Source organism: Diuraphis noxia, unplaced genomic scaffold (assembly GCF_037042655.1).
Source record: "Diuraphis noxia isolate RWA-SAM2 unplaced genomic scaffold, SU_Dnox_SAM2 contig0009, whole genome shotgun sequence".
Classification (NCBI taxonomy): Eukaryota; Metazoa; Arthropoda; class Insecta; order Hemiptera; family Aphididae; genus Diuraphis; species Diuraphis noxia.
Window position 1 is genome coordinate 2402142 of NW_028301719.1, and position 62249 is coordinate 2464390.

General features: G+C 34.8%; 2 long non-coding RNA genes across 2 annotated transcripts; both read left to right on the top strand.

Moving 5' to 3' along the window:
• Positions 1 to 13372: 13372 nt before the first annotated feature.
• LOC149054251 (uncharacterized) lies at positions 13373 to 59201 on the top strand. The gene is made up of 3 exons (XR_016192308.1): positions 13373 to 13632; positions 51100 to 51860; positions 58441 to 59201. It is a non-coding gene; the product is annotated as an uncharacterized LOC149054251 (long non-coding RNA).
• LOC149054252 (uncharacterized) lies at positions 20158 to 23249 on the top strand. Its single transcript, XR_016192307.1, has 3 exons — positions 20158 to 20436; positions 20510 to 20561; positions 23052 to 23249. It is a non-coding gene; the product is annotated as an uncharacterized LOC149054252 (long non-coding RNA).
• Positions 59202 to 62249: the final 3048 nt, after the last annotated feature.

Sequence of the window (62249 nt, forward strand, 5' to 3'; positions counted from 1 at the left end):
ACGGTGGCCGCAGAAACTTCGGTGGCGATCCCAATAATAATAATAATATACGCGCAAGTGCGAGTGGGGTAGGTGTGCGCGCGTATATTATACTGCACGTCATACTCGCCCACCCGGCAAACAATAAATGCGACGACGACGACGACTATAATAATAATAATAGTAATAATTTATAATATCGTCGTTTCTCCGCGGCGTGCGTCTGGAGAATTGGCCACCGGACAAATTGTCAGCTATATCGGTCCCCGGGGTCGGTTGCTGGAAATTATTAACGGCGGCGGCGAGACGTGCGTGCGTGTGTGTGTGTGTGTGTGTGTGTGTGTGTGTGTGTGTGTGTGTGTGTGTGTGTGTTATATCTATATCTATATAATAGTATATTATACCCGTGTGGGTGTGTGGGTGTGATGGTTCTTCCCGACACGCGCGGCATTCGTCCTGCGGGACATTGCTGGACTCGGCGATGCGGTTCTCGCGTATAGTTTTATTATACCTCGTCCGTGTTATTATTATTATTATTATAGACGGTGCTTGTTTGATGTTCGACGAACGGTGTAGATGATGACGACCGCGCACACCGTCATGACGATAATAGTAATGATAACGAAAATAAAAAATTATAATTACTATGAAGAAGAAGACGACGACGGAAAAGAACAACCGAGACCTGTTGCGAAGCATAATCCGGCGGAGGGGACGTCCCGAATGTATAAGATTTAATTTTTACCTTTTTCATATATAAATATATAATATATCCGTAGTCTTAAAAACAATTTGATTGATTGTCAGGATCCACGTGAACCCTCTCGGTTTGCATTTAAAAACGTTTTATAAGTGCGATAGGACCAACGACCGATTAAAATAAATTATAATTTTTTTTTTCTTAGTGCAAACATGTACACTCATTGTAAACGTAATTTTTTAGACAACCACTGTGGCAATGGTGGGAAACACACATTTCATTCCAACTTGGAGCACGACTTCTAATCATTTACGGTCAACAAGTTCGAGCAGCTAACTGACGCGCAAAATTGTTCTATGACAGACAAGTTGTTGTGTATATTTTTAATTTTTTTAATTTTCAAAAAATGTATAGATGTTTGAATATAATATAGAAAAAAAAAACCTTGTAAAGGAGTACACTCGCCAATAGTTTTACGTTGGCCAAAATAATGAAATAAATAATAATTTTTGAGATGTTCATCTCGACGTGGTACACCCAAGTTACCTTAGCATTCGGGTTACATAAAAAATATGATAGATTTTTTTTTGGTTTTTCACACTTAGTACTACTCCTCGCGACTGTCAATATTATTATGATCACAAACGTGGGAGTCTCGAATGAGGCGACGATCTAATGACATGTTTCTCAGTGACTTTTGCAATAAAAACTTTGCGATGAGACTTTTAATTAAGCCCCCGCCATATCACCGTCAGGATTTCAGAACATTTGTACAGGTGAAAAGGATGCAATTTAATAGCTGAACGAGTCGATGCAAACGAGAAGACAATAGTTTAACCTTCAATATTAAGACATCTTGGACGGTATAAACGTAACAGCACATGCAGAGGCGTATGCAGGTTAATATATTTTATGTGTTATTAAATATTATTATTTGGATTGTTTAGACAGCTGAAGATTAATTTAAAATTTTTTATAATTGTGATTTATAATAAACTTGTTTTTTTCATAACAGCTAGCAAGTATTTTAGGCCCCAAAGTTTTCTTTTTCACACAGCTGCACCCCTGATGCCGAGTTCAAGATCCAGCACTGGTCGTACTTGTATTACGAGTGAAATAAAACGTAATTATGGAGCACTAATTTCAGATCCGATTTGTTTTCTAGAGTGTGTTTTCGGAAATCTAAATTATTACTATCGGTTTTTATATTATTGAGTTTCGTAATATTATACGAATAAATCCTAAATTCTCCTGTTTCTTAGTAGCGAAAGGTAAGCGAATGGACTGGGCACGTATGGCGTGCATATGACGTCCTACTACATGGCTACATGATGGATATAGCTCCCACTGGAAAACTGCGGTTTGGCAAGACACCCACAAGAAAACGGGAGAAAAGTGGTTTGACACGGCCGATGGTTCAGAATATATTATTCGGAGGTGGCTAAAGACTTAAATGTTTTGTTTTGAGCCCGTGGAGAAGAAGAAGAAGAAGACGAATTATACGGTCACTTCCGTCGGCATCGAGATCAAGACTGTATGCGGCGGCACTGCGTATAGCATGCGAACTCCGTCACGGTTAGGTACCTAACCAGTAACCACGGACAGGATACAGTTTTTCGTGGGAGGAACTCCGATTTAGCGGTATATTTCGTTCCAGCGGACTCCTCAAAGTTCCACGGCCGTATGATATCACGCAATAAATACACGTGTAAAGAAAACGCTCACACATGCGCGTGTAGAGATACTTTTGGCGACCGGACTGCATCGCCGCAGCCGCTGTCGACAGAGCCGGTTTTTTTTATATATTTTTTTCACCGGCTCCCGGGCACCGCACAGTTTGCACTTTGCTATATACCCGTCCACTACAACAAACACACACACGGTATATTCGCCTGCACGCTAAACCTGTTGAAAACCGTTTCGAATACACACCCCGATCGTCGCGATACAATAATGACCTTATATACCCGTTTTTTTTTTTTTTCTAAACGACTGCCCGACGCTGATTTACGGTAAATGCGTTCAACGCGTACTTACCAACGCGATTACACACACACACGCACGACCGCGATAGGAAGAAAAAACTCGATAATATTCCTATCGGACTGCGGGGAAAAAAAAAAGAAATCGAGTCCTCGGGACTTTACATATTATACACACGTCCAACATGTTACACGCTTGTTGTCAGAGAAACCAAACCCATCGGATCGAGCGTGCACCTCTTTAATATGAACGAACCAAATGTTTGTACATAATAACAATAATAATAATAATAATTACTACGGCAACGTTTTAATAATATTATTGTGATACACGCGTTATATTATGGTCTGCAGTTGTGTACCTATTGTGATGGCGCACATTATTTTCATTTTTAATGTTTTTGTAAATCAATAGATGCGAGCTCATTTGGATAAAACATTTTTTCTAAGAAATAAGATTAGTTATAATGAAAGGTTATTATAGGAAATAGAATATTTTTTGAGATGAAAAACCAAAAAACTACCCTAATATCAAATAATCAACTTTCTTAGGGAACGTCTTAGACATCGAGCATTAATCAATCTCGACCAAATTGTATACACATTATATTTTTAAACATATAATACGAGAATTTGGAGGCCTCTACTTCAAATTTCTAAACTCAAATAATAAAGACCACCCTATAGATTCTATAATATACTACCTCAGTTATGTATAATCACTGTTCATATATTTATTTCGAAATCCGTGACCGAATGGGCGATATAGGACACGTGACCACCGCGTAGTGGTATGAACCGCGCGCGAACCGTAGTTGTACCAATATATACCGCGATTACCCATATGCCTATACCTATATATTACACGAACCTTACACATAATATAATGTTATGTCATGCACGTGACGTATGATATATATCATATTATTATGGTGTTCCGACTGAGGTCGTAATTAAGAAGCGAATTGTGTTAGGCCAGCGAACCTGTCGGCCGCGGATTGCCTTTCGCTAATCTAATTTTACTGCTCGTTTTGATTATCGGTCGAGCGCGGCGACCGTTTGCGCAGCTCCCGCGACGACGCGCGCCAATAAATATATTATACGTGCTCAGCATGCCGTAAATTAAACGCGTATCGCCACACGACTCCTGATCCTGCTATGATCCTTTACATTATAAGGTCGACTCCGTCTCATATATATAGGTAAATGTATAATATTATTAGAAACAAAACATAACGAATATACTATATTATATTATTATTGTCATCACTCATCACTGTGGGGTTTACATCGGGTAAGAGTTTTGTTTTCAGCCGAAGCAGGGTATAGGTTTTTTGCACAAAGCAAAATAATAATATGGTACAAGAAAACTCTCACACCCTGTAGATACATAGTCGGAGGTTTCGTTAAAACTAGAGAGCGCAGGTTGATGGATCAAAGACCTATTTTCAAAATTTAAATTTTGCTCTAACTTCTCTAATATCCAAATTCCCAGCCCCCATCACTCCTCCTATTCCCTTATTAAATTTTCAACTATTTACTGTCAACTAATTATAATTTTTATATATAAATCGTAAATTGTAATAAACATTGCAACTTGGTGTATTGACACAATTAAGTTTAAAAAAAAAAATTCTAATTATAAAAGCTAAAATAATAATATGCATTCGAATAATGCACAATAATAATTGTTATTTTTTTAAATATATGTTTCTAGTACTATTCAAAGTGAAGATTCAGCTTTAAGTATCGAGCAGTTAATTATTGACAAAGTATTAAACATTTTGTTGAAAACTAAAATATAAAATACGATTTTCGAATTCTATTTAGTCGTGGAGAAATTAGCACCGACGGGCGACGCCCTTAAGGTAAAATTTATTATTTTTATATATTTTAATTAAGTTTGTATAGTTTGCGTACAATAGTCGTGGTCCGTGATTATTGATAAATCAGACAAATGTTTTTGTGTTATAATAATATACTATACCTATAATTAGTGTTTGAAAATTTCATGAAATTTAAAAAAATGAAATATTTCATGAAATATTTCAATGAAATATTTCAGTATTTTAATAAATTTTGTTTTTTTTTAAATAAGTTTTATTTTTATGTATAAAGTAAAAAGTTGTTATAATTTACTTTTATAATTTAATACTACTGAAACAATTTTTGCTATAAACAGCCGAAAACAAGACCCTAATATAGTATAAATAGTATAATATGTCAACCACGGCACTCATTGCATTAATAACAATGATTATACCAAGAACTCATGGACTGTACTGTCTGTACTATTAATAATTGATAAATAACAATCGTTATAATTTGTTTAAAAAAAAAAATACAATGTTTCACGTTTTTGTGAAATATTTCACCATGTAGTGAAATATTTCAAAATGAAATATTTCAAATGAAATATTTCATACTTCAAACACTACCTATAATACTAAACCTAAATGTATCCAATTATTTGTATGTGTAAGATGGATAAGCAATAAAAAACTAAAAACATGCAATAAAATATGATGCGATAAAATATATTCTGAAGTATCTGAGGAATATTTTAGGAATATATCAGAGTTTTCACCGAGGAAACCCCATCACCGCTGCAGCTTGTCTTCATAGTATGCAATATAACTATATGCAGTGGTGAACGTAGATATTTTCACGTTTTTTATAAATAAAAAACTAAACCAAGAGGGGGTAGGTATAATATTAAATAGGTAATCGTTGATGGTCAGTCGTGCGATGAAAATAAGAATTTTACAAACTACTGTTATAGGAGAACGCCTCACTATATATTCAAGTTTTCGATTTGTTACGATAAATTTCGTATTGAACATAATAAATTGATTGTACCTTTACATGTAAATCGTGTAAATAAAGTTGAATTTTAGAGAAGTACTTTAAATATTAGCCTAAACGCACACTTTATCTGTCGTTATTGAAATATATAATAAAGAGGTTCAAGATATGACGGTGGTTTTTGAAATTTAATACATAATATTAGAAGTGGATACTAGCAATTTGCACTCTAATCATTGCGATTATCACCATATTGTTGTTATGGCCACCGCGGTTCTCGAACACCGCGTTCGATTTGCCGATGATATCGAATTAGTCTTTCAATTTGTTCCCATCAATCCCATAAAGCACAGAGTGTCCAGGTACATGTCTAGTCAGTAATATTATTTATTCGCAAAAGCTAATTAGAGACGTGATAGTATTGTAATTATTAATAATTATCGACAAGACGTTGCAGGCAATTATTATTATTATTACATGTTCGTATTATTATCACGCTAAAACAATAATAATGTATTATGCGTAACGCGCGCGCGGGAGAAGATAAGTGAGCGAGGATTTTTAAACCCCCCTCAACATAGCCCGGGGAACCAGCGTTCCATAATCAAATAATTAATGGCACATTAAAAAGGGGGTTGAAGTGCGATTTTAATAACTTAAACGTATATATATATATATATATATTATGTTATATCCAATCGGCACGTAATAATTAATTACTTATTTTGTTTAAATATATAATACCGGATACGCGCGCTACGCATACAATAATAATGTGATGTATACACGATAGTCTATTTATCAGTGTCGAATTGACATAATTGATATTGGGAGTGCGGTCATTATTAAATATGATAACCCATCTAAATTGTTAAATTGTAAACACCAACTCTGTTACATCTAGCAAATAGACATAAAAACAATAATTGAGATTACTTAAGTCATAACCGCAATAAATAAGATTTTTGGTGAATTATTATACACAGTGTTGTGTATAGCAGAGATGAACGGCACTGTACCTATATAATTATGCTATTGGTAATATTTAAAAATTACAATAATAATAATAATATATAAACGTGAGTGATGCGGTCATGACATAATATAATAATTAATAATATATCTGCAATGGCGGCGGAGAGAACCTGCACTCGGATCCGCTGCACCGAGCCCGAGTGCTTTACTTTGTATATGTAATAATAATTGTAATACGTAGGTACACGCGACGACGATTTAATATACGGTGAACGAGATCGGACTTTTAAATACTACACCCTAAGACAACAGCGGGGTACCGGGAAACATATTATTATTATTATTAACAAACGAAAGCCCTTCCCATTTCCGTATGCAGACAACGGATCTAGGTCAAACAATTACACACACACTCGCGCACGCGCTTGATAAACAGTTTAGGTACATATATATACACGTGTATATTTTATAATGATATACGTATGTAAATAAAATATTATATATGATAATATTGTATATATTATAATTTATAATGATGTTTTATGCACTTGCACCGGTTCTACGCGTACTATCTCCTCCTCCCTGACCCGTCCACCTCCCTGAACTCTACCCCACCACAATATGTATATATAACACATATAATATTAAATTATGTACTTCTCGCACACACACACACACACATATATATGACGTATAAGTACATAAATAATATTATTATATATCCATCGAACGTATAAATACGGCCGCCGCGGTGCGACCACGGATGCAGATGACCGGGGTAGATAGGGAGGGAGGAAGAGGGCGTTCATTTGAATAAAATTTAAATATCGGTGGCGACCGTGCCAACGGACTCGCTCGATGCATAGACCGTAGTGTAAACCTTACCGTAGGTCAGTTTTAGCCCGACCGCCGCGGTAGTTTAAATATTAATAATAATAATATAATAATATATGTAAATCCGCACACAATAAGTGTGATGTGCACGCGCAAACACACATGTCCACCGCAGCGTACGATAATAATCAACGTTTTACAATTCTAGATAAACTCAATAAGCATTTACGACGATATTCCGTCAGCAGTCATCTCTCGTACACCTATGCGCATATATATAGTTATTATTGCAGTTATCTACAAAGTGGGTATATTATATTTTTATATTATACATAATTTTATTATCGCTTGTGTCGTTTTGACGTGACAATTGACGATATACGAATATACCAAAATTATTATTATTATTATTATTATCAGGTAGGTTGACATTGTGGTCGTTTATATATTTTATAACATTGTATTAGTATATTACACAGTAACCTTACCTAACCCACGGCCACCGCTGACTTCTAATCATAATATAATGATAACAATGTACTACGATTTCGCCTTATATACAGATATCTACTACGGGAAGTATTCAGAGCGAGCGAGTCACTGCGTCGATGATGAACAGTCCTGCATGATCTAAAAAATAGTAATTATCTTATTAATAAATTATCTAATTATCTTATTCTGCAGAGGCGTGTACAGAATTTTTTTCGGGGGATTTAATTTTTGAGAAATTTTATCTCAAAATGATTTATTATTATTAGTGAACTTTTTTTGTATTGTTTATTAACGATGAGGGGTACACCAACTAATACCCCTCCCTGGATACTCTATTGCAATAGACTAAACTCGATAAACAGTTTCGTGTGATAGTTTTGGAGTCATTTGCGCACAAGTGTAGCTTCGACATACGACAATCGTATTATACGTACAATATTATGTACCTACGTTATAAGTAGGTACACTGCACACGCATATATTATATTATTATCATAAGGACACACACCTATTTATCTACGCCTGCCTACGCGCGCGATTTATACTTTGCGTGTAGGCATATATATATATATATATATATATATATTATATATTATATATATATAATAGTATATAGGTATTATACATTATATTGTTGTTATTAAGTGTGCGTGGAAGAGCCTGCTGCAGGACTATGGTCTATGAGATGACACGAAAAGATCGAGAATCGTTCGATGGTGAAACGACGATAACGCGTTTATACTGTACGGCTATTAGTCTTACCGCCATTTGAAACCTTCGCGAGATAAACACATTTTAAATGACAAAAAAATAAAAAAATAAAACGAAGAAACCCATCACTACCTACCTACTATGCTTTTTACAAAAAACCTGTTTCTATCTCCTTAGATATATTTACATGTATATGCATATGTGTGTGTTGTGTGTGTGTGTGTATTCTTCGTTATTATATAGGTACCAACGGATTATACGATTATATCTTGCTATTACATCTATACACCAAGTCGATTGAGCGAATTTTGTTTTCACGCCAAAGAGTACACATAATATATTATAAACCGCTAACACATATTATAACGACTAGGAAACAACTATGTATTCCACCTATTGTGAACTGAAAGGCACGCGCTGAAGAGTTTATATGTATATATTTTGTTTTTACAGAAATTAAAATCGTTTAATACCATACAAGTTTTTCAAAAAAATCGTTTGAAATGTATATCTATAGAACGTTTCGTCAAACTTAGGTTTTAAACTTCCACAAAATGTTACACTGGCTATAGGCAACACAACAATAGCACTGCAACAACAATATTCAAAAAACGAAGATGAAAAAAGACGTTAAGGGTAATCATATATTGTAATGCAGCACTGACCATTATTATAAGGCTTAATTATGGCTTTATGTTCAGTAAACAATTTTTGAAAATTCTTCCCAACTCGAAATAAACTATATAGGTTGGTAATATTAATTTTTTTTTATTGATTTTAAACCTTAATTAACAATGGCCATAAAGGTTACATTTTTCGCATTTAATTGAGTTATAAAAATCTTAAATCCTATATGATGGTGTTTGAGTTTGATCCAAATGCTGCATGAGTGCATCTATATATTATAGGATATTGATTATGTTAAGGTTGCTGAGTTTAAGAAAAAAATGAACTTTTTAACTAGTTACTGCAGTGTGCTGGATATACGTATTAAAAAAAAACCCCACGGTCCTCACCTATATATATATATATAGAAACTCTCACACTCGGAGGCAAACAATACATAGATATGTGGGAGCGTTTATCAACTTTAACTTTACTATTATGTATTTATAACAAAAGACTGTTGTATATATTCATTATTCATCAATAGATTTACATTTCACGTAATAGATACTCTAAGATGATGCGCACGCCTTAACAGCTGACGTGCAGTGTTTACGTTGCGCGTTAAAAACTGCTGCAGGATGTGGATGCATCGCGGCTGCAGCAGCAGAGGCATTGCACGTCGGGATGACGCTGTAACTAGCAGGGTCAAATGACGTATAATAATATAATATAACTTCAAGTATGATAATAATAATAATGATGAAATATTTTTGTAACCGAGAAACCTATATAGCGGTGCATCATCGCGTGTACCTACTTATATATACGGGTACGAGTTGATGTGCGACGTTCACACCGCGGGATACGCGTCAGAAGAGTGGGACAAGACGAGCGTGTGTGTCATATTATATATAGTATGTTTTTAATGTTTTTATACATATAGGTTAGGTTATTTCTGCTGTCGCAGCAGGTATATTATGTATATAGGAGGGTTTTATAATTACGGGGTTGAGACGCGTCAGACTTAATATGAATGTGCATGCATGTGAGTGTGTAAGTCGCGCCGTCACACGTAAACACACATATTTTGTATATTATGCATATAATTCGAGTACCTACACGCGTCCGTAACGTTATTATAACCGGAACGGACGTACGTCGGACGTATATTAGCCGTTGGCCGTTTGCTATATTCGATGTATATTATATTATTATATTGTGTGTGTCTGTACCTGTATAATATATGTATATACTTCATGGACTGAGATCGTAAAACTCGCGCGCGTACGGTGCGTAATGGTAATAATATGATATTATAACGATATAATATGTGGGCACGGGAAATAATAAAATTCGTCGGACCGTTAAATGAACGGGAATGAAATTAAAAAATCACGCAGGGATAACATATAACAGTACGCGCTGACGACATTTTTCGCACGAGAGATATGGAGGTGCAGCTCACGCTTATTTTCAATACTTCTATGAATATGAAAACAGACGATTGAGCGCGCTTATGTAGAGTGGAATAAATTACAGTGAAACACATAATGAATAAAGAATTATGCCTTAAGCCAGAAAACTCGAGAAATACACTCGACATACCTACCTATATAGACTAGGAGAAGCACACACAACCAGACCTCAAATCAAACATCAACTCCATTTCCTCAGGGAATTAGTCATACAACTTAATATAAGAACTAACTTTAACGTAAACAATTTGATGTGATAATTATAACGTGGATTAGAACTATAACGGCCTAGAAGCCGATGTAACTAAGATAAATAAAAACATTTTAAAAACAACAGGCCTATAAAAACCTAAAACGATAGAACCTGCCACCGTTCCTCTCTACAATCAGACAAAATTTTTTTATTGAATAAATATTTGCGAACGAAATTTGACAAATCCATCATGCATCGTATATTATGCAACGAGTTAAAGTTGCGATACGTGACACCATTACAAAACAGTAACATAAAAATAGATTATCAGTAATATATTATACTAATATGCTTTTACTGGACATATTATATTACGGTCATCCACGTACATACATATACACGTAATTAATTATAATATCAAATTAACACTAAAATATAAAAGACACACCGTGTCAAGTTCAAGAGTTCTGGGCCAACAACAACCTATAAGTACACTATATAAGAAAATCCGGATGACTCTAAATAATTACACTAGTAATACTAAACCATGTAATATCAATATACAATTTTGCAATAGGTTCCGATAAATTGTATGAGTAGGAGCTCATTATTTGAGCTTTATTTTCTGAAAGTCCCTATACTTGCGTTTAAAATTATTATTTAAAAGGCTCTAAAAACCCTTACTAGATTACACACATACATATCGTATATGCGTATATAACTAACTGCCGGTAAACCGACTTCGTGGTTGCATAGGTACCCGTATAAGTGTGTAACCATTAACCGCGAACTAACCTACGATGATGTACGGTGTTATATTATATAGTCATAAGTGGAGCTCGGTAAACTCATCATTTGGAGAGGATTAAGTCGTGAAACTGGAGGGTTCTATTTTTGCATAAACTTTATTATTTGCACGAATAAGGTATGATATCGTATGACTCGTAGGAAAAATTAAAATTAACGGGCTTGAATAAAATATATAATTTACACGAATTTACACGAATTTACAATATTATACCTACTGCAGTTTTTGAATATTATTAATTAATAAATTGTATACAAACATATATAAACACATTACAGACGCCACGTTATTCATTGTATCGAGTATATTGAGCGGTGAGGATTTTAGGTGTCTGTAATTTTATTTTCGAGAGGGCTTAGTTCCTCTAACCTCACGTACAACTCCACCAGTGTCGTATATAATTATAGTTATATGTATAGTTTAGGAATTTCAGTCGGTACTGCTACTGCGACGGATTAAATAATATAATACTTTGAAAATCAGCTGAGACGGCTTGAGATCAAGAAAAACAAACATGCTATGCAAGATAGATCCGAAAATCCAGAGGTCGTTAATGTATATTATATAATATAATATATATAGTATACCTACGTGGTAAATGGTGAAACTTTAAAACACCATTTCGTATTTTCCGCCTGAAAACGCACACTGAGTGCGTCTGACTACCGTATGTGACCTGTCCACGGACATTATATATTAAACCCGGTTATCTGGTATCTACCTATATATTTCATTATAATACAACAGTTGCCGATCGTTTTCCCAGAACGTCCATTTCGATATGCGTTACATTTGTATTATTATATATACGAAATATAAATTACGAAACGCGCTAGGATAAAATTATTTAATAACAGTGTGTGGCGTGACTTTACAACTGTACGGAACAATAATAATGATAATGATGATAATATATTGTACGTACCTTAGTTTTATCTCTTAATAACGATTAATAATAATACGGTAAATCGTTTTCGGACTCCCGAGCGCACATCTCACTACCGTATATTACATTATTATAATTTACATAAGACGTATCAATAATAATAATAATATATAACATACAATATAATATCGTGTGTCGGGTATACGTATTTGAAAAAAAAAAAAAAACGTAAGTACACCCGCGACGGCGGCGTTCAGGTATTCGAAATATTTTCGAGTTGGCCAAAATCTCCATGTGCGCCGCCTCCGTCTCGTCAACAGCAGCAGAAGGGTGGCATTCCGTCGTGTAATAATAATGATAATAATAATAAAATCTAAATAGGTATAGACGATAATAACATTATGTTTTATACCTGTACCGTAGTATTATAATGTATATACCGTGGTGGTGACGGTGGTGTGTAATAATAATAATATATATTTTATCGGGTGCGCGCGACGTATGGATGAGAAGAAAAAAATAACAAAGAATTTTAATAACAACGCGGTGTGGGCGGCGGGACCTGCTGTTGGAGATCAATTAACCGAACCGCGCGTATCTCGTAGCGCATTATAATAATAATGTACGCGCAGACGGAGTGGCCGAGGCGGAGGGCGCGGACGGACCGAAACCCCTTCCGGCTAATCCGCGTGTAATAATTTATCGGGGCGCGCGCGCGCGCTCGCGAGCAGCTCGACCCCGGCCCGACGGACCTATAGCATCGATGACCACGGGCGACAACGACCACGACCGCGGTCCTGCCACACCGTATACCAACGATGTATTATTATTATTATTATTAGGCATGCAGCTGGTATATATATACATGCAATGTGACTGCGGGCATTACAATATTATTGTTATTAGGAATGATGTATAAAATTCGATTTAGTTTTACGTCACACGCGTTTAAGTTTATTTATTATTATTATTTTAGTTTTAATACGAACCGCACTGGTCCGCATAATATAATGTGTTGTTATGTATTGTTACTTATTTTTACTCGGCCGGCATAAGCATTTACATCAGTGGTTCTCAACCGGCGTGTGTCACGACAAATCAAGTGCTCGCCGTACCGTGTGTTGCCAAAAAAAATTGTTCAAAGTGTAAAATTTGTGATAAGAAATTATACTGATAAGTGATGGTAAGTACCACAGATCATAAATACAATAGGTATAATTATGAAGATAGTATCATCATTCTTGGTTTACATAAATAATATTATTGGTAGTAATAATATGACATTTTATTACTGAAAACGTGCAAATTGCAGCTTATTATTATGTAAACTATCTGTGTGTTCACAATATTATGATATAACTATATTAGTCATTGTAATTATTATTGTCGAACTATAAAAGTTGTATGCTGAAAGTTCTAAATATATTTAAAAAAAAAATTAAACTGCATTAGTCATTCGTGTGAAATATAGTTTCAAAGTTGGTAAATACTAAATAATCATATACTTATCAGTTACTAATGAAATAAAATTCTTGCATGAAATGTTTGTTAAACCATATTATAATATGTTTATACTCAAATCTATTGTATACCATTATATACATAGAGATTCCGTTCGAGGGATGATAACAATTTCGTTTATTATATATATATGTACCTACGAATCTAGTATGTATATTGTATATACTATATATCCATGTTTAATGTGTACCTACTTGGCTACTTATCATATATATATACGAGCGATAACGAAAAATCCGAGAGATTTCGATTTGTATAGTTATTTAGCTGTCAAGGGTACTCATAAAATAGTGTATTGATGAAATTCACTGCAGGAGTACTAAGGATGTTCAGTCCCCTGAAATTTGATCCTAGTGCCCCTTAATCCCGCAATTACTTAAATAACAATTAAAAATCATTGAAACGCGTTTATGGGTCAAGATAGACCACCATCGAATGATAAATAATATTATTACCATCCACATCGAAAGGTATAACCCGCCAAGTAATCGTCAACAATGAAACTATTTTTTTTAAAACGCGTCGAACACAAGCGAAGATTCATAATTTAAGTTAAACATCTAGAATAATAATTAATAGTACTCATTATCAAATAAAAATGGTTTGTTTTGCATAAAATGTATACACATTATGATTGATTTGAATTTATAATTAATTTAATTGGAGAGAGCAAACGTGACGGAGGTAATAATCACAGTAAACGAGGAATGCGAGAGTCACGGGTCTGTTTCCTCCAAAATTTCTTTGGTGCTTAAGCCCCTCCCTCCCTAAAATTTTTCGTTGGTTTGTACGCCAAGATACAAACACTGCAGACACACGCACACGCACAAACCTTATACCGCGGTATACGACGTGTAACCATTAACCAATAATAGTCACCATGTACAGAACTAACTACACAATAATGTAATATTATATTAAAATGTATATTGTTACAGTCGGGTACGTCAACTATATATACATATATACTAATCCCGAGTTGGTGTAAAACGGACAAAGGACATCTTATGTATTTTATTACAGTCGGAACCGACTCGGACGCGGCCTACAATTTTAGGACACTGTGCGGTTGTCGCTTCTAGTCCCGAAGACGATTTGTTTATGTTTCCGTTTCGTTTTAATACTGTACACACACACACACAACATGTATAATATATAATATATATGTAGAGAGAGAGAGAGTCGCGTGTTCTCGGCATATCCGACGATGAGTACCTAGCTATATATACCACGATGTTCAAGCGACCGTCATATCGAACCATCGAATCTGTAAAAACTGGTTTTCCGTACTGTACGATATTCGTCAATTATACCTACATAGGAACATATTATATGTATATAATATTATTTTAATACACACGTGTTGTGTTTTTCGTTTTAAAATATTATGCATTCAAAACTTATGATAATTATATACGACGAGTATAGGTCCGGAAAATATTGTTGAAATTACTTAAAACGGCAAGCGATTGTTATGATATTATATAAACGAATTTAAAATTTACCGCACCAAACGAAAACTTACAGTAGTGTCAGTAATAAAGATAATATGAAATTGTTTACGGGGAGATCCATTTTTGACGTTAGTCACTCATCTCTATATTATTATAATTAACTAAAACGATAACTTTTTTGAAAATATTTTACGTCGTTACAAATCAAATTTTATATATTGTATTCTTATGAATAACTGCATACATATTTATAAATGCATGTTTCGAAGCAGTATATTGTTAAGAACCTTTTCAACTTTATAGATCGAACACGATCTGTATTAAATACATTTTTGGATAATTACTCATTTAGTTATAAGTTATAACTTAAAAGTATTTGAAAATCTGAGGGCAATAACAAGACATATCCATATTTTGATAAAAATTAGTTTTTGATTGCACATTATCAAGATAAAAAACAGCATTAATTAAGAATGGTTTTACTTAAATTTGTTTACGGCTTTACGCTAATATACTTACTTATTCACGTTTTGAATAAAACGTTTCTTTCGCTCCAATGTAGGTTAAATACCTACTAACATAAACGCGTTAGAATTTAAGTTTGACGATGGTTGACGATACCAAGTTTTGCACCAAAACCGCATTTTTCTGACTCGTTTTGGCACAAAAAACAATACAGATACCGTAACATTGAAATTTTTTTTTTATTAATTGGCATATTAAATAGTATATGAATACGTGTATAACTCGATTTAAAACAAAATTAGCGTTTTGAATTGTAACTAATACCTAAGAATTAACGACACAATTTTTAATTGGCTAAATATGTACATATACACAGCATTGCGTGTACCTTCACGAGACATAATTAATGTTAATGACGTTGGAAAAATATATTATTTTATCTCGATACAGAGTACCTATAAATATAAATACATAATTTCTTGGATCTTTATCATTCGTGAATAATGAATGTAGTATTATAATTTAGTACCGGTACTGGTAGATGGTAAGTTGTAGTAATTCATATTGGCATGATGATATTGTCTAAGACGTCTGTCTCTGAAATAGTCTATATATTTACAAAAATGAATTCAATGATATAATATTGGTCATTCTGTGTTTCAAAAACAGCTGCGATTAGTGGGTCGTATATGATCTATATTAATATTTATACCGGGCACGACAGAAACCTACGGGTGCCCACTAGAAATTCTGCCAAATAGGCGTCCAAACTAGGCCTTCGTGCCTACTCCCGGACATAGCGCCATACGAAAAATAAAAAAATAAAAATTATTCGTCTTGTATAATAAATTAATCAGAATCGACACTGATAAAGTGATAAGGAATTATATGATAAGCATAATATAGGCTGGACATCTTTGATAAAGTGATTTGCCATTTAATTTTTTTTTTTTAGAGGAGAATCATTATGACCATCATTATACCAAAATAGGTAAAACATTTTATATTTATTATCTTCCTCCAAAAACAAAAAATTTCCGCTAATTATTGTTATCATTTTACAGTGTCCTGTTTACATTATCTGCATATATTATGCAGTTATGGGTGTCGTATACTTTTGTTTGTTTATTTTTTTAAAAGAATTATAGGATGAGACGTATCTTATCACAACCGCTATCCACAGTGCGTTTCTTGTTTGTTTATTTTTATGCTTCGTTCGTATAGCTATTATTATAATTTCGAAATAATTTTAAAAAAACAGTGATAATACTCGACCCGTCGCTGGGTATATATATATGGAATGAATATGTTATATAGTCATACGACGACGGCGACGTATAACAATATAATATTATAATATATTCTCCGCTAGAACTGTGTGCATTGTGTAGGTACAATATACATTATACATATAAGTGGCTATAACAATCAATAATTATTCATTTTATTAGGTAAATTATTATTTAAAATTTCAATTCCGCGTGCACCGCCGCTGCAGGAGCAGAAGGAGCTGCAGGATTCATCTAATGAACTCTGCCTACGTATTATTACCGTCATCGCCGCCGTCGGATTCGTTAACGATATCAACTGTGGGGTCCATTTCTACGGCCCCCCGATTTTGTTCTTGTGATATCTCCGGGAATAGTTGTGCACAAACGACCGGACTTCGTGCACATTCGTGCACAAACGATGCACAAACGATCTGCCCAAACAGAATTCAAAAATTCCAAATCGGGGGGGCTGCCGTTTCTACGGCCCCCCGAATTTGATTTAGGGATAATCCCCCCTGTATTTGTGCACAAACGACGGGACTTCGTGCACATTCGTGCACAAACGATCTGTCAAAACAGAATTCAAAAATTCCAAATCGGGGGGGCCGTAGAAATGTACCCTCAACTGTCCACCGGCCATTGAAATCATTAACGAAAAACTAGTTCGTAAAATATAATATAGATATTATTATTATGTATAGGAAATAGCGGTGAATTTCATATTCCGAAGCACAAAAAATACAATATCAGATGTATAATATATTGGTAGTGCTCGAGTACCTATATATATACAATATACGTTATAAACACGATACTATCAAACCGGTCACACGCAGTAAAGGTACTGCTGCATTGTACGCATGTTACATTATTACTATATCGTTTATTATTTCTTAAACGTTTCCATTTTCGTCGAGCCACGGTAATATGTTATATTAAGTTTATAAGTATATATATATTTGAAAAAAAATGCATACATACCTTAAATATATTTAATATACCTACAAGTATATATATATATATATATATATATATATATATATATATATATATATATATTATATAATATATTATATATTTAGATGCGCGCACGAGGTGTCCTTCGTTAAGCTTTCTCTCTTTTATAATATGTACCCATCGTATCCATAGATGTTTAAGTCGCCCGCGGGTACCCATTTGATTTTTACGAATTGTTATCCGCTTGTTTTTTTTTTATGAAAAAAATTCGGAAAAATGTTTGTTTACGAAACATTACGCGAGCGGTGTCGAAAAAACGTTGTGTTTTGGCAAACACGTGATTCTAATGTATTAAAAATTAATTAATGTTAAAATTATTATTGTGTTTTTTTGGATTGCAACACGCGGTACGCATGCGGTTCTCATCGAAGTATGCAAAATGATTTTTTTCAATTTTTACACAATTTATTCGTGCTCGTTTTTTTAGTCATTCACAATTTTGGTGACAGAGTTTTTACTTCTGTATTTTTCTAGTCTTATACACCTCGAACATGACTTAATAAAAATTCAAGGGGCGAGAAAAAATTCGAATTGTTGAGGTCTTCGAGTTGTCGAGATGTTTAACATAATTTAAATAATTTGTGATGTTAATATAATATCAGCTACTCGTAAGCATTTTGGCTCTATACCCCCCCCCCCTGCACTGGTCTAAAATCATCTTAAATATGTATTATTGATTCTTTATTATTAAAATATCATTAATAATAATTTGATTGGTCCAAATATAATAGCTATGTGATCTGTTTTTTATTTATAAAAAATTAATGTTTTTATTTATTTTTTGGGCATATAAATAAATCGAAATCGCGATTCGTCATCTTAAAAATCAAATAACAAAATCACCAGCTTATTTCGTCACTTCGCATATTTTCACGGACTCATCGCATATATACGTTCTAACGCGACATAATATTATAGCAATCGTAATAATTACCTAGTCTCTTCGTAGTTTGTATAATAATAATAATAATATATACCTGTTATAAAAAAAATACTTATCGTGTATATAGTCCAAGTGCCAATATATAATAACATACACTTTGATATAGGTTGGTGCACGATTGGAGGGGGAGGGAGCGAGGGAGCTTATAGTCGTCGTCGTGTGAGAGCTGAACGTGTGTGTGTAAGTCGTTATCTGTACACAGCCATCTCTGTCGGAGTGAAAGCCAACGACGATATAGTAATATGTACGACCCGTGTCGGATTGTCGCCATCATGCCCGAAAACGCATCGGTGCAGCGGAGGCGGTGGGAGCTGGGAGAGACTGCTGACCGAGTATGTGGTAACAAAAAAATGACGATGAGCCAGGACGGCCGGGGATGTATATATTATTATTATTATGTAGTTGGCACCCACATTATTATTATTTTAAATCGCCGCCGCCCGTCTTCGGCTGGATTCGGTGGGTTCGAGGACTTGGTGCGGGAGATGTTTATCTGAGTCCTTTTTACGCGGGACGGGTCCGGAAAGGTGTCTGGACGGCAAATATAATAATAATAATAATATTGTAATCGTCATCGGCGGTTTAATATAAAAATATTATTATAATACACATTATGACGAACGGCGTGCACATAGACCCGCTCGATCTTTGGGTGGAACAGGATGAGAAGGAGGTGGAGGAGTAGGAGGCGGCGGAATTTTTCCACCCGTCGTCATCGCTGCAGTGCGTATACGCATATTATTATATAGGTGTTCGTTATTTTTCCTCATTGTATCGCGTGTATTAAATATTATTTTACCGTCCTAACCCAACCTAGCTATCTGTACGTTTTCACGTGATGACGAGACGCCGTAGGTACTTACATTCATAATATATAATAATATTGTATATACTATGTACGAACGATAGCGCGCCAAAGAAGCAAATGTCGTCGTCATAATAAAAAATAGAATGAGCCAACGAGGAAAGAAAAAAAAAATATTAGTATATGAAAAAAACAACTGACGCGCAGACCTCTGTGGGACGATGGCGTTCGGGACGAGGCCATCTCCTAATCCGACGGATTATATATTTTATTATATTATTTATATTATATTATGTTATATTATACTCCGCGGGAGCCTTTCAAACGAGCGTTTTTTCTAGCAGTGCGTTGCGTGAAAGCGTCGTCGACCCCCCCTCCCCGCCCCACCAAACAATAGCCAAAACAATAACAGTAATATAACGATGATAATAATGTTTCGCTCTGGCAAAGGGGTGAGTGATGTGCAGCGTGATTAAACGGCTGAAAACGTTTCGTATAATAATCTTGTAAGGTAAAAAAACAAAAAGTTGAGCGTCATCTGTCATCTACATTAATATTATAACAGCATATAATATTATGTTTAGGTATCTCCTACCTACGAATCACCCTGACGGAAAAACTGCAGCACCTTACGATGTATGTATATCATATAATATGATTATTCAGATTATTAATTAATACCATTATTATAGTTTATTATAATCATAAACGTGCGCTGTCTTTATAGATCTTTTCGACACGACCCAATTATTATAAAATCCGTGTTAAAATATAATATATTATTATCATTATATTACCATATGGAATATATTATGTTGCACGTGTAGTGTCGACTTATTTGTACATTACGGTATTATTTAACTCTGTTTTTTAACGTGTGAATTTATTTTTGTGACCATAGACCTTATATTGTATAATATACGAAGTCCGCGCTCATTAGGTACCTTATCATTATATATCTTTAGATATTTTTCAAACGTATATAATGAAAAAAATCACAGCATTTCCTCGGTATAGATGATCACGGTCGAAAGTCGGTTTACAGTTCGACCGATCCATTTGAAAATAATATTGTACCATTTTATTTTAATAAGATGAATATACGTCATAGTTTTTGAGCGTATACATCTATATTGTAATATTTTGGTTAAAGTTCTACCTGCAGCAATATATGATATGATGATGCTTATTAGGACGTGTGCCTATAATATATATAAAAATATAATATGATGTTAAAAATTGTTTATGAATTTTATTTATTTACTTGGCCAAGGCTGTTGTACAGGTGTCACTCCCCCTCAAAAAAAAAAAAGTCCTAGTAGGTTTAGGTACAGGCGGTTATAGCTCTGGTACTAAAAAACGGCGTGCACACAAACACACTGTGGCACACGTGAACAAAATTAAAACGCATCACCTTGAGGTGACTATCTCGAAGTGCACCGCGACGCCAGTCGCCTGCACCAACCGGTTATACCCGATACGCGCCGCTGCCGATCGGTTTTGCAACGTACACACATACGCAATATTTGTGCATGTGTGTGTGTTGTGATGTCGGCGGCCTACAATAATTTTGCAATTTAATTGCAATTTTTTTTTTTTTTTTGTCCAATTTTAATCTTCCCACGGGCTATTTTTTGCGTGTGTACAACAGCGTGCGCATTTACGTGTACACTGCATATTATATACGTGCCACGGTCGAACGCACGTTGGTAAGAAGCCAAAAAAAAAATAATAATAATAATAAATAAATATAGAAGAAGAAGAAATATAAAAAGACCCGATCGCGCGGCGGCGGTGGCGTCGTCGTCATCGTCTGAAGGTATTTGCCTTTTAAGGGGGTTGGCCCCGTCGTAGTGTGTGTACTTATCTCTTGAAAACTATATACATATAGTGCGTACTGCAGTGGTGCTTGGGGCTATACACCGTGGTTCGACCACTCCACGATGACGCGAACACTGCCGACGTCGTCGTGTCCGGACGGGTTCGGCAGAGTCATCGTCGCCTTGTCATAATAATAATAATAATGTATTATATTATCGTTCATGTGTGTTCTTGCAGTAGGAGGTTAAAAACCCGACGAGTGCTATACCGCTGGCTGAAACAGCTCTTCAAGTTCGAAAATCGTTTGTGTACCTATATATAGGTCCTATCCGCTTTCGGGTGTTGTGTGTGCGTGCGAGTGTGCAGACTAGTCGCCGCAGCAGGGTTACGCACTCATATAAAATTTAATTTTTTTCCACATCATTCAGCCAGGTGACTAATTTTTTTTAACGCATCAATTTTAGGTAGGTACACGCGTTATGTGTGAGCAAGAGTTATTATATATTCACTCACTCTTTTATTTTGCTTAAGTGTGCAATGATAATAATAACAAAAATATACTTCTGAGTGTATACAATCATTAGTGATCGTCGTTATTATATAGTGCAAACACTATGAAATCGAATGATGAAATGAAAAATTTACTTCAGCTCGTTGAAAGACCACAAATGTGTAGGCACAAATCTATTAAAATTTCAGACTATGTAATATTATAAGCATTGACGTGAGTATAGTGAGGGGGACTCTCACCTTACACGTATTTTCTTATAGCTAAGCCCTCTTAGCCTCCACTGCGATTTTCGTCTTTGGAAAATACGGTGATATGTAATTAATAATTATCTACTATATATTATTCTATTTTCTAACTCGCCTTGTTCACGTGATGCGTATAGTGCGCGTAATATGTATTACAGTAATCCACTGACGGTGACAATTAATTTTATTTCGCATATAGATATTTGAATACGCAAGACCATAAAAATCGTCAACGAATTACGTCTTAAGTCCTGACCTAGCCGTAATAGTAGTGAGAGTTTGTGAAAAATATTAATAAGAGTGCAGCTGAACAACTCTGACCTTGGAAAATAGCTCTGAATATATATAGGTAGTGTAATGATTCATATTCTTTACTGGATACAAAGATTTTTGTATTTTTATATACGAAAAGATTGATGCCATTCAAGTACGTCGATCGCATTCAGCTGTTATCGTTCACCGTCGCATTTAATTTTATTTCACGTATAAAACGCGCCAAATAAATAGGTACTATTTGACTATAATATAGTATACTTTTTATACTTCTAGACTAGAAGGCTGGTCACCAGTTACCGCTCAAAAATCGTCAACGTTCTAAAGTATCCTAAACAGGCAACGAGCAGCCAATAAGTTGTACCTACGCGAGTTAACGTGCAGAATTTGTGGAAAAAAATTTTAAAACTGCAGCTGAACAATTGTGACCATACAACATATTATAAAGTATAATATAGATTTCGTATTGGTACGTCGCCGTGTCTCATAATATTTACATAGGTATAATAATATACCGACGAGTCAAGTACGTCGAGTGCATTAGCTTTAGCTATTATAATATATTATTATTATTTCTGTATATATATATATATATATATATCGTGCTGTGTTCTAACCGTAAATAGCGACTGCGTTTCCGCATACTCAAATCTATATATATTATATCGGTGTATTGTAATATGCTTAACATTATATTGTGTGTGGATAAATATATATATATATATATATTATAATATTTACAACAAAAACAACTACTGCCATACTACTACTACAGCACAAACGACGGCAGCGTGTGTTAAACGTGTGAAAAATTTAAATAACACGTTCGGTGCGCGTCTGCAATATAATATGTATTAACGCATAATATATGTTTAAGCAGTACCTATATAATATAACGGTTCATAATCAGCTAATAAAATACACGCGCGTTGTTCCCGGTAATTATTGACCATTACCATAATATACCTAGGTACCTATAACAACACATAACATCATTAACTCGTAAAATTATCTCGTGTATATAAAATATTGTTCATCTGTTTTATGGGTTATACAGCAGCTAGCTAGCAGAACAACGAGGTGGTCGTATTAAGAACATTGTTGCGACACTGGTGCACCATATTATAATGGTCGGTTATAACAACAACAACAATAATATCATAGAAATCTGCGTGTCTCGCGCCGATTAATCGTCAGCTACCTATACGATAGAGGTAGGGAAAATGTGTCCAATGCGGCCACCCTAAGGTTCAACACATGCAGTGTCACATTTTAGGATTTAATTTTTTTTATGAAACTTTCAAGATTGTCTAGTTGATATTTTCAGGAATCATAATTTCCAATCAGAAACAATTTTAAACAAATAAATAAATAGTTATTGTCATTTTTTTTTAAAAGTACAAAATTATTCACTTTGCCCACCTAGGTGTTCAAAGTGGTCAGCCCATGTCCACTTTGAGTTTTGACTGCCGGTTTAAAATTTCTATTATTATTCATTATTTTATAATATTTTCATAAATGTATGTAACATGTATATAATATAACTTATATTGTATTCTCACAACAACTTTTCTTTGATAAATAAGTAACTTCATTTCAAGCTTTGTGTTTCTTATTAATTTTTTTATAATTAATTAATACATTAGTCAAACTTGGTATTTTTTTGGTGAGTAACAAAGCTGTTTTATAAAATAAACATATTATTAACCTTATTAAGCTTTTGAAAACAAATAAACAAATAAACGAATAATATTTGATACATAAATCATAGTAGTGACCACTTTGCCCTTTTAATAATGTTTAATTTACTATTTAAAAAATAATAATCATATTAACTAATTAAACTTAAGCTAATTCTATGACATATAAAAACTTATGTAGATTTAAAAAAAAAATAATTCGGGTATATTAATTATTATGATCATAAAATATAATTATTTATTCAGAGCACATATTTTAGATCAACAGCATCGAAAAATGAAATTTTTTTTAAACGAAAAAGATAAATGTTTCTGTCAATAGTGGTTTATCAGTCGATAAATATGATAACAATGAACCAACCCACGTGATGAAACCAGCTGTTTATTTATTAATCACAGAATAATAAGACATGACCACTTTACCCGCTATGGCCACTTTGTACACGTTTCCCCTAAGTATACATATTATACGATGGTCGACTTGAACTTGAAATCGCTCGTGATGGTTACCCACAATAATATTAAATCCAGCAGTGTAATATAGCGGTAGGTATGTATATTATAGCGTTATTATGATTACATATTATCGTCGTTGACGGGAACAAACCTACTTTATATAGGTACGTGCCAACATTTATGATTTTGAGGTTTTAATTTCAGAAACAAAAATAAGGTGTTTATTGATAAAATTTCTTACGTGCTATTTGCATTGTATAGAATTATTGAAAAATATTCTCCTATGTGGAGGTACCTAAAATAAATCGTAATAAAACGTCTATGGAATATTTCCATCGCAGAAAAATCCTTCTATGTGTTATCCCAGCTATAAACCGTTTATGAACAAAAGCTCCTATGTGATTTTTTTAAAAAAAATGTTTTCAATGTTTTTTGAACACTAAATTTTTTTTTTACATATTATAGATTAGTTCCCCTCAACGACGTTATATTATGGAAATAATTAGTGTGATCATTAACTCATATAATATTATTTTCAATCGGATTCAAAACAAATATTATTTTCGGATAATATTATGATATTTGTGTTAACTGTTTTCAATTGATTCGTAGGTCTCTACAATAAAGTAATGCTTGCGATGAAAACGGTTTTAGTTCGGACGATTTTAGTTCCTATTGTGGCCGCAGCAGTGTTTTTCCTTTTCTGCGCGCATTAATCAACCATTTTACGTCGTAATTATTATTGTACAACAATAATAATAATAATACGGTAACAAAAATTGAAAAATATTTGTTGGAACGACATTAGTACTGGCCATGTCATATAATATGTTTTAATGCAATTTTTTCCAACCTGTGGGGGTGGCGGAGGCGGCGCATTGTTAGAGAGATGCAAAGAGTGCGAAAGAAGTGTTGTACGAAACAAAATTATTTGTTTTTTACAATGCAATGAAAAATGAATAACGACCGGTTATCGAGTATTGCGCTAAAGATTACGAGCTAATTATTTATGTGCTATTATTTACTATTATTTATATTTTATGATAATCTATTATTATATACAGTTACCTGTTGATTGATTATTCCGTTATGATATATTTACTATTATTTATATTTTTTTCTAAACAACTTTCATCATTAAAGAAGATGTTGGAAACCATTGTTTTAAATTGTTATTGCGATCTAATATAATAGACTGATACACAATTTGTGTATATAGTTTTATATTATTTTGGCTATTTAATTAATTGTGCATTCTTTTTTTTTTATATGTATATAAGCTAAAGGTGAGACGTTACAACCTATACTGTAGTATTATAGCAAACCAAAGTGTATTTATATATCTTAGAATAAATAATACGACGAAGGTTTTCGTGAATACATTTTATAATGTTACGTGTTCGAGTTATTTTTAATATAGTGTTGTACCTGTACATAATATTATAATCAGAGATAGGTATTATGTTTGTCCAATTCTTTTCTCTTGCGTTTCGCTAATCCGACAGAATACTATAGACGGAGGAGGTTTAATGTCTTTCGGTATAATATTCGTTGACCATCATGCACACACCTATATATATATATATATATATATATATATGTAATACTATAATAAAGTATATATTATACATTTATAAAAGTACATATTTTATTTTTTATTCAAGTTGGCGATTTTCGAAAATCTACAATGATTACTTCATACATATATATATATGTGTGTGTGTGTGTGTGAAGCGCCGGTGTGGCGCTGTTGCGTACACATCAGTGATTAGAGTGGGTAAGATAACTTGAGTTTATTTATTTTATTTTTTTTGTTTTGTCTTGTCGTCCAACAATATTAATTACGCACGTGTAGGTACTACGACGATCGCGTAACGTAAAAAACAGTTTAATAATAATAATATTATTATTATTATTATTTTATTATTAATATCGTCATCGTCTTCATCGCCGGAGTACCTACCTATAGAATAGGTATAGCATATACCTATGGCAGCAGCTAGCAAAAACACACGAGGTCGCAACAATAATATACGATCGCTTATATGATGATTGCCTCACACTGCTTTAGGTACATGCTAGCACATTATAAACTTAAAAAAAAACACACACACGCTGTATACGTACTACGTAGGTATATATATGTATAGGTACCCAACACGCGTCGACGGGCTCGTCGGAATGGACTCGGCGGAAACGCTGCTGTTACAGTGGTTGAGTTATTGCAATATTTTACCTTTTGTTGCAACTATAGGATTTATTACTAAATAATAATAATATTGTTAGCAACAAGTTACGCAGTGTTGTGCGCACGCGGTGTTTGAGACACATTTTGTTTTTTTAGTGCAATAATATAGGTTCGATTCACATCCAGTTGTTGTTTCGATAGAAAAACGTCATTTACTGTAAATCACAATTTTTTAAATAAATAATTATTAAAAAATGATTCTAATAATAATATATATGGTGTATTTTTCAAGGCATTAACATTAACAGTTTTATGAAAAGCGATTTGGCGTTGATGTTCACTTCAAACGTTGGGACAATTTTAATAAATTTGTCCTGCAGTTTTATGAAAAGTGTTTTGATGAAATCGTTTTATTCGGTATTCAGATAAAACTATACTAAACTTAAAAACTGGTGGAAGGGCATTTGATTTGTCGCAGTTGATATTATAGGTAAACCTCGACCCTCCAATATCTGCTGACACGGAGCATGGTTCTTTCTCCACATTTTCCTCTAAACATAGAGTGGAAACACAAAGATATAACTGAAAGGGCAACTCAAGTTAATTGGCTTTATCACCCAAAGGAATGAAACTATCAGTGCAGAGGAAAAAACATAACTTGGATCGCTTGAAACAAAAAAAATATTGATTTTGAGGTCAATGACGAATGTACCTATACCTATACCGAAGATGAACGTTGGCGCTAACCTCGTTTACTTCTTTTACTGAATATCGGATCCAAAATTATAATATGATATATATAGGTAGAATCCCGCAACACGTATGGTTCAGAAATTGTTTGTGTCGTGGAAAATCACGACTGTAGGAATATTCTAAGAATTCGGACGACGTGTAGGTACAGAATTAAAAATATTATCAATACCGAAAGATCGCGTTGAAGGTTTAAGGAATTGTCAAAAATTCAGTTGTCCTAGGCAACTTTGTTGTGGTGAACACGTCTTGTTTGATTATAGAACAAGTTTACATGGGTATTACTTACCTATGTATGTTTCGTAAGAGTGTTTTGAAAACTGGATTTTTAAAGTCCAAGGTTGTTGGATTACGTTTGTATTTCATACTTACGACCCGCCACCATGTTTAATGATTGTTTTTGTTTATTTTCTGATAATATTATAATGTAGGTAGGTATAGCTAAAAACCAGAAATTGTAACGGTAAACGTTTGCATCATTCAAAATGTTCTCATTTGCAGTATAATATGTTTCGTTTCTTATACGAAAATTCAACAGAAATATATCTTGATAATAAATTAGTCATCGTTGATACTCGGTATATAACTCCCATTTCTCACGAATATCCGCTCGTGTTTCAGGGATTCCCGTCAGACGACGTTTCCTGGAAAATCCACGAAATAAATACACGATAAAACGTGCGGATTTATAATGAATATGTACCTGTTATATCATTATCACACTATATAATTATTTGATTTACGAAAAGAGTAAAAAATTATTAAATATTTACTTTTTCGTGACGATTTATGTATTGCGGTACCCAACTAGTTTACCATAGTGTTCCAATGTTATAAAGTTGCAAACAAACACGTTAGCCAAGAAGGTGCCTAGAGCGATTTCCGATTTTTTCTTTGGTAAAATCTTAGCGTCGACGCAAACTGGCGATATATGTAAAATATTTTAGGCAGTTGCAATGGTAAAAATCCGACGACATACAAGCCGTCCTATAAATAGATCCAGTGGCGCCGAACCCTATGTTAAGGTCGGGCCTTGGCCCGACATATTTTGAAAATTTAGGATAGGGCCGCTTTATATTGATCATTTTCCCTTTCATGGTATGCCATTTTTGCCGATATTAAGATGTTGGGCCTCTTGAAATATTTTTCGCCCTACTAGATTTTTAGGACTTCGGCGCCACTGAATAGATCTCAAATGAAATCAACACTGCTGTAAGACTACGATCCTTGTGACGATATTGTACGCGTATAACCCAAATAAATGCATATCATAATAATATTTTGTAAATATTCACACTTTATTCCAATAATTTAGAAATATAATACACCTTAACCGAATTGGCAAAATACACTTTGCAATCATTGGCGATCGTCGACACATGCGATACTATATAAAACAAATTATACTAGTTTTTTCAAACAATTATATAACCGGTTTTCACATTTTTAGCACATATTATTCACATATTATTTTTTTAAAGTGTCACATACCAGTTACACACACGTGTACCTAACCTTACACGGAGATATTATATTTAAGATTCGATAATCCGTTAAAGGTTATAAATATGCAACAAATTTTTAAAATGTCTAAATTATAATTGAAAAACTTCATAAATGTTCCAACAGATATTATGATAATATTAATATCGATCGTTGTTGCATTTATGTCATCCCCGAAAATCGAGGCAATATACACTGATAACATTATGAAAACAAAATAATAATACGCATTAATTAATATAAATGTAATACTGCAACAATAATAAATGTAATGTAATACATATATGTGTAATTATAGTGCATAATAATGTCAGAGTGTAAAACGTAAACATACGAATATAGTAATAATAATTAAGCATTATAATTTTCACGCGTTCGATTAAATGGCACACCGCTGTATAGTGCATATTATGCGTTTTAATATTGTATCTACGCGATTTTTGCAATTTTATCTAATAAGCAAAAACATAAGTGACGATATGAAGAGTATTCAAGTCCGAATCACATACTGCACAATAATATTCGTACCGTGGACTATCACAATACAATATGTGTATTGCATATAACGTGCGGTTATTTCACATTATTGTTAGGTATGATGTTATTATTTATGCGTTTGGTAATTTAATTTTTGCCTCAGAGTATCAGCAATATATTTTCCTGGTCTGCTTCCCGAAACAAAATATTTTTTTTGCAAAATGTCGGTCCGTATATTATATTATACGGCCGCGCCCACAATAATAGTACATAAACGATATCATAATATTATAATAATGTTATACACGACTCGACGTGTGGTGTGTACGACGGCAGCAACAGCTCCGTGCTAACCGTTTAATTATCGCCGCACAAGCAATAATAATAACGATATTTTATCGATGATCTAGAGAGACGGTTCCATTAAAAAAAAATACATAATATATACGCACAATAATAATAACAAGTAAGTAACTCTTACATGCGCGTGCGCGCGCGGAATTCACGACGGACTGCAATAATAATTATGATACACAACATATTATATAGGTAATAATAACGATGGTGAAGATAGGTAATCGCGAGTGTACCTACACTGTATATGAACGCAACGACGAGCCGCTGAGGGCTATCGAAACTGGTATTACACACCATACCTTCAAGTGCAGCGCACTAATTGTACCAGAAAAATTATGGAGAAAAATAGAGAGAGAGATGAACTACATGAACACAAATCCGATTGCGTAATGTTATTTAATTATTTAAACGGCGACGTAAATCATAGGCGCCGACTCCGCGGGGGCAAAGGGGGCGATCGCCCCCGTACATTGATTTAACGGTGGCAAAAGTATTATTTCGCCCCCGTGCCCCGTTGTGTACAATAATAATTATTTGGTGAAAATACCAGATTATAACATGAAAATATTCATTAGAACATCGACGATTGTATATTTGTATATTACCTAAATATGATCTATAAATACTATAGATCGCTCGACGCTCACTACTATTTGGTTTTATATTTTGTCTAAAAATACATCTGTCATTTCAATTTTTCCCGAAATATAGAGACGGAACTGATTTTATTACCATTATAGTATATAAACTAAAAATTTTCAATTCAAATAATATTATTTATAAATTATAAACAAATATATTTATAGCATCCTAATGGAGTATTAAAATAGAGTTAAGGGACAATTTGGTAATTACTCCTCCCGGTAAGCAAACTACAGCATACTATAGAATTTTTTTTCACTTAATAGAAGAGTTTGCCCCCGCGCTAATATCTAAAAGTCGGCGCCTCTGACGTAAATAGATAATAATTTAATATTATATTATATAATGTTATAAGGACGAGGAAAACATAATAACATATCCCGTCTATATCATAAAGGAGGATAAACGGATCCGAGACGACGGCGGTAAAAAAAATAAAAAGAGTTTATCGGCGCCACCGCCGTCGATCGTGAACTTCGAGTCTATAATGTTATCATATGTACATGTTCAGACAGGTATTTATTATTCTGCACAATAATATTACAATAACAATAAAGATCTATGCTGGCCAACTACGATTTATCCGACAGATCGGTCGAAGGAGAATATTATAATATTATATAGTTAACGGGACGACAGTAATTCGTCGACCATTCGATCCGCACCCTTGTTTTTTTTTTTGCCAACGATTTGTGATTTTTAATTCTTTTTTTTTTAATTTTAGAATTTTTAAGCTGACTAAAATATTTTCAGATCCCAGAGTTTTTTTTTCATACTCTATAATCTCAAAATCCTATTGTCTTGCAGGCACGTGGTCTTATTGAAAATGTGAATTTTGGACGGATCTCTTTATATAGTGTCATCTACGCAATAAAACGAAACTATACTCGTGGCTTCTGCTAGGCAACGATGAATCGATCTCAGTCAAGACAAGTTGTTTTGTTTTGATCGTACTACCAGTAATCATCCATTCGCCCGTTGCAGTTCGAATGCACCGCGCTTGCGGGTGTATCGACAGTGCATTCCACGATATACTGCCGATGATGTATAGGTATAATAATGTATTATACGCATCCGTAGGCTACTATAACCTATGACAGTATACCTATACCTTCAATCATAACTGTCACGGCCGATCGCGAATAATATTGTTTATTTTTCGTGACGCGTATTAGATATTATTTTTGTCGATTACAAGTAATATCAAGATAATAGATTGGCATTTCAAGGACGAATGTGCAGTTATCCGCGTATATAGCTGGTAATGATATGCGCGTAAAACATTTATTTTTATCCGTGGTATCGAAATTATATAATATGTGTATAATTATTACCACATTATGACGATAGTCGGCCATATATATGAATGGGATTAAAAAATTCTGAACCACTACCATTATGTAGAATGTGATTCGAATCCTTGAAAAGAGGTCAATTTTTATCGACGATTTACAATCCTGCATTATAATGTCAAAAACATCGAAACTCCGTCGGAAATGTGCATAAAGAATTTCAAAATTTTCTCGGTGAAATTTTTTCGTTTTATTTTTATACGTCACTCGATATTATTGGAGTTTATTATTTTTTTTTTTTAGGAAGACGAGTACATCATCGAGGTCGTGTGGTTCGATATATTATGACGTATTATGTACTAAAGCGATATAATGGTTTTGCCAGTACCTACATCAAGTACATCATGTATTCATGTATATATTATTACTTATATGCATAATATATGTTTGAAGTTTGAAAGCGACGCGATTCAAAATAACGACCGCGGGTCTGAGCGGCTGAATTCGTGACGGTTTACGACGGATAAAAACGCGCGTGTCGATCGAAAAAACAAACAGACACGAAAAAAAAACACGAGAAAAAACGCATCGTCGTAAAAAAAAAATACAGAAAAAAACCTAACTGCGATATCACGAGCGTTCGCGCAGGACGAACGTAAACCGAAAAAAAAAATGTTCGGCGCGGGATCTCTCTGCACGACACGCGAATGTGACATCCTCGTTACGCGATTACCTATATATATATACGTTATAATATTGTGGACCCAAAATTAATCCTTTCTAATGAAAAAAAAATAAATAAAAAAATAGAGTACCTATACGCGCGCGACTTTGCGAGGAGTGAGAAAAAAGTGTTCTATAAAACATTTTTGCTGCATCTCGAGTCGGTGCGACGTATTTTTTATTTTTGCCCCTCCGCTTCTTTTCTTTTCGTCGTTCTAATATGTTTTTCCGGCAGATATACCTGCAGTACCAGGTCTATACCACGGCTATATGCCGCCCTGTATGATGGGTTATGTATATATATATATATATATAGAAGGTACCTTTTCATTTCAGTTGGACCGTGCCTACACACGGCTACACGCATTTATCTCCATCCCTCGAGCGTATATGATTCTATGCGCCGCGGTATATCGGAGAGGGACCGTCACTATATATTGCCCAGCGTGATACCCACTCTTTAGTTTTTTGTTTTCTGTTTCTATAAGCATCAGGAGATTACCACAAAAGAATATCAAATGCGATGAGTATGATGTATAGACACAAACACACACATGGGGGGATAAACTTCGTCGTATCGTGTGTGTGTGTGTGTGCGCGTGTGTAATATTTAAGCGCGCAACATCCGTCGCATAGAGCCGAGAATTGACCTAGTCAGGGGATGTAAAAGTCTGACGAGCGTTTGTTTTGTCGGTTAACAAGCGATTCGGAAAGAAAAACACACACACACGTTGCACCGGGGGGGTCGTGACTAGAACACAATTTTTTCTCTCTCTATCTGCCTATCCGCCGTCCGTCTCACGTGCTCTCTCTCTCTCTCTCTCTCTATACTTTTTTGACTGTAAAATTGTATAAACGTTATTATATTAATAGACTTTTCCACAAAATTATGATTTCAGTTTTTGTATACAGTAAAACTTCGGTAAAACGAAGCTTCAGTAAGACGGAAACTCCAATGATACGAACAATTCTTTTGTCCCGATTCAAATTCATAACGGATGTGAGCCCACCATCAAGTCGGAAACTCCGTTAAAACGGAAAAATTGGACGGTCCTTTGGCGAATCCGTCTTAACGAGGTTTTACTGTATTACGAGTAGTCATAAGAATTGTTTATAGATTCCATCTGATTTTAGAATCGATCCTTTTCACCAATATAAAATATAATCCTCATCGTATAATCTATGAAATCAGAACTTGTTTCTGTCATTTTAAAACGAATGTATATATATACATATAAAATGGAGGAATCTGCACTGTTTGATGGACGTCAAAATATCTCACGTTAAAAACATAATAATATATAACGCAATAATATTGTATTGATATGGATGTAACGATAATTATATGATATTATATATTATTATTATGTTCATCTAGCTTTCGGTTTTAGCAGATCATCTCACGTCGCGTTTCAAGTTTACAATAATATTACATACATTGAATTGTCATGAATAATGTTTGCGACAAATCCTACGAAAAAAAAACCACTGTGTTGTTCTGAGGAATGTCGTCGCCGCATATTACCTGTACATTATTGTTTTTATCTGTCAATCAATCATAAAAGACAAAACATCGTAAGCAATTGCCACACGTCTGCACGTAATATACGAAACGAACGGTACTTAGGTGCAAAGGTTTCGATTTTCCGCAAAGAAAATGTATGTCTTCGCAATTCAGTGCAAAATAAGATATAATATACTGTATTGTTATAAATTATAATATTTATTCTGTAATAACGATTGGTCTAACCCGACATGGTATAGCCATAGGTGCAAATAAGGAGGAACTGGTGGGCTAAGCCCCCTAAACTTTGTATAGCCCTACCCCCCTCCCCCCCAAAAAAACTAATATCATAAATACACCACATTATATAATAAGTGTCAATTAAGTGTCCAAAATAAACCTGAGCTTCAGCCCCCCTCCCACCAAAATCTCGGACACTATTTGTGCCTTATATGGATAATATGGTGCTAAGGTCTCAAACTCAAATCAGCAGCAGGTCATATATTTGTGGAATTGAATTGCGATAATATTACCAAGGGCAAGATGGTGCGTTTTTCCACGATTTACTGCAATATTATATCGTCCATTATGTCATACCGTTTAGAAATACCGAACATATTTTCAACGTTTTTAAATGACCTTTAACTTTCGAAATTTAAATGGTTTTTTTTTTTTTTAATAACTTTATAATTTAATGATTTTTACTATCTATACTTATATAACCAAAATTGAGCGAACCTCTGCAAGCGTCCTCTTCTAATGAGGTTCGTTGGTTTTGCAAAACATTTTCGTAGAGCTTTATTTTTATTTTTTGTTATTTTACTTCTTACTAAAAAATTATGATAAAAATAAAAAAAAAATATGTATTTCAATTATTAGTCTAGTTGAAAAAAAAAACAATGGTCGTATGGAATGATCGCGAGGGACGTCGGTCGCCGACCACTGTAGTCGAATTCGCACAGAAACGATGCCAAAGCGATGGGAGAAATTCGGGCGAGACCAATAGAAGACCTGCTGAGATAAAATATTTTAACGATCGCTTGCAGTAGCTGCAGGTATAAGGCATAATAATATGTCCCGTTCTCCGCAGAGATCGGTAGTCCTCGTCGACTCGTTGCAGGTATTTAACTATTTAAGAGCGTTTACATAACACAGGACAACGGCTGAATTATATTTAAATGTTACAAGTACGAATACGTATAATATGGGTAGGTCGTTGTTATTAGGTATGAGAGTACAGGCGGCAAAGATACGATATTATTCTTTTCTCTCGAGCCGCCATCGCACCGAGTTCTTTGTACTTCTATATATATATGCGTGTGGTACATATTGTGCGGGTACGTGCGACATGCGGTTAGGTCAGGTTCGAACCAGAGTCGGTAGCCCGGTTGTGGCGGCGGCGGCACAATCACCCGCGCACTGCAGCAGCAGCAGAGGCTGTGGAGACGGAGAAAAATCGTTATCACCTTAATTATTGTCGCACGGGCATAAATTTACTCGTCGTCTTTCTTTTGTCGGCTTCCGTCCTTTTGATGTCCCGCTTCGTACATTTTTTTTTTTTTTTTAAGAGTTTTCGAGACTAGGTACAAAAAGTTTTTGTACGTACGTTCGTATAATAATAATAATATGTATAACACGTGGTGAAAAGAGTAATAACAATTTATATGATGTCGTGTAATGAGTCGAGTCGGATGTACCGCACAAACAAGGCTACTGTTGTAGGCTATAACGCTGTAGGTAAGTCACGCGAGGGTAGCGATGATGGGAAAATGCCCGGTAAATATATTTTTGGAAACATTTATAGGTTAGGTTGTATTAATTACCCGGTATCTTGGAAATTTATGACTCCAAAAAAAAAAAAAAAACCCCGAGTAAGTAAGTGGATGTCGCTCTCCAGTATACAGTAGGTGACAAGTGGGTTTCTGCTATGGATGGTATTAAATTTGAATTCAATGATGTAATATCATTGTATACGAAAAACGATTCTGAGTGGAGACGGTTTATCAGTCTAGGATATTTTATACTATATTAATTATATTGTAATAATTTCAAAAAAAAAAAAACTTCGTCCGTAATTATTTAATATTATAAAATCGTGAAATCGTTCGTTTTTCTCCTTTAACCGCTTTTATTTCGAGTACCGTTTCGAAAATCGAAAAATGACCTCTCTAAAAAACCAGCTCAAAGAACATTACTTTTCAGAAAAGATGCTACACTTGATACTTTTGAGCAATTCTAGAGTGAGAAAAGTGTTTACAGAATAAAAAAGAAATAAACATCATTGTAAAACCAATACATTCCTCGCTCCGTTCAGAATCTAAAAAGAATAATAATTCAACATTCGTTTATCTAAAAATATAAATTTTATATTTATATTACATATTTTATCTAAAAATAATATGTAAGGTATCCACTCAATATGACTGTATGTGATAATAAATATGGTTAATATTAATGGTGATCCAATGGTCTATATAGTAAATAACCATAATTATAGCATGTCCATATAAAATATTTTAATTAAACATACATTTTAGGTTTGTGAGTTGACAAGAAAATCTTTTTTTTTTTCAAAAATTATAAATTAATAATAATGAAAAACAATCTTTTAAACCAAGAAAAATAAAATCTTCATAAGCTCACTGTTGTTATATATTATAAGAAAACATAATATACATTTTATGGAAAAAAATAATAAAACAGTTTTCTCCTGTGTATTAACGAAATTCAATAACAAATTATTAATAAACAAATTTAAAAAAATAATGTACCCAATCTCGAATGAGTAAATATGATAAAAATAAATTTCTTACCTGTCGGGTACTTGCCCACAGCCTATCACGCGAGGGTGACGAAGTCTTTGTTTCCGTCAAGACAATATCGTGTGCATTGCGCAAATCGATGACAGAATTTATAATGGATGTTTTATTCGATTGCCGAAAACGACGAGCTCACGAAGATTCATTATTGTTGGCAAGCTTTTCCGGGATTGTTATCGAGAAAAATTTACTGTGAATTTCCTATTTTTGACAACTCAAAACCATCAGACAAAAAATCCTTATCAAACCGTCCCCAATGTCAGAGCTTTAAAGCCACACAAACACAAATTAATAAATTTCGAACTCGACTAAGAAACTATAAAACATAATCACTTTCAAGGATAAAAGATTACATATAGGTAATAAATCGTTTGAATTTAAAGTCTAAGCCTATACTTAAAAAGCAAATACAATATTTCCATTGCAAATCATTATAATGCAATTCGCCACTATCGATGTTTAATATTTAATATAATTCATAATGATAAATATAATATCGTTCAAATTTTAGGTTCATATCGATATGCGACGCCAACCTGCACATGCAGACAATATTATGCTCTATGTTAACTAATTATGAATTCGACGGAGCAAAAAAATTTAGTTAATCAACAATATTATTAACCACGGAAGAAAAACAAAAGTATAGAACATAATATACAGCTGCGAGTTTTGGGTTAAGTTGAAAAAGAAAACCGGAAGAAAAAGTCATAATGAAAATAAAAACAAATAATATAATATATATATTATAGGTACAGACTCTGTACTACAGTGTCCCGTGAGGATTTACCCATTGCGATATCTCACGAAATAATTGAGATATCAAAATTCTGGTTTTATAATAAGATTCACAGGGATAAGAACTACAATTATTTTATTTTAAATTTATTTTAATGTTTTTGTCAAAAATTTAAAAAATATATTTTTTTATTCAATTATTTCGAAAAAAAAATTAAAGATAGCCGTTTTTATCTTTCTGAAAATATTGACGTTTCAACATTTTATTTTTATTAATTTCCTGATTTTTAATATTTTTTCTAGTTCGCACGGCGCGACGGGTCACATGTTTGATAATATTACGGTGTTAAATTATTCGCAATTTTTCTCGAAACTAAAAAAGATTATTTACAAATCAGAAATTTAATGAAAATAGAATTTTTAATCTTCAATATTTTCAAAAAAATAAACTCTAAAAATGGCTATCTTAAATATTTTTTTAGAATAATTAAATAAAAAAATATATTTTTAACTTTTTTACCAAAACATTGAAATAAATTAAAATATAAAATAATTGTAGTTCTTATCCCCGTGAGTCTTATTACAAAACCAGAATTTCGATATCACCATAATTTCGGGAGATATCGCAAAGGCTAGTTAATTTCGAACAATATAAAAAGTAATCCGAAATTTGATACCCAATCCCAATAAACATTATTATGATATTGAAAACTTGGACATATTTAACATTAACAGATAAGTGATAACCACCACATTAATAGAGGAACACACTGAGATGTTCTATAGATATTATACATCTTTACGGATTTTCTATTAAAATATCGTATTTTAAATTTCAAAGAAATTCGAAAAATTTCATGATATCGCAGTCGGAATCGAGAATAATAGGTAAAAATACTAAGGTAGGTTTGGGTTAATAATAATAATAATATCAGCTTGCAGGTCTCATAGACCGTTTAAATAATTTACAGTCTTGTTTTTTAAGATACCTATCTCATATGCGTTTGATATTGGACGTTTTGTAATGGAATTCGCCATAAAATTAAATAGGTATGCACAATTAACTCACTCTCCTACAGAATTCAATTTAATGATGTGATACTATTTATTTTTTTAGATTTAAAATTGTTGTATTTGGTTTTAATGGGTCTACAGTAGTCGTATGTTCCGGGTTTTTAGTAGTCTCAAATTTTGTTGAAATGAGTGTAAAATATTGAATTTTGAATACCTATATTATAGGTACCTTCTACTCTTATTGGTCACAGGTAATTATAATAGTTTTCATGGATCGATTAGTCGATTTGACGATTATTGTTGACTTATCGACTGCACTGATAAATAATGTACAAAGACACTCATCGTCATAGTATATCAGATGTCACAACAGGGTAGTTAAATATATACGTCTTAAACAACTCATCTATAACCTCTTTGTTCATTCGTAAGTCACCATTTAAATGGGCGTCAATAAGACATATTTTTTAGGCATATTATGTCAAACGTCGCGGACAATAGTCTTATTGTTTAACGTATATACCTTATAATACTCATCTCATGAGTTTGGGAGTGATTCTCTGTAAAGGAATTTGTCATGAAATTAAATTATGTGCAACTCACTCTCCTCCAGGAGTAAATTTAATGATGTGGGTACCATTTATTTTTTAAATTTAAAATTGTTGTATAACACGCTATCTGTTTTGAATTTTACAGGCTAAAGGTATGTTCTTCGGTTCCCAATTTTTACACCAAGAATCGAGACTGCGTACTTTTTTTTCTGCTCACAGATTATTATTATTATTATTGTTTGGTCTTGATATGGGTCAACAACTATACAAGTCGTATATTATGCTCTGGATTTTTAATACGGCCATGGCGATTTCAAATCTTGTCGAAGTGAGTGTATTGAATCTCGAAAATTAAAACGTCACCTACTCTTGTAATTTATTGGTCTCGAAAAACTATTAGTTTTCGGGGATCGATTGTAATCGAAAAATCGATTACTGCAGTCGATCAATATTGATTATACTGCGACACTCGTCATCGTGATATCATATATTAGACACGTCATCGGATTTCTTAAACAACTCGTTAAACACGATTGCCAATTAAATGTAAAACGGCAGTTGATAAAACACACAATATTATATTATTAATTATCAGGCATATTACATCAAACGTCGTCGCGCATTATATTATTAGAGTATTCAGTATATATAGCTAACCTACGCATTATTTAAAATACGCAGTTTGACTGCGGTATAAACGGCGTGTGGTATACTATATGTACAGATATATATAGGTACCTTTATTTGTTTTCGAACTCGCGAGCAGTATAAATGTAGGTCCGCATAGAAAATTAAGACACATGTATACATGTATAACATAATATATACCTACGCACAATACGAGTGTGCATGATATGTAAATGGCTTTTATTTTTATTTTTTTTCCTAACGTATAACTATTAAAACGGAAGAATGCTATTGTCATATTATATTTAGGCACTTGTAGTATATATAGTATACAACCATCATGTAATGTCGTCATCAAAACTAATGACTCTATTTCACCTCTGAAACTCGTGTGTAGGTACGCGTTTTATACGTTATGCATATACACGCACACACACACACACACACACACATACTTACAACGTATTTAACCAACGTATTCACCATTAAAATTATCTTTTATAACCAGCTTTCAAAATAGCTATTTTGAAATATTCAAAAAAAAAAAAAAATTGAAGCAAATTTAAAAACGTTCGTTTTCAATTGATCTCAAGATATAAAAATTTAAAAATGTATGCTGTAAATAATTATAACTACATTTTAGTTTTGCTTTTAAACACTGATCGTTACAAAAGTTATTGCATCAGTCAGTTGTTGTTACTGTTACACCCTGTATATATGTTAAGTCGTTAAGTGTGTATATAAATAAAATATGTAGGTAAGTATATAACAATAATCTACATTTGAAACGCGAAAATAATATAAACGCTTACATTAAGTATACCCATACGTTTAGTGCAATGTTAATAAAACCAAAATTTACCACCGTCTCAGTTCACTATTAAGTAATAAGTATACAGGGCGTAACAAACAGAGAGATAAAACTGTCTAATGTCTATAGTTAAACGAAAAATTATGAACATTTTATGAATACACTTAAATAATTTAAGATAAGTGTTATGTCTGGAAATTCCTAAAAAAATTGATTAAGTTTAAAATTAATTTGCATGATATAGGTAAAGAAATGTTGGTATTTATTATTCAATAAAATCGTAAAAAACAATCTACCGCTTGAACCAAACGAACGTTTTTATTTATGGCACCACTTAGATTTAAAATTTGAATGTTTTTAATTTTTATAATCATCAATGTGATTTAATTCGATTGAAATATTTAATTTTCCGTACCTATCAAAAGATAAAAATATAAAATTATTGTTTACACTACCTACTATATTATAATACTGTAGCGTCAATAAATTTTAAATAAATATATAAATACCTAGTTAAAAATATCGATTATAGAACAAAAGATTTTTTTATTTTTTTATTTTTTCATGCAATTCTGTAACAACTTTTACAATAGCCACTGCAGCAGATAATGATATTTGTTTTTTTCTATTATGATATTATATTGTTCACGTTAGTAATAGTAATAATAATAAGCCATTTCCGCTTGAATCACAATGCATATAGCTTAACTACTTGTTGTTCATAAAACTTACGAAAACCTATGCGGTTGTAAAAAGTCATAGGTACTTATGTTGGCTATTCGTTTGTTCTAGTAAACAGACGTTTATTGGCACCGCCGTGTCTATCTTTCCATTTACCTAAACATCGGACACTTTGCAGACGACGTAGAAAACACCAACCCCCTCTCCGTCCACCGAAAGTGCCATTTTGTTTCCAATGTTTAAGCTGTATAATAGTTTAAATACATTTTTTGAGTTTCTTAGTCATTTTTGCATTTTTTCAAGGACATTTTATTAGATATTTCAAGACCCCAGCCCAGCCCTAATTATGTGTCTCTGCAGTTTGGTTGTTGTAGAGAGTACCTCGCCAAAGTGCATTTCGTTTTTTCTTTATTTTGTAAGAATCTTGAAAGATGTTTGTCACAGTTTTATCATAATTATTTTTTTTTTTTATCTAAAGCCTCGGCGTCTATTGCCATTGGCATAGGTACAAGGAGTTTGAGGTTGACAATTTTTAAGAATACAGTATTTACATGTTATACAAACAAGAACAGATCATAATAAACTGTCTATAACATTGGTTCTAATCAAAGAGGTCATCGTGTGACCTATGGTATCTGGTTGGAGAGCTTCCGACATGATGATAATTCGATATTCCAGCTTCTCGTTTAGAAACGCATTCGGATACAATGTGTTTGATTGATATAGGATCGAATGTACACCGCAACTGGCGCACATTGGTAGGTCTTCTCGCTTCATCAAGTATTGGCGTGTTAGCGACGTGTTATTATACGCGTTCGATTTCTCCCGCGCGTCTTCCTCGAGAAGTCCGGTGTGGAGAGGGCCATGCGTGGATGGTATTTTAGATTTCGTTTAGTTTTGAGGTACATACCTCGTTTCCACGCCCTTAACAGTGTATTGTTTGAGATTGTTTTTGATGTGGACGGTGAAGCTATTTTAGTCTAATGGCATCAGCGCGCCGAGGTAATTGCTTGACGAGCTTTGTCGTCAGCTCTTTCGTTTCCCGACATTTGGTTTTGGCTAGGGATCCAAATCAAGGCGATTGCAGAATAGCCGTCGATCCGAGTAACGACGTTGAGTTGACTATGTATTTTCCCGGTGATCTCGTTTGGGTCGGAGATGTTTTCAATATTCTACAACGCACACTTAGTGAGTCGTTTAGGAATTAGGATTATTGATTTGTATATATACGTTTTTTTTTACGTGGGGCCCAAGGCAAAGGAAATCGCCACTGCCTCAGTTGTGGAGCTAAATTTGGATAATAATATAATATCATAAACACGTATATTATATGTGCACGCGTGTATCCAATGTATGCCGAAATGGACGCGAGAGTACACAAAATATTACCTACAACTACTATATATAGGTACCTGTGCATAATACACACCCATCATAAAACAGATATACCACGGTTACCTAGGTACATATTATATGGTGGTAATTCGCCGCGTCGATAATGCGACACGTAAATATCACGGTCAATTATCCCATTCCGGGTCTTAGCCGAGTTTAGTAGTTTAGTTTGACGCACTCATGAATTCTATGCACCCCTTCGTCGGACAAACGTCAAGTGAAAACTCTTTATAACGAAACTCGTTACAACGAAAAACTCTATATTACGTAAATAACATTAAGTTAACTTAAAATGGTTGGTTTGATTTAAAACCTATTAAAATCTCTATTACGAAAACTCTCAATAACGAGAGAAATCACATGGTCCCTTTAAAATTCGTCATAGAGAGGCTTCACCGTATTTGCAGACCTCAGGACTAAGCCCCGCGGAGAATGCCAAAAAAAAAAATAAAAAAAATATCGATATAAATTCGGCGCGACAATTTAAGGGCTTTGATCTCGTGCGCATGTAGTGTCAGCCCTGTCCCAAAGCTCCGTCAGCAAAAACGCGGTCGTCACGAAAATTTTTCCCGTCAAAACTCGTTTCGAACTGAATTTCTTTTAATTTATAATAATAATTAATAATTATACAATTTATTATATTATTATGCTAGATAATATTATATATCTATGTTCTTCTTTTTTTTTTTATCGTCGTCGTCGTTTTTCTCAGAATGCTTCAAAACGATGAGTGTTTATTTTCGTAACGACGACGACGGCGGACGTGTATTTATTTTTTATTTTATTTTTTACTTTTTTTTTTCAACAGTCTATATATTATATATATATACCATATAGACTCTATAGGTTATATTGAATTGATTGACAGACAACAATCGACGACGACGTCGACGAGCAAGGTGACATTCAACCTCGTGTGTGTCCGTGACTGGGTTTCTCATTTGCTCGTTTCAAAAACGTCGGGACCACGTCACACACTCGCATACACACGTACTCACTCGCACAACACGCACACACGCAAGACAAAAGAAAACTATGACATCGCACGCCCTGCACGCGTGGTGTGACTTTGAGCGCAGGCGACATTATTTTATACGGTTCTCGTCGTCCGTGAGATCCGATAGTACACGAAAAATCGTTTTCCGTTTTCATCGGCGGGCCCCACTAACCGTGTCCGGAAGTAATGGTTTTTTTTTTTTTTATTTTTATTATCACAAACTAAATTTACCCTCGGCGACATAGTCAACTGGCACAAACGACAGGAGGATTATTGTTTACACATCGATTGCTTATTTATGTAAAGGTGTTAAGACCATATGGATTAGTCGTGTACGCTACAGATATCTATTAAGTCTTTATAATGATGTTTTGTCTTGAAGTTCTGTTTTTGAAATTAAATCGAAGGTGGCTGCGAGCGAGGGAAAATAATAGCTTGGATATTATAACAATATAAACACACAATATTTTTCTCCTCAAATTATATTATTGTCCTTCGATCTCCGTTCGAAGTCCTATTTCTCCACTTAATAAGGAATATCAACTTACGTGCTCACTGATGCTCTGACAACAGGCAATGTTAACGTCATATCAAACATATACATACGTTCAATTGCTCGAATGCAGTCGACCTCAGAATTTAAAAGTGCATTGCAGCTGCAGAGCTCTAACAATTCTTTTTGCATGACATAAGTATTTTGTGTGTGTTCTTATATTAATGATTGTCGAGTTATCATGATAATGTATTGACGTTTGGTTAAAAATATCTCAATAGAAAAATAATAATAATAAAACACAACACTTCGTTCGAGTTTTTGGCAGACGAATGATTTTCTTGCAAAGTGTGAGACGACGACTAACTCTTACACGCATCAGGCGAGTCATCTGTGTAGAATCCATAAATGTAAACGCTCCGCGGTCGTCATCGCTATTTTCACCTTCACATCTTTTCATCTACATTTCTAATTTCTATGGAGGTATAGGCGAATACAATATATACTGCTGTATGGCACGTTTACGCTTCGTCGTCGTCAGAGTAATAATAATAATATAATAATACCGTCGGAGACACGATGAGGTTTTTACTCTTTTTTTTTTTTGTTCTTTCTTTTTCTTTGTAATTACCCATGGGTATTGTCGCCGAGCACTCGGACGCGTCGTTTTAATACTATTACTCATGTACCTATATTATAATATAGCATATAAATAACAACGACAGAGAGCGGCGTCACGTCTCCTCGGCCTGACGACGACCTGTGAAGTTGTACCTATCTATATCGTTGTCGACGTCGAGTGTGCTGCAGCACACAAACACACAATACACGTGTAGGTAATTATTATTGTCGCGGACAAACTCGGTCCTGTTAAAAAAAATAAAAATAATAGTTTTTCACACGAAAACTCGCCGCCGCTGCCGTTGAACTCTATATAGCTAGTGTCAAGACATGTTCGAAAAGTATCGATTACCCGCGAGCGCAGAACAACAACAACAACGTCGACTCGACGAGTAGGAAATAGGAAACGACGACGGCGAGGATAAGGAGGAGTGCGTACAACACTGGTGCGGCGCCGCGCGGAGGGGGCGGTGTGAGAGGGTAAGTACGTGTGTGCAGCGGGAGCGTGTAGGGGTAGCGAAATATATATATATAAACAGAAGGACGACGGTGAGACGGTGGAAAAGCGGCGGCGGCGGGCTAAAGGACAACGAGAATGATTTTTTCCTCGAGAAAGGAAAAAGGTCCTGGATTACCCGAGTCGGCGGTGGCGGGGGTGGTCGTCGGGCGGAGGGTGTGTTACGTGTATATATACGCCGCCGCCGTGTGGTGCGTGCGTGGCGGGTGAGCGCGTGCAAGACTGTTTTGTATGCAGGACACAACAATTCTCCACGTTTCGGGAGCCGGAGCAAAGGAGGGGCGGTTGCCGGAATTATGGTCGGGCGGCGGCCGTCTCTATATACGCGCGGCCGGCGAACGTAGAGGGTTACGAGAGAGGGGAGTGAGAGAGAGAGATTGAGTGAGCTGACGTTCGGAAGAGTATATAGCTGTTAGTATACGTATATAATATATATATATATATATATATATATATATATACATATATACAGAGAGAGAGAGAGAGAGAGAGAGAGGTAGTATTATATAGTATATAGTAGCTGCAGAAGTATATATGTATATGCCGGTAAAGTATATAGCGAGGCGAAAAAAAGAAATATACTGGCCAAGCTGCAGAGATCAATACTGGTTTGACTCGAACTCGCGTCGAGAAAAAATTAATATAACTTATAGACCGAACCCGATCCGAGTGACGGAATAAGAGCGCGTGTGCTTGTTGTTGTGCCAAAGGTAGATAGAGAGACAGAGACGGAGACAGCGCCGAATCGAGCTGGCGATATGTATTTGATGAAATCGCATCGGCACTGGAAGAAAAAAAAAACCGACCGGGCCTTAGGCTAATTTCGGTTGCTGCTGCGTTACAACGCGACGGACAACGAATAACAACAAGGACCCCGCCGTGTGTGTGTGTGTGTGTGTGTGTGTGTGTAGGTAACCCGAGGGTACAATCCCGGTCGATATATTACGTGGTCCGAGGGGCGATATACAAAATATCGACGGACTTCAAGCTCCGTCTCAAATTGTGTTTACGAGCATTATATTATATATTATATACGCGCATAGCGGACGAATATCAAATATTTATGTCATGTATATGCTATGTATATATATATAATGTGTACATGGTGCGGACGACATATACCATACAGTTAGTTTTATGTATATATAGGTCATGGGTTTAGACGGAAAACTCGCGTGTTACACCCTGCTTGCTGCAGACGCTCGTTTAAAATATATACTTCGTGTGATGATGTATATTATTGCGTAAGGGAATGTCCTTTTCTTCTCGTTTTTTCGTTTTTTTTTTTAAATGTTGTTCTCTGCCGCTGCAGTCTTTCCTCGTATAGACTATATTATATAGTACACGATGGCGCGAAACTGTGTCCCACTTTTTATACGCGAACAACACCCTGCACCTTGCTGCAGTTGACTATAACTGCAGCGGTCATCTCTCTAATCAATAATCGCATTTCATATCGATATTGCGTATGTCTTCGATTTTAGGTACTGTTTTTACTTCGCAATTATATAATTGCCGTTACGGGCAAAGTATATAATTTGGGCATTTTATATAATGGCCTTCGTATATTGGGAGAATATAGATAACGGATGAGATGATATTTAATGAAATATGATAAATTGTAAAACAATATAGTTAAAATAAAGTCAAATTATTGTCTAAAAATCATTATCTGTCACTAGTTTGTTTGTTCTTATCGTATTTTTACAACGGGGATGTCCGCTTGTCCACACATTATACGCGTGTATGTGACGTAATATATTATTATAATTATATTTACTGATTTATAAGTTATATTACATGTAATACCTACATCAAAATGTCACGGAAGAAGTACATCCGATGATAAGTGATAATAAAATTTAAAAAACTCATTATATTTTCTAACAATATAAATACATGTCATTATTCTTTAAATCATCTCATCCGTTATCTATATTGCCCAATATAGGTAAGAAGGGCATTGTATAAAATGCCCAAATTGCATACTTTGCCCGTAGCATATTGCAATCAATTGGAACGTATAGCAAAAAAAATGATAAGTTTGGCCACGGGTCAGGTTAGAATTCGCCCCAGTTATCATATCATTTCGGTCAGGATGATTGATCATACAACTTGAACCTATTGTTAACAATTTGGAGGTAGATAATAAAAAGCAAACAAACGCTTCAATTAAAAAACGAGTAGGTACCCGTAACGGAACTATATAGGTTGATATACGTGAAATTAGGATGTTGTTACCTATTATATTATATAATAAGTGCCACTTAATATTATGCTTTACGAAATATGCACGACAGGTATTGTTTACGCGTTACGTTTTTTTAAATTCAAATCGATTGTCATTTTTGTTCCACAAAAATATATTGTAATAGAGTAATACCTAGTCATTTATAGTAATATTGTATTTTTCACATATTACTATTATTATATTTTAACGAGTAGGTTTTGAATTTTATCGTCGACAACAGCCACTGGCGGCTATCTCGAGAAATATGACAGATACTCGCTTGAAAGGAACTAGTACCCCCGATCTGCAGTATTTCGGGTGACCCAAAAAAATCACTCATTTCACAGTAAGCTTTTTGGACCTACCAATATATTATAAAGTTTATTTTATTTCCCGAGGTAGACGACGTAACACAGATAAGAATATTTTAATAATCTATAATTTGTTATAGTATTATAGATTTACGTGGTCTAGATGTGTCCGAGAATCATAAGTTTATAACAACCCACCCACCACCCGCGATTATGAAATGGGTGCTCGCGAGCCCTTTTCAGATACTCGATAATCACCACTGACAATACATATAATTATATTAAATATCACCAATTTTAAAACCAGTGACGTAGACATGATTTCTGAAAGGGGAGGGGGATCAAAAAAATACAAAAAACGACGTAGCTAAATGAGAGGGGGAAATTATTGGAAAATCCACCAGTATTGTCTGTATAAATAATATAATAAAGTATAATATAACCGTAGTCGTTATCAACCATTTCGACCAAATAAACATTGCACTATGCAGTTGTACGAATAAACGAAAATAAAATCATAATGGTATTCGGTATTAAAAAACTGTCGAAATTCGATGTGGTTCGATAAATCATACGATAAAATGTCACGTGAGTTGATCTGACCCCCATGTGCCCCCTCGCGTAAGTCACTGATTTAAAACATTTATTATGTGTACGAATTCTATAATAATAATAATATATGCAAACCAGAACAGCGGTGACGATTACAACCATAACGTCATGTAATTATTATTATTTTATCGTTCAAAAAAACTCGGCAGCTATAGGTATGTCCATTAGTTACAATTTAACTAATTTAAGTGGGTCATATTATCAATACTATGTATATTACAATATTGTTGTGAACCTACATCTGCAATTATATTGTAATATATTATACTGCGGGATACACATACGCGGCGGTGCACCGTGTACCGCGTATTTATTAACCGCGATTACCACGCGTATACCGGACAAACCGGTGCGCGAGACCGCTAATAATTGGATGTATACTATAAACGACACCAGCGGCCGCGTCAATATTAGGACTTGGACGACGGTTTGTTTGTTGTACGGACCGTACGATTATACCATTCTTATAATATTGTTGTTGCAGTGATGTGCACCGCAAACGCATTGCACGTGCGACAAAGGAAATTACGGCCATCCGATAAGCGTTTAAACTATAAAACTAATGTATAATAATAATATAATGTAATAATTATTCCGAGCTGCAGCCGACGTCGTGTCTTATTATGTTATATAGCTGATTAAACGCGCTTGAGATTTTAAAACGTTGTATACGATATATTATATAATATATAGGTATAGGTATAGGTAATAATTTACAGCGAAACTAACAACACGCTGCGAATAAGGACCGACATTGGCAACAACGAAATTTGTTCGCGGCGAAGAGACATTAATGTCCTTAGCGGTACACAAGTAAAAAATTCATAAAACCCAACAAAAGTTCTTTGAAAATCTTCCGTAGGTACAACCCAATTTTAACGCTTCTTAACCACGAAAAAAGAGATTAGATTTACATTTTTCGCATGAGCTCGTTTCGAGTGTCCTGACCTAGCTCGTTACACGCCGCGCGCCGTCTAAAAGTGCATTTCATCCAATGGCAAAAAAAAAAGAAAATAACTAATTATTCAACAAACATCATCACCCGCGACGTAATTATGAAAACTGCTGTGCAAACGAGTTAAACAACGATCTGTTCGTATCGCTCGCAAACTTCAACTCTTTTAAAATGTATTGTATCCTCCCTCTCGTAATTTTATTTAATTGCCCTGCTCTACAGGTCAAACGGAAAATGCTATTCAACGCTCTTAAATCTATTTAAATATCCACTCTACTTTAGATATACCAATAATCTGCAGTTACAACTATATAAAATTGCAAACAATCACCTTTATTTTGAGGCTGGCTTTATAATATACATAATATTATAATATATAGTTAAGATGTGATGTACTGAATACCAATACATTTATTTTTAGTATTTTTTTAAAATTTTTTTTTTTAATAATACCCTAAAGCATCCATATTGGGCTAACAGTGTGAAAATTATAAATTACATAAATTAAAAAAAATTGTATATATAAGTTACGTAAAATTTTGGATATGAGATTGGCGGCTGTGACGAATTGAACGATGTTGGTAATGGATTGCATAGAGTTTCTGATAGCGATTCGGGTGGGTTGTGGCATCTTCGGGTACTTTCGTAGGTTGTGGCATTCCGTGAGTATAATATTTGGTCGATGGTGGCTATTGGACACAGTAGGTTGTGCACATTGGGGGTTCTTCTTTGGACATTAGGAAACTGTGGGAGATTTTCGTGTGTCCAATTCTTAGTCTGGTCATTATAACTTCGAATTTTCTGTGAATTTAATACATTTATTACTATTATAAGCTACTATATTGGTAGTATTAAATTATAAACTATAACAACTTTACATTTACAATGAAATCAAATACAAAATATAATTATCAATACATTACTAATTCCGTACTTGTATACGTAAATTCGTATTGTATGATATTTTTTATTGTATTAATTGCAGTGTATTCTATTGAATTTCTTTTTTTTCTTTTCGATTGTTACTAATTATTGACTAATTATCGAATATTCGAATGTGTGTGTGCAGGGTCCGTTCTAAGGATTTTGTTGTCGCAGCAACGCGTTAAATTCCCTCTGCAATACTACTCTATCGCAGGTCACATTTATAACTCTACTCTTAACTATAGGTACTAAAATATCGTTCTCTATTTATAAATAAACTAAAAATATAATTGTTTAACAGTATATAATAAACTAGTAAACGTTGCAAAAATGTTGACCAAAAAATTGTCAATATAGTTTTTAATAAGTATATACGATTTTATTGTGTGATATAAACTATGAAAAATACATTTTAATGCTTTTAATCATATTATAGGTATCGATATGAGAATTCGATATAATCAACAACACAAAAATGTATTTCCGACAGCGCAAAAGATTTTCTCAACATCGGAAACGACGCTCAACAGCGTTTGACACACTCAAATAAATATTAATTGATGCAATAGTGTACTGCGTCGCGTGTGATTCAATACCAGGGAAGAAATATAATAATAATAATAATAATAATAGTAATAGTAATAATAGTAATATCATTATACGCATGTTAAACGTCGTCACCGTACGGCGGCGTGGGCCTATACAAAACACGATTCTTATATATATATATATAATACATATATATAACTCGTCGTGTGTGCAGCACATAATAATATATCTACTAGGTAGGACGTACGTTATATATAATGCGCGCCAGCGTCTTTTGTGACGTATATATAGAGAACACTACTACAATATTATTTCTATAATATATAATATGTACAATATGTATATAAATATTATACACCTACACACACACACACACACGCGTATTGTCCCGAAACGGCGGCTTTGTAACCGTCTCCCGAACGTCTACGACGACTGTACTGTACGTATGATATATGTATATAGGTACGCAGCCGTGTAATCGCGATCCCGGAGCTCGGAGCACGACGCGGTCTCGGACGACGGCGGGATTTACGGTCGTCACTTCGAAATTACTGAGGAAAAAAGGACACAGAAGAAAGAAGAATTCGACGTCGAAACACCGACCCGTATATGACATGTGTATGGGTTGAGGGTGGCGGGTACGAGCGAGTGAGTCAAGTCGTCGACGGCGCGGCGGTGGTAAAAGAGTGAGAAAAATATTTAAAAAATCTCCGTCGCGTCACTTTATATTTTATACAATACTACAATATACGTAAACGCTGCACACGCATTAGGCGTGTGTGTCAGTATACATACATATATAATATACGTAGACGACCGGACATGACGGACGCTTCTGCACCCCTTGCTGCAGATATCAACGCACTTCCGCCCGGCAGGGGAGAGATTTTTCCAATATTTCCGGTGTCGTCGACACGAGGACGGGGGTGATGCATAGTCGGCTGAACAACTCGCGCTAAAGCCGCCGCGAGAGAGATGCGTCTAATAATCTATCTATCTATAGTGGCCGGGTTGGGGTGGGGCACAGGGAAAGGAGAGTTTAGGGGTTGAAAAAAAATACACACTGCAGAAATTGCTATCGGCACGCGAATAGTTGCGCCGCAGTACACACACACACATTATATATACGTATATATAAGAAGGGTCGGTCTTCCGCGGACCAGACGACGACAAGAAAATATATGACTTTTGTGTGACGGAATGTGAGCGATTCAGCAAGAGCGGTCGGGGGGTGGGGGAGGGGGGCACTGTCAATACGGTGCATGTCGGACGCGCCCGAGTGGGTGTGTGTGTGTGCGTGCGGCGATGACAAATTGGAATACTATGACTTTGTAGAAAGGCTGCAGCGGCAGGCGAAAAAACACTCTAGTCACAGCGGCGGCGGCGGGTTCGGCGAAACGTGTACATATATAGATCTGTCTATTACATATATATCATTATAATATTATATATTATGTACATATTATATAGGCAGTATTGTACGCGGTGGTGCCGAACTGCCGAATATCATACACAATAATATAAATAGACCGCGAACGTGTTCGGCCGGTGGGTCCGGAGATTATACGAGAGACGGGTCTTCGTCGGTGACCGATTTCCGAGCGGTGAAACGGTGGGGGGGTGGATGGGGGAGGCGAATGAGTGTAATAATAATATCATCTGAAACCGGTGCAGCTCATCATCTCCACGCGGGCCAGGTGAAACGGAGAAAGACTCGCCGGTGATCACCCCCTCCCCCCGCCCTTGCCTACGCATAGATATATATAATACTGACGGGACACGGGTGAGTCGAGGGGACCCGCCTCCGACTGCGTGCCTACGTTAATTTATAGGTACGATATCGTATTATGACGATGACGATGAATGATAATATTACGCGTATATAGGTGCATGCGGGGTAGGTGTAAAGATGTACACGGTGGGTTTCTTTACAACCACGCTCGTCCTATTTTTACGGTTAAATAAATATGCATATCGTGCTGAGATTTAGATTTTTGGAATTTTCAAATACGCCCGGAGACCGTTTTACGGTTCATTGACATTTTTTGTGTACAACATGATATAAGGGTGATTTCGTTACTATACAAACTTCAGTTTATCAAATACCATGGCAGTTCTTTCCTTTTTAATTTTTAACTGATGAGCAGATTTTTTTTTTCGAAAATTTCGGTGATATCTATGTCGAAATTCAATAGCTAGTGGTTTTAAGGAAAATATGATATGTCTCTGATGGCAATGGGTTAAGCATATATAGGGAGCTCAGACGATTTGAAAGAGTTACTAATGATTTATCAATATAAATAGGTACTTTGTAAAAATGTTCCAACTATAATAAATACTACGTCCAACGTAACACTTAGTTTTCATTTTTACAAAACTGTTTTATTAGGATTATTATCCTTAGTACAAACATTTTATTAACCAACAGAAACTACTCATTAGTATTTTGATTTTGATACATCAACAGCTTCAAGACAATGTTCGGCTAAATAATTTTGGTAAAAAAGAAGGTTCTCATTTAAAAAAAATAAATAAATAGAAGTTGGTATAACCATCACAGAATGCTCGAAAACTCTAAAAATCAGAATTTAAATAAATGTTCCCACTATTATAAGGGGAAATATGGGGGCGAGCATGCTTGAAAAATCGCCCTGTATAGGCACTTGCGTCTTTTTATTGGTTTTTTAGGCCCAGAAACTAAAATTTAGTACTAAATTATTATATTATGCACTCGAGCATTACACGTCGTGCTTAACGTCAGTGTCACCGGTTCCGGAGTGGGGGTGACATTGTTCACCGCTTCCGTCCTATCATCGTAGTTGCCTATGTCACAGCCCTCGTTTGCCACTGTAGTGCAGTAGCAAATGTCCACAACAATATAATATATTTAGTATTGATGTAGTAATTTGTTTTGTACCTTTGCTCCCCCCCCCCAAAAAAAAAAAAAATAAAATAAAAACAAAAAAATGAGCGATGGATGGATGTACAGTGCCGCAGATAAGATGATTAGGACAGACAGTAAGCATATTATATAGCTGGTATATTATTATCATATAATAACCGAATTTCAATTTTAAAATCATTATTTTATCATATCATTAAGTCATTGTTAATACTTTTGACGGTGTTATATTCGTAACTAGTTTGCCGATTGCCACCACAACCCCGGAAAATAAGTTTTTCACAGCGGGGTGCCAGCGTGGAGCTCTTCAACGGCCCCCGAGTATACGTCATGGCGGTCGGTGATTATCGTTCTGTTGTATATTATTATAAGTATTATTGTTGCTGACTAGGTATATGAGTACCCATACTTATCGTCTGCGTTTTTCGGTTCGTTAAGTCTTATCGAGTTACAGCGTTTAATTCGATCTGTTTAAAAAACTTTCCTCCGTTTTTCGAAGTCTCAGTACTAGGTACCATCTATAAAAATATAAATGTAAATACACATTATCGAAAATGTTTATATGTCGTATTATGAGTTTTTGACAATCGTTAAAAAAAAAAAAAAAAAAAAAAACGACTATACCGATACGTATACGGTATACGGTCACATTGGTTGAATTTTCGCGTTCGCGGTACAACGAATGATCGCACAACAATATAATATGATGCGACGTGCTTCATCAATAAGTCGTTACGCTCCTGCTACGAATAATTGTCATAAATATTTCGATATTTGTATTTGTTGTAACCGCGGATGTCCAAATTACAATGGTTCCGGATTCAAAGAGCGTTTTCAATTTTCCTTCCTATTTTATACACTCTTAGGACTGTCGTTTGTGACCACGTGTCATGATGCGAGTTTGATCAAAAGTTGTGTCTTTTGTCGTGAGCGTGATTTTTTGTTTTGTTTTTAAATCATCAGTTTCTCATAAGTACATATTATTATGGATTTTTGTGGACAGACATTTTTTATAATTTCTAATCTGTTTATTTCATCGTAATAGCGTACTTTATTGTAATTATACGCATATAATTATGTTTCAATTTAAACTTTTCTTAATACGACGAACAATATTATTGAAAGATTTTCGGATGTGTGAACTTTTTCGGAAGTCTTTAACAACTGAAGATTGAGCCTCCGATTTTGGGAACGAATGCGTATCGTAAATTCTCAAGAACGGTGGGAACCAATATTGGAATGCAACCATTCTTTGTACAATTTCTCACATGGTCCCAAATACGAGTAACGGCAGATGACGACCGATCAAAGTTACGAGTTACGATACATTATTTTCATTGCACTTCGTCGTTTATTATCTTCGAATTATAGGCCGCACACGTCATGAGGTTTGCAGGTTATCAGCTGCATGCAACAGGTTACTCTTATTGGAAAATATATTGGTATGTTTATAATATAAGAACCGGTTAATACCAGTTAAAACCGGCGCGTTTATTAACCGAAATTGTTATTTTATAATCACGAGAACCGGTATAGTTACCGATTGGTTATTGCAATAACCGGAACCGGAACCTGAACCCGTCATCAAGTCTCCTGCTCTTCCGATTCTTTCGATCTCGCTGTAGGGTTTACCATCCACCGGGACATTGTCGATTTCTTCTGTCACCCACTGAACCGCGTGTTGCTCATTGCCGGCAGACTTCTCCAATCGTCTGCCGTTTCCGATGGCTGCGCATATAGGTATATGAGATAACTTCTTTTTCCTGTTCCTGGTGACCAGGAACGGTTGGCAACTGTTTATCGCGATGCTGCCAACCGTTCCCGTATCGTTTATTCGCCAACATGGCGATTTATACAAAACTAGCGGCCTCTAACCACCCAGAAAAGCTGACGATCGGCCCACAGAATAATGACACTTTTACTCTAGGCGTCCACTAAAACTGTTATGTTAGGTACGTAAACCAATGCGTACAAAGAGTTAATAGTAATACAATTATAATAATAATATACGTTCGCTCCGGTCCGAACATAACGACGAGGCGAGGCGGCAGAGCAACAATAATAATAATTATAATAATAATAATAATAGCAATATAAACGAGCGTTAATTGTTTAATAACCGCACGAGCCCATTCATTTGCATACATTATATACCCAATGTAAATCGCGAAAACCATCCGATAACAGCTCACCGTACATGCATATGTATATATATATTTATACATTGTTATTATAATGCGGCCCACCCGATTTAGAAGCGTCTATTAAAAAATAGCGATGGGGAAACGTTATTATATGATATTGACGTGCGTGCTTATAAGACGACTTATTTCGCCTTTTTTTTACGAGACTTGGTCAATATTGTTTTAATTGAATGTTTAATGATCAAATCTGTGTTAATAGAATTATTCAAGGAAACTTACTATATCACAAGTGGTTTCGTACCTGCAGCGTATTATACCGAGATTTATAGAATAACCGATTCGTGTTAAAAAAAAAAAAAAACACCCACTCAACCAATTTTGACGGAGTCTTCATGCACCGTTCTTGAAGGTTTCGGAAAAATTTAGTGAGTATATAGCGCTCGACCCTCGTTCGGAAATACACCAAAATGCCAACCCGTAATATTATAACGCCACATTTTATAAGCTTTGTCATTCTTTCCTCGTCCAAGTCTCAAGATTATATACGGCACAAAGTTAAGGACTGCAGATTCAAGCTCGTGGTTCGAATCCGAAATTTGGAGTTGAGGGAGTATTAGGGAAATGCACTTCGCTGCAGCTTTATAATATATAATACAACGGTAATATGCTGATTGAATTTCTCGTTAAATTTAATATAAAATATAGACATGACATAATATATCGCCGGCCAAAATAGGAAACATAAAAACGCGTATTTTATCGGACGATAACCATCATCATCACAGACCCCACGGGAGTCATCTCAAAATTATTGTATAACCAAATAATATTATCTAAAATAATAACACACGTCTCATTGTTATTATAATGTATATTATGTTATATACTTCATTAGACGCACGCCATGTGTTCCGGATCGACGGCCTGCGCGAGCGGTAACTCATCAGTTCGGTGGTCGTGGGGTGGTGTGGGGAGGGGTTAGTTGGAGAGGGCTATATATTATTATTATTATTATTATATGCACTCGACGGACGAGTTAACGAAAAAAAAAAAAAAATTAATTAGGCGAAAACGATATTATTTATAACCTCCACGCAGCAGTCCTTAACACGATCTTTTTTTTTGCGCCTTTTTCCTCGTCGTGCCAACACCCTACCGCCGTGCCCACACCACCGTCGCGCCGGACTTAAAGAGACGTATTAAATATATATACATACATTCACCCCGCGACGTCTCTCTCGTGGGTCGAGGGGTCTCCCCCCCAACCCTGCCCACCCGGCACGTTAATCAGCTGAGCGAGGGGTGGTGCGAACGACCGAACGGCTTCTGTTTCTCGTCCGCGGAGAGTGTACATTATAACAACGGACTCATAACGGCTATATTAATTAATCGGACGAGCGTTCAACCCTTTTATTTCTGTTTTTCCGCGGCGCGAGAGAACTTTTTTCGGGGATTTTCACGTTCGGTTTTAATTCTTTTTTTCGTTCACTCCGTCCGCCCTCTCCCGCGGCGGCGACTCGTTCGAAATGTGTATATATATTATGTACATCCGTCCGCGCCCGCCGTGATAATAATAACGATATAGCCGCTGCAGCAGCAGTAAAGCAGTCGAATGAGTATTAAAACGAGCGGAAATACCACCGCCGAGAACTCAAAAAAAGGGGTGGGGTGCGCGTCACACTGTATACATACATATTATCATTCGCCGAATAATATAACATATATATAGTGCGTGGAGCACTGCTGCGGATGCAGAGCGAGAGAGGAGAAGATATTCGACGATGACTTAATTTTTATTCGCGGGAATTAAAGTCGCTCGAAAGAAGGGTCGGTCAGGAGCAAACGAATAAATGAAAAAAAAAAAAAAAACAATACAGTCTCCCGGGTGCAATATTCCGCGCGCTTCTCGCCCGTCGAAAACTTTTTGAATTAAAACGTTATAATACGTCTATACACAACATCTACATATTATATTATATATATGTACGCACACGCACACACGCACACACACACACCGTCAGAGTCGTTCCCATTATAATACTCGCCCGCCCCCGTTTATCCGCGGCATACGGTAAATTTTACGATTGTGCGTGCACGGTGTATACGTTTTAATTGTTATATTGTACTATAATATATTATACAATATATTATAATATTTACGTTTTTATAATAATAATTATAGTTGTTGTGCGCAATGAGACCATCATCATCATCGTCGTCGTTTATTGGGAGCGACCCGTGAAAACTCTCGACGAGGCCGGAAAAACGCGTCGGCGGCGCAGGTGGTTTTCCGGACACGGCCGCCTAACCAATTTCATTGGTTTCAATATTCCGCTTCGATCTTACGACTTTTGCCATGTTATCTTCTATACGTAATTTTATACCATTAGCCGCGGCTGACGCGGAAAAATAATTAACGCGATCGATCGAGAGGCAAAACGTGGAGGGGACGACGATTTTCGCCATATCAATAAATAATACAATATTAGAATCCGCATGCAACAACTGCATCAGCTGCTGCAGTAGTTGCAGGTACTATAACGATCCGAAACCTGCAGCACGTTCGGATGAATTGGATTTTCAGTTGGGTTTTCCGGACACCATCGGCCGATTCGTAAGTCGGTGAGGATATCCACTACGGTGCCGCTTCATTTCTTTATAATATTATAATTATTTATGACCGCAGTGGTTAATTTTTTTTTTAGAAGATATGTGTACCTAACCTAACTTAGGTAAGATACACGTGGTAAAACATTATAATTCATATTTTTTAAAACATAGTTTATATCATTACATCACGTCTCGTGAAAATAAACTTAATATAAATCATTGATTTCGACGGATTTCGTTAAAATTTGATCTCGTAAGACGTAATTATGTATTATATTATCGTCATACAAGAGAGACATCAGAGTCATCAATAAATGGCATGTTGCAACTATTATTGCGTATAATATCTAACTTTGAGGGTCCTTGTATTCAATTGTTAATCTTTTTTTGACAATAAACATAAAATATTGTATCATACACTATTTTTTATTTTATATCGGACATTTTGATAAATTGAAAATTTTTCTATTTACCTAATTAACCTAATCATTGAATACTATTCAAATCATATCTATAATAAGTTTTTGGACGGAAAAGGAATTCACTAATTTATGATTTGTATAGGGGGGGGGGGACTAAAACTCAGAATTTGAGTGAACTCGTTATCGATGGATAGAGAAAAAATAAACATTTTTGGTTTGCCTGTACAGCTGAAAACGCGTTTGGGGTGATCGCAAAGAGGAACTATACATAGTTACTGCAATAAGTAGGTATAATATTATTCTGTTTCAATTCTACAACCACAATGTTTCTCTCCGCATTCATTGCGATGGGGAATATATACCTAATAAGTTAGGTTAGGTTATAATATTGTTCGTATTTCATGCAAACATAAACTACACATTTATATAGGTCATAGTAAAAAAAAAAAAGAGTAAAATATCATACGGGTCTTAAGCAGAGTGGTATTATTATTGTCGAGAGATCAGATTTTTCGTTGAACTCTGCGGTCTGTGAATAGAAGATGCGCTTTATAGTTGCACTTGACAAAATCGTTTTACAATTCACTATGGAACATAATTTTCTTTTTTTTTTCAACAACAGAGAAAATAACTCTTGATTTTGGTGTTTGAATTAGGAAAATAATTAAATAACCCCCCACCCCCCTAATACACTTCAGTTGAATATACTCTGCACGTAGTATAGTCACTAAATTGAGACCGGAGCGTGAATTCAAATAGATTTTTTTTTATTAATATTTTATAATCTGCAAAATATTTTTAATGCTAATCTGATGGTTTTTTTTCAGCTTTCGAAAACTGTAACGATATATAACTAATCGATATAATATACGTAATAATTGTGAAATTATTCAGCTTAAAGGACGGACAAAAAGAAATTGTTTTGATTAGATTTCAAAACGATTCAAAAATATCAATAGTTCATAACAACGTAGCGCGGTTCGGCGATGCTCATCGCGCATTTGCATATTATTTAAAATCCTATTCGGTACAAACATGTTTGATGAACTCTTTATAGATTTTTATTTCGAAAACTGTTAGCGCATAATTTTACATATTTTTTTTTTCATACACATTTTGTTATATTATTTTGAAGATTGTACATTTTTTTTTTTGGTTTTTACGATGAAGTTATTTGTGCGCGTATTTCAAAGCATTTTTCCTCGAGTAAACAATGAACTTAACAAAAAAATAAAATAAATAAATAAAATCCATCGCCGTCCATAGTTATAATATTATAATGTACGTTATACAAAAGTTAAATATGCGATGAAAAATAATATTTTATTCAATCATGTCTGCTTTGTTTCAATTTATTTTTAAATTTTATTTTGGTGTTCGTCAATATTTGAAAAAAAAAAAAAAATATAGAATCGCCTAAAATTTAATAATTATTATTGTATTGTACGAGCACGACGATGCACCGAGCACCTAACCCAGCTAGGCCACGTTCCAACATAACATGACCATCTTGCTTATTATTTAAACGCGTTACTTCCGTTTTCAGCGTCGGTCGTATATTATAATACAGATGGATCAATCAGATTTAATCTATCTATACATGTATAGGTACAGCTGCAATTATTGTAACGGTGTGAGTCTCCTCTCTCTCTCTCTCTCTCTCTCTCTCTCTCTCTGTCTACATCAAACTACGGTGATAAAATACCACGACCCCCCCCCCCCAACCCACACCGTCATCACGACTGACTTAATGTAGACGTAGTCTAATGCATTTGTCTTTTCGTATGTTTTAGGTTTTATAATCAAACGGTTTATATTATTTTTCCAAACTATATTCTAATGAATGGGCGAAACACGCGTTTTGCATAATAATATTATGCAATGCAATTACAAGAAATAAATTAAACAACAACCGCGGCACAAATATTACTTTCGTTTTACTTCCGTCGACTGCTTTTATAGTGTCAAACATTATGTTATTAGTGTTTATAATAATTATTTATATTATGTGTTTCAAGGTCACGTACATTGGGGAAAAAAATAAATAAAAATTCGATAAGAAGCAATCGATTGTTCGAAACGTGGTCAGGGTCGGCGTCGGCTGTGGCGGTGACTGCGACAACGACTATACAATATAATATTATGATGGCAGCGATCGTTTCGAAAAACCAGTCACGAGCACACATAATAATATGTACCGACCATATAGGTACTTACCTATTATAAACTATTGAATATAATAATATTCATCTATAACGATTTATCTTATCGTGTATGCACGCACTCTGGTTCGGGGGCAGAATGACGTGCTCGCGGGAACCTGTGCACACACACACACACACACACACACACACACACACACACACACACACACACACATGTATACCAGTAACCAGTGCGGTAACCCGAGCTCCCGTGTCGGTGGCGTTTGTGTGATATATAGGTAAATAATATATATGTATATATAGCTGCAGCGGTATTATAGGCACTATTGTGTTATTGGCGGCATATCGTTTGTAATATAATAATATGTTATAATATTACGTAGGTATACATTGGTAGTAACCAGTAGGTACCTATATACGACACTGAATGTCGTTATACACGGACGCAACCACTGGATAACTAACCGTAGAACCACCGGCAGGACTAAGGTAACTACGTTTTACGTGTCTGATCCCGCGTTAGTCCATCGGCGCAACGATGTCCTCTTAGACTTTTTTAGCTCCTCGTTATTCGTTTCTGCTTCGGTAAAAACCAATTACAAGAAGCCAAAAAATAAAAACTCTGTCACCAGTGTCACGGGGTCTACGTATTACTATGTGGATGTCGCACACATATCTTGCAAAACATCATCATCGTAATTAGCTAGGCAGGTGCAAAATCGGCAATCGCTTACCGACTTTTTCAGCTTTCTTGATTCAAACCGACTTGTCTCCTCACGACTACGTAATTATTA